Below are 60,948 nucleotides of genomic sequence, written 5' to 3' on the forward strand. Positions count from 1 at the left end.
TATCCACTGAGCCACCAGGGGAGTCCCTGCCTTTTCATTCTTTAAATGTTCCTGCAGAGTTCTTTCTGTGGTCAGAATCTCAGTGCCTTAGAGTACCTTTTTACTTAAATATTCTCTTTCAGGCCATTCATTTAAAACCATGATCCCCTTTCTGGAAGCGTACAGAACCAGTTCCAGAGAAGTTGATACTAATTCATTTAAAAGCTATCACTAGTCAACAGGCTTTTTCTGACTTCAGCCAAAACTGTAGGGAAAACAATTTCCTATAAGGACAGGATCCAGGTGTGTACTTATAAGTTTTATTTTTAACCGTTAAGATTCTTCTAGCAGAGAGAGTGGCACTGACATATATACACTACCAAATGTAAAATAGATAGCTAGTGGGAAGCAGCCGCATAGCACAGGGAGATCAGCTCAGTGCTTTGTGACCACCTAGAGGGGTGGGATAGGGAGGGTGGGAGGGAGACGCAAGGGGGAGGGGATATGGGGATATCTGTATACGTATAGCTGATTTCACTTTGTTATGAAGCAGAAACTAACACAACAATGTAAAGCAATTATACTCCAATAAAGATGCTAAAAAAAAAAAGATTCTTCTAGCAAAGGAAGCCTGGACTGAGTCAAGGGGTGGGATCTCATTCAATGTTTGAAGCAGTGCTCTGGGGAATAAATCACTTTTGACCGCTTGGTTAATCTGGCCACTCTATCAAAAGGACCATTCACACCCCTAGCTGATGAGGTAGCCGGAGCGAGAAATGCTTGATCTGAGTTGTCTTCTTTTTCCCCTTTTATTTTTGTGTGTGAGGATTCCCACTATGTATCTCACCACATTATCCTGGAAGGATTCTAATTTCAACAAATGCATAAATGTATAAATAAAAACCATTTAATGTTTTAAAAAAAATGTTCAAGAATGAGAAAAGACAATTCTAGTTATACTTTTCTGACATGTAAAACGACAAAACCAGAGTCACAAGGGATAAATGTAAAAGAATTGGGTTTTGAATGTCCAGAGATTTCTAAAACTAAGCTATGCCTTCCCATGTTTGAAACCTTTAGCAATTGGGAAAAAATAACTATAATCTAAAAAATTTTGAACTTTGAATTTAAAGGTAGGTTTTTCTCCCTCAGAGTAGATAGAACTGTTTTAAGCTGTTGAGGAACCAAGTAGCCTTTCGAAGGTCTTTCTATGTTGGCCAGCAGCCAACCTAAAGGAGCAGCAATGGGGGCATGGGCTGTTGACCTGGGGTCACTCACTACCTGCTTCCCTCTGCTTCTCCACACTTCCTTCTCTTTCCACCTCAGGTCTCTTTTTCTCCTTCTCTTCTGTACTCTATTAAGTAACCAGAGCATGTTTAACTAGACTGAAACATCTATGTAAGAGCACAGTTTGTTGTCCTCTTGTTTATATTTTGAAAGCATGGAAGGAATGTTTTATATTAATTTAAAAAGAAAAAAGTTTAAACCAGAAGTTAAAATTGTTTCTGTGTCTCTGGGCTAGGGAAACTGAATGCCGAGGGAACTCTGTAATCTTTTTGCAGTAGGATGGATTGGATCCATAATATAAATTAGCATAAGACAAGAGGTACCACAAAGAAGTCAGGCTGAGCCTGTAAGAGCCACAGCCAGACTTTAAACAAACACATAGCCCAAAGCCAAGACACTATTTCTACAACCTTTAGTATATATGTGAAGGGATGAAGTTAACTTGTGTGTTTGTGGATTTTTCATTTACTGCATATTTAAGATAAAAGCACAGTGTGAAGACACAAATCTAGTAGTTCGGATTTCCTTCCAGGTGGAGCTGTTACTTTCATACACTACTACTCAGCAACCTCAGGGGGCAGCAGTGGGATGCTATGGGTCAACCCGCGCCTCACTGTGACAAGACTCTAGTAGAGTGTGGGCACAGCATCTCTGTACTTGGTTGGTCCCCTGGCAACCCAGTTAAAAAATATCCATTGGGAGGGAAGATGCTGGGATTCCAGAAATCATCTCAGTAAATCCAGAAAAATGGTAAATGAATTTGCCACCTCCAAGTCTGTATTTATTAAGGCCGAGATAGGGTATTGATTTTCTTCTAAACCCTATCCATTATGCTAAATGAGCATTTAAAAAGCCACAGAACCCTCAAAAAGCACCTAGTTTACACAAAGGCCCAACACCAGTAATGATAAATCCTGTTACCGTAAACATTATGTTTAATGACATCTGGTAGTGACCACACCCAGAAAAAAACTGAGTTAAGAATTTATTAAATTTACTTAAAGGATGCGAGCTGATATATAACAGAACATTTAGAGTTATGTCAACATAAAAACAATAGCTGTGGTTACAAGTTGCACATGCAATTCACTGTGCAAAAGTGAAAATACATACAATAGTCTTTCTAGACAAGCCTTCTATATGAAGTTAGATTAGGTCGGGGTACAAGAGCAAGTGAACTTAAAAGGATTGCACTTACAATTAAATGGGACATACGGTATAAATAGGAGACATACCTAATGCTACTCACTGTACTGTAGTACTAGCAAATTGCACACTTATTTTTAGAGTATACTATTCAATATATATATATAGAGAGAGAGACTAAGACTAAAGAATTTTCAAATATCCACCTTTAAACTATCCCTTTATTTCTGACACATCACATTTTGATATTCATGTAACAGCATCTGAAGCATGTAGTTATCATTCTCAAAGCTTATGTTTAAGGGATAAAAGGTCTGTAACATCTATCACCATTGGCCTTAAATTCATTTTCATCATGATCTATCAACTTTAAAGAACTGTGTAATGAAGTTTAACCCGTTTTAAGGAACTGACTACAAAAAGCCTTATTAAAAAATTTAGAAATAGGTAACAAAAGAGCTCATCCAGAGCTGCCTTTTTATTTTTAATGCAATGTATATTAGAATATCGTGGGAATACACATACAAGTAGTATATACAATGAAAAAAAATAGATTAACCCAAAAGATATTACATTTAGCTTTGGAAAGTTTTGTTTTGACATACATCTAAATTCTATTTATAAATAGCCTGAAAAGGAACGGCTACCAAGGACCAGTTTATAGAATTAGGCTGTAAGTTTGCTAGTTTAAAATTTCTTAAACCTAAATATCTTGCCATTTTATGGCTTCATATTCTTTTAATTTACAAAAGTGCAAAGAAATTTTTAAAGTAATCTTACCTGGGCAATAGAATCTAACACGACCTCCAACAGAAAGCTATCCCAATATTTTTAAACAATTGAACTTTAAGTTTTATGTAGCTTATTATTTTGACACTTTACCCATTTCAACAAAAAAACTACTGAAACAGAAATGTATGGTATAGAAATTTGTTCCTAACACCAAAGAGAGGAGGAGGTTGGTGTGGAATATAACGGAATAGACTAGGAAGAGTTCTCCTACTTAATTTATAGTTGGTCAGTACATGCCAGTTAACAGAAATATTTTAGGGAATTCTACTATATAGTTATTCTATTTCTAAATTTATGTCATGATTTTAACTAAACTACGTGAGTAGAAAAAAGACATCTTTTAAATTTGATTTCTATTTATAGTGCTATTTTAGATGTTCCACTTTAAATTTGACTTTTCATAAATATATGTTTTAAAAGTATATTTCAACTTCATTAACCCTTAACTTCACAATAAACTAGGGTCTTGGATGACTTCGTGTGTAAAAAAAAAATCTCTATCAAAGAAAAAGGTTGAAATTAAACAACTAGGCACAGAACAGATGTGAACACAAAACATGTGAATGATTCTGCTTTTTCCCTTGCTTCTGGTCACATGTTGGGTATGTTCCCTAGTGCTGAATGATCCATGTTAAAAAAGAATTAAACTTTTAGATTTTAGTGGGTTTGAAGTCTGATAGTTTTCCAACAGTTATTTAGCCTCATGCCTTTATGAAGGATGAGGGTAGGATACCAAAGACACCAGTAACAATCAAATTACAATAACAACACATGTAACATATGCTTATTATTTTTTTAGTCTTACAAGAGGGCAACTGCATCAAATTTTTGCATACTATATATTTAATGAGTAGTTTATCCACTATCTTAAACATAGTCTAATTTTCACATAAATTAACTGGATTTGTTTCTGGGCCTACCTAAAATATAATTTACATATATCAAGACAGATTATTCTAAGACATGCCTTATGAAAGTAATTTTGTACTTAAGTTTCATGATTGCTTTTTTTGGGGGCAAAGATGTATATTACATAAATATATTTATTTCCTGAATGAATTTTTGCACAGTAACTATATCCATTTAATATGCCTAAAGTGCTTTTGTGGCTGGGGGGCATTCACTCACTGCACCATGTTCTACACAAGTTTCAACATACAAATTTGCTTATATGATGTCCTTTCTTAAATAACTATTTGTTCTGATTCCCAGAGATCATGAGTTCACATTTTATAACTGCCCACCTCCCATGTACAATCTCCACACTAAAATGTTCTCCACAACACTGCTATTTGTTAGGAGGAAGGTTAGAGCTAAACATGGTTATAACAACATGACTACTTATTTTGAGGAAATGAAAAATGTAATAGATATAAATTTGTTGACATTTAGCAAGATAAATCCTGTCCTGATTTGGACCAGCCTTTGATAACCAACTTAAACGGTGGTAATGCTTATTACCTTGTAGTGTGTAGTGTGTGTGAGTTTGGGGTCTCTCTGTTCCAACCTGACCTGTCTGTGCCTAATTTTCCTCATCTACTACTGATTCTGACATTCTACCAATCTCATGTTGGTTTTGCCTAAAGTAGAACAGGATATATCAGAATAAAGCATCTGCTCTGTCTCGCAAAGACTATATATGAGAAAGAACTCTGAAAAGTATCAGGCAAGAATACAAGGGATAAAGCATAACAGCAAGTCTAATGTGAACAATATTGAGACAGTAATGAGTCGAATTACATCTCAACTGTAAATGTGTACTAATTTTTCTCAGCCTTTTATTTTTCAGTAACCTCTACAAACTATTTTAAGTTGGCTTGGTTTCTGTAAATTAAATATGACAGAAAAACAACACAAACTTACTTGACAGCAGTAGTCAACCACATGACAATTTCTTCTTACTTACTCAGCTCCTAGTTTTTAGCCCCTGCCTCCTCGTCAAACGTGGTGGGTAGGGAATAACATAAATGCGAAAGTGAGTTTAGTGCTAAACTCTGGAAGCCCAACTCACTTTTCCCCTGAAGAACAGAACATGTGGGAAAAGGTTTAAAATATTCCTAAATCATCATGTAGAACTAAGTTCCACCTACCTCAGAACAGGCAGACATTAAAATACTCTCTCTTCATTAAGTGCCTCTACAATAAGGATATTTGCTAACTGCGAGATTTCCTAAGATCAATATGTACATTTTTGGGGTGGTGCTTTGTTTGTTTTGGTGAGTATTGCCCAAGTCTTCTAACTTATTAGTCTGCTTCAAACACCTACTAGAAAGAAAGAAAAAACTCAGTCTTGGCCTACTTAAAAAACAAAGCATATTAAATCAAAACACATTTTAAGGTGAAGACATACTGTATAAAGTGCCTCATCAACCAAATTCTCTGACGTCTTAACAAGAAGGGTCAATAATGTTTATATACATGTACAGAAGAGTGTTAACAATTTAAGCCTTTATAAATGGCAAAGGATTTTTTAAATGTTTAAGATAGTTCGTCACATTCATTCCTAGCTCTTATCTGGACCCTCTGCTGAGTTTGTGAAATGGATCTTCGGAGGTTGTCAATAGTGATAGAAAGCAAATGTTTGAAAATTTACTTAACTGTCTAATATTAAAAAATTAATATTTTTAGTTTGCCAAGTTAAAACTCCAGAATTCCTTTTCTCCAGTAACTGGCAGCATCATTACCAATGGACGAGAACTAATATTTTATATGTTGGTATGATTATAAATGAGCCCAATTTTTTTTTTTTTTTGTCAGACAACAAAAGCTGGGCTCATATTAGTTGTACCATCTGGACTCTTTTTAAATTATGTTGTCACTTGAAGTAGAGGGTCTAGATCTTGCTCCCCCAATTTGTATGCTAATTCTCCCCAAGATTTGATATTTGATGACTATTCTCGTTAAAATCAGTATAGCTGTGCTCACTAAGTTTACCACTGCTTTTAATTTAAATACGCTCTGTTTTCTAGATAGCAAAACCAAAAGTTTCACTTTATAAATTTCAGACAAGCTTTGTTTTTCTTCAGTGCAAACATCCTGAAACAGCGCAAAGTCATTCAGCTATTTGGAGGATGAAGTCAGTTTATGTAGTGCTTTAAGTCAAATCCCAGATATTCTGGAATGGAAACAGCCCACATGGGAGGACAGTACCTTCTTGTCCTTAAGGGCAAATGATCATCTTCAGTGAGTGAAGATCTGAAATCACAGATAAAATACTTTTTTTAGCTTTACTTTACAGGTACTTCCAAAGTTGTAACAGGAGTTAGTCCGTCACTGAGGCATGTAGCCACCTCGTCTTACAGTCTGTGGTAAGTAACTTTTAGGCATTCCTTCATCAATTGTAGCCTCCATCCCAACTGTTTCAAATCTCTCTACTTGTCCTTCGATGCCTGGACCAAAAGCATCTGCTGCAGGAACTTCCTGAAACATTTTCATCTGCCCAGATCCATAGGGCTGTGAAATATGATCTGAAATCTGTTGCTGTTTAAGTCTAAAAAACTCTCCTTCATTGACTGATGAAACTTGCTTTGACCTTTGAAAATGCGAAATATCTGGACTGGTTTCATGTTGACTGCAGTTCTGTTTGAAATACTGTTGCCTGGGCAAAATGCTGTCACTGCCATCTACATTATCTACCAGCTGTAGATCTTCTGGCCGTTCTTCAGAATCTAACAAGGGCTGGGTGGACTCGGATCTTGAGAAGACTTGGACCGATGGCACCTGGTGTCTGTAGCCACTATGTACCACAGTGGAATACTGGACAGTACTCGAAGTGTTCTGTGCAGATTCATTTTCATCACTGCTAGAAATGCTTGGCCTAGAAGATGACATGCATGAAGACCCTCCAATACCACTGCTGTGTCCTTCAGTATTAATTTTTTCCTTCTTGAATAGGTCCGATGATTTTAGATCTTCTGGGAAAGGCTTTTTGTCATTTGCTTCTATTTCCACAACACTTACATCAGTGAAATTGCCATCTGGATACATTTGATCTTTTGAATTAAAATGCTAAGAAAGAGAGAAAATGAATTATTACCTATGGTGCATGTTCATTTAGAAACTCTGAAATAATTACATATGACATATTAGTTAAAGCCACAGAGTAATGAATCTCTGAAACTTCTCAGTAGCTTTTAATGGTGCAGAGATAATCTATATCACTAATTAAATCACGTGAATCACGGATATTGTGAAATGATTCTAAAAAGTATGAATTAGACTGTATTTCCTCAGAATTCTAAGTCAATATTGTTGGTGTTACATTTTGATAAACTTAAAGGTCTAGAAATAAAATTTCATATTTCATGCCTAGTCTGGGCAGCCTAGGATTAATTGGATAGAAAAATGAGGAAAACATTAAATCAAACTCAAATGACTGAAGGTTCATAGGATATACATGTCAATCTGCTAATCTAAAATTAAAGGACTGTCAGAAGATAATAAGTACAAATCATTCCCCCTTTAGGGACGTTCAAGGAATTTACTGTAGGTTTCCAGAAGCCATTTAATCATGTTAAAATGGTAGATTTAAAATTTTATTTTAATATATAACCTAAAATGCTTGCCTTACAACAGAGTTATCACACAGCAGCATTAAAACACAGGTTTTCAACTTACAAGTTCAATCAAATATTTTTAATGTATACTAAATAGAATTGGGAATATAAGGACAAATATGCTATGGTGATAATAAACTCCTAGAATACATAAGTATTATTTTAAATTTTGACTAAAATTCTCGTTTATGTACTATTTTCATCTACTTTTCGATTTAGTCTGATTATCTTTTGCTTGAACTCTACAATATATCCTAATATGCTTGTGTATTACAAGTAAGTCAGAAATATTTTATCTTACCCTTGGAGGTGTGTGAGGTGACCACTGGGCGATATGACTCTTTGAAGGATCTGGAACATTAGGCCAGATGTGTTTTTTAATTCTGGAGAGAAAAGAAATATCGCATATGTAGAACCACATGTAATAAACAATGAATAGTCCCTATTTCTAAACATTATTATCCAAGAATCTTAAGAAGAATCAAACCAATTAAATAAACAAAAAATACCTACTGTATCCCAAAGCTAACAAAAACGTTATTTTTCTTGTAACCAATAGAAAAAGAAATACTGTTGAAAATGCATAAGGATCTTTATCCTTAAAGAAAAACTGTTTGTTTATAAGACTAAAGCTGGTAATCAGTATTCAATTTTTAAAAATCTCTGAAATTAAATCCTGCAATAAAAACCACTTAAAGGGCTTCCCTGGTGGTGCAGCGGTTATGAATCTGCCTGCCAATGCAGGGGACACGGGTTCGAGCCCTGGTCTGAGAAGATCCCACATGCTGTGGAGCAACTAAGTCGGTGTGCCACAACCACAGAGCCTGTGCTCTAGAGCCCACGAGCCACAACTACTGAGCCCGCGTGCCACAACGACTGAAGTCTGTGTGCCTAGAGCCCATGCTCCACAACAAGAAAAGCCACCACAATGAGAAGTCCATGCATTGCAACGAAGAGTAGCCCCTGCTCGCAACTAGAGAAAGCCTGTACGCAGCAACGAAGACCCAACGCAGCCAAAAATAAATAAAATAAATAAATTAAAACAAACAAACAACAACAATAACACTTAAAAACTTTAGCCAGGGTCACAAAAAATTGTGGTATACCTTCTCTCCCCAAAACAAAACCCCCAAAATGTTCAATTTTCACATTGGTACAAGATAAATTTGATTTTTCACAAGGAAGAAAAGGCTAACAATGAATTCAGGATATTCCCCATCATAAAAAATCTATTTAAATATGTTTACCTTAATACAGTCCCTAGCCCAACATTAGAGGTCCATAGTGTACACAGGTACACAGGAAATGAGTCATCTTGAGAATAAGTTCAAATAAAGATGAGTAATAAGATCCTAACAGACTGTCCTGCAGGAACAACTATGAAATCTGGACATAATATAAAAAGCAATAACGTTAACAACCTAAATGAACTGACCAACCAAAAAAAAATGGATGAATCCCTTGTAAGACACCAATTACCAAAACAGATTGAAAAAGAAAACTTCAATAGCCCTATACTTGTGAGAAATTCAATTTTTAATTAAAAACCTCCCCACAAAGAAAACAGCAAGCCCAGATGGCTTCATTTGTGAATTCTATCAAACATTTAAAGAGGAAATAAAACCAACCCTACACACTCTCCCAGAAAATAGAGGTAATATGTCCTGAGGCCATTCATTTTATGAGATAATTAGTATTACCCTGAGTCCAAAACTACACAATGACACCACAAAAAGGACAAACCAATATTACTCATGAACATAAAAATGCAAAAATTAACACACCGAATCTAGCAAAATCCAAGGGATGCAAGGTATAACACCTGAAAATCAATGAATAAAATTCATATTTATGAAAGGAGAAAAATCATAAGCTCATCTCAACAGATGCAGAAAAAGCATTTGACAAAATTCAATATCCATTCATGACAAAAACTCTTAGCAAAACATAAATATAAGAACTTCCTCAACTTACAGCTAATATAACATGCAATGGTGTAGACTGAACGTTTTTTCGCCTAAGATTGGGAATAATGGAAAGATGTTGGCTCTTACTTCTATTCAACATAGTACTGAAGGTCTTAGCCAGTACAATGATGAAAAGAACTAAAAGTATAAAGACTGGAATCTTTACTTGCACGCAGCATGACTGTGCATGTTGAAAATCCAAAAAGTGACTAAATTAATTTATGAAGATCTCAGTATACAAGACCAATATATTTACAAGATCAATTGCACTTTTCAATATACTAGCAATGAACAATTAGAAAGTAAAAAATTTGAAATTCTATTTATAATAGCACACAGAAAAAAAAACACTTAGGAAGGAATAAATTTAACATAAGATGTGCAAGGCCTGAAAACTACAAAACATTGCAAAAGGAACCAAGATAAGTATAGAGATATACCACATTCACGTACTGAAAGATTTATTTGACTCATGAACATGTGAACTCATGTTCAGATTGCCTTTTACCCTAAACTGATGGACAGATTCAATAAAATTCCAATAAAAATTCTAACAGATTTTTAAAGGAAATTTATAAGCTGATATTAAAATTTATATGAAAAGGCAAAGAACCTAGCAAAAATAATTTTGAAAAAAAATATTGGAGGAATTCTACCACCTGGTCTCAAAACTTACTATAGAGCTATAATAAATCAAGACCACGTGTTATCAGGATGAATAGACATAGAGAACAATGGAACAGGATTGAGAGTCCACAAACAGATCCAGACTTATATGGATAATTGATTTTGGCAAGATAATTCAATAGGAAAAGATAGCCTTTTCAATAAATGATGCTGGGAATGACTAGATATCTATGGAAAAAAACTTTGACCCTGACTTCACAACATGCACAAAAATTTATTCTAAATAGATCACAGCACAGAGTTAAAATGATTAAACTTCTAGAGGAAAATATAGGAGAACATATTTGTGACACTGGGTTAGGCAAAGATTTCTTAAACAGGACATAGAAAGCAAGAACCATTAAAAAAAAAAACCCTGATAAAATGGACTTGATCAAAATTAAACTTTTGCTTTTCTAAAGTCACAGTTAAGAGAATAAAAAGGCAAGCCACAGTTCAGAATTTGCAAAACATATATTTGACAAAAAGTTTGTAACCAGATATATAAAGAACTCTTAAACCTCAATATTTACAAGACAAATCACCCAATTTAAAAATGGGCAAAAGATTTCAAAAGACACACCACAAAAGAAGATGTATAGGTAGCACATGAAAAGATCTATTACTAGTTATCATGGAAACAGAAGTTACAACCACAATGAGATAGCACTACAAACCCATGAGAAAGAATAGCTAAAATTAAAAACCTTGTCAGTACCAAGAATTGAGGATGATATGGAACAAATGGAACGCTCACATTGCTCTTGGGAATACAAGATGGTACAAACACTTTGGAAAACAGTTTGACAGCTTCTTATAAAGTTAAATATGCACTTACTGTATGACCCAGCAATCTCACTACTAAGTATTTACTCAAGATAAATGATAATATATCGTCACACAAAGATCTGTATGTGAATGTTCATAACAACACATATATATTTTAGCTATTCATCATAGCCAAAAATAAAAGAAACAACCTAAACTTTCATAATAGGTGTACAGGTAAACAAATTTTGATATCTCTATACTATAGAATACTATTCAGCAATAAAAAGAAAAATATTAATTTATGCAACATGGATGAATCTCAAAAATATGTCAAGTGAAAGACATCAAACACAAAAAATTACATGTTGTTTGATTCCATATATGTGAAATCCCAGAAAAGGTAAAACTGCAACCAGAGAAAGTAGATCAGTGATTGCTGTGGCCAAGGGGCTGAGGGAGAGGACACAGTACAAAGCAGAATGAAGAAACTTTGTAGAGTGATGGAAATGTTCTCTATCTTGAGTGTGGTGGTAGTTATACATCTATATACAGTTACAAAAATTCATTAAACTGTACACTTAAGATGGATGAATTTCATTGCATGTAAATTATAGATCAATAAAAGTGGGGGAAAAGGCAAAATTATGAATATGGGTACTTACAGGTCTCGCTTATTAAAGCAGAATAATACTCCCAAAAGGGTTGTCAATAGGAATGCTAAGCAAACAGGTACAACAATAGCTTCAATTTCTCCTTGAGCTAAAGAAAAAGAAAGGAGAAAGAAAGAAAATAACTGTTGACACATATGCTAAAGAGAAATAATGCAACATCCCAACCAGATTACTGTTGAAAAGATGAAATGCCATCCTAATATTTTTTTACAACCTTTTCAAACTTAAAGGTGTTCCTCTCCCCCCTCCCTTCCCCCTTGGTAAATCATATCCTAGCTACTTACACCTTACACAGTAACCTGACCACATAGTATGCATAAAATATATGTTGGCTGGGGGAATAAATTGATTAGTTCAGTTTATTGGATAGATAATCTATCTACCTGGTAAGAGCTTTCAAACCTATTTATTATATTTACGGTCTGCACTCAGCAGAATCTTAGCAAAAGCTTATCTCTGAGTTCTAGAACTAATGGGTAGAATTGGAAAAGTTTTTTCTTTTTTAAAATTAATTAATTTTTGGCTGCAATGGGTCTTTGTTGTTGCGTGCTGGCTTTCTCTAGTTGCTGTGAGCGGGGGCTGCTCTTTGTTGCGGTGCGCAGGCTTCTCATTGTGGTGCCTTCTCCTGTTGCAGAGCACGGGCTCTAGGCATGCGGGCTTCAGTAGTTGTGGCACACGGGCTCTAGAGCGCAGGCTCAGTAGTTGTGGCGCACGGGCTTCGCTGCTCCGCGGCATGTGGGATCTTCCTGGACCAGGGATCGAACCTGTGTCCCCTGCATTGGCAGGTGGATTCTTAACCACTGCGCCACCAGGGAAGTCCCTGGAAAAGCTTTAAACAATCTCAATAATTGCACTATAAATGTAATCTTCTATAAGGAATAAAAATGTAAAATTCAGGCAAAATTTTTAATAGTTATTTACTATTTTCAAAAAGATGATAAATCTAACATAGGGCTAAGAATTTTAGGAGAATCTTAACAGGCACAAGGAGTGGCAGAAGTAGGAATAATATCTAAAACGCAGCAAGCCTGAGATTCCTAAATACCACATGAATCCCTATCTGCAATCAAAACTACAATGAGGGGTCACCTCACGCCGGTCAGAATGGCCATTATCAAAAATCTAGAAACAGTAAATGCTGGACAGGGTGTGGTGAAAAGGGAACCCTCCTGAACTGTTGGTGGGAATGTAAATTGATACAACCAATATGGAAAACAGTATGGGGGGTTCCTTAAAAAACTAAAAATAGAACTACCATATGACCCAGCAATCCCACTACTGGACATATACCCTGAGAAAACTGTAATTGAAAAAGAGACATGTACCACAATGTTCACTGCAGCACTATTTACAATAGCCAGGACATGGAACCAACCTAAATGTCCACTGACAGATGAATGGATAAAGAAGATGTGGCACATATATACAATGGAATATTACTCAGCCATAAAAAGAAATGAAACTGAGTTATTTGTAGTGAGGTGGATGGACCTAGAGGCTGTCATACAGAGTGAAATAAGTCAGAAAGAGAAAAACAAATACTGTATGCCAATGCATATATATGGAATCTTAAAAAAAAAATGGTACTGATAAACCTAGTTGCACAGCAGGAATAAAGAGGTAGACATAGAAAGTGGATTTGAGGACATGGGGTGGGAGGGCGAAGCTGGGGTGAAGTGAGAGTAGCATCGACATATATACACTACTGAACGTAAAATAGTTGGCTGGTGGGAAGCAGCCGCATAGCACAGGGAGATCAGCTCAGTGCTCTGCAATGACCTAGAGGGGTGGGATAGGGAGGAGGGGAGGGAGGCTCAAGAGGGAGGGGATATGGGGACAAGTATATGCATGTGGCTGATTCATTTTGTTGTGCAACAGAAACTAACACAGTATTGTGAAGCAATTATACTGCAATAAAGATGTATAAAAAAATAAAAGAGGACTTATTAATCAAATGAATCACTAATTGGGACAATTTATATTAGAGATTTTTTTAATGATTTACCTATGGTTGTTTCTGGTTAACTCCTCCAGCCCCCTGTAACTAGTCTTTTACAGGAAAAAGTAGTATGAAAGCAGTACTACAGTAATACAGTATTCGTTTAGTCTTATCTTTCCACCACACGCATCCCTTTGTAAGTAACTTTACCTCCTACAAAGCATGATAGGAACCAAGAAATCAGATAAAGTCTCAGGAATAAACTATAGGTTGGAAAATATTAATTCCTGAATGCTAAGGTTCTCATACATATGCCAAATCAAATTCAGGTGCTGAACTTCTGCTTACTATGTTTTCATGCCTTGGGCCTTTGCTCATGCTGAACTAAGATGCCTTCTTCTTCCTATCTGTCCACATCTTAACTTCAAGGCTCAAGTATTGTCTTCCCCACAAAATCTTCGAAGGTAAAACTCCCACTTCAGATATCTTTAAATTCCTGCTCTATTTACTATCTACATGGCTCAAATGTCTCTCTGTTTGTTTTGTTTACTTGTACCATATTTCTTCAACTAAGCTATATGGTCCTTGGGAGCAAATTCCATGCCATGTGAAGTAGCCATAATGAATCCATACAACAATAGATAGGCCAGAGGAAAAAGCAGATGATGAAGTAATAAGTATGATTTCGTTTTTGGAAAAAAATGTATGCACAGAAAAGACTAGAAGGATATATAAATATGTTGAGATTATTTTGGATGAGGGATCAGGAGTGATTTTTCTTCCTCTTTGTATTTTACTGTATAGTCGAAATTCCTTATAATGAACACTATTTTTATAATCAGGATAATATTTTTAAAGTTTATTATTACTATTTTTTAAAGATCATGGCACAAAGTTTTATTTCAAATATTACAGGTATCCCCCCACTTTTGGAAAGTTCACATTATGCCACTTCACTTTCAGGAAAGACCTACATCAGTATACTACAAGCTTTTTTCATAAATTACATTAATGTCTGTTTTTGCTAACAGAAATAAATTTATGAAAAAAGCTTGTTAGCGTACTAACATAGGTCTTTTGTGAAAGTGAAGTGGCATAATGTGAACGTTCCCAAAGTGGGGAATACTCTTTGCTCTATACCACTTTGGCTTATGAAAGGTTTCATAGGAATGCTCTACTTTTGGATGGTGGGGGAAACCTGTATTTGTTACATATATATTCTACAAAACATGTCACCACAAATCTTATCCCATAGCCTATATTTATTATTGGCCATCACAGCAAAGCTCAGGATCTTTTAATATCCATCTTATGTAGTCACTTATCTACTTATTTGCTCTCTCAGCAATCATTCAACCAATGAGGAATATGGTTGAATGATTTATTTATTTATATGATAAACAGCTTATTATTTATCACTCACTGTCTTGGTGCTTGGGTGTGGGTGTTACAAATACAATTACAATAAAATAAGGTAATTTCTATAATGATTCAAAATGTAGTAGATACAGGAAAGAATGCAGTTTAAGTCTGCTTTAGGGAGGCTACAGGAATAGCCAAAACAAGAAAAGGTATAGGGCCACATACTGGGAAAAGACAAAAAGTTGGGGAAAATGACGAGAAGTTTAGGGTCAAAGAAAGAGATTATGAAAGCACATGCACAAGCAGTAATTAGAAGGCATGATCTACTGGACCTGATACTTGGTTTATGTAAGTGAAAAAGATATGAAGAAACTTACTACAATTGCACCTAAATTTCTGGCTTTGGCAAAGAGTTGTGGCATGGAACAAAGAAGGAAAAATGTATTTGAGAAGGGAAGAGAGGATGGCTGAAGTCATAGGCAGGGAATTTGAATAGGCAAATCAGAAAACAGTGCCAAGAACAGAGCTCTGGAGAATACAGAGCATTTAAAAGAGACCAAGAAGAAAGTACCAGACAGGGAGGAGACTCAGGAGAGTGCTGTTAGAAAAACAAACGAAGGGAAGAGACAGTTTCAAGGATGAACAGGCCAACAGGGTCAAATGCTGGGAAGCGTAGGAAAAAAAAGATGACTAAAAAGCATGCATTGGATAGGACAAGTAAGGGGTCTTCTGTGAGTGACACTAGAGAGGTTTCAGTGGAGTGGTGGGTTGGAAGCCTGGTTTGAGCAGGTTAAAGACTGAGCTGGAGGTATGGAAATGAGACTTCAAGGGTGGACTAGTCTTTACAGCAACCTGCCCGTAAGAGGAAGAACAAGTGAAGAAAGAGACCACATCCAAGTTTTGCCAGTGAAAAAGTAAACTCATTTAGAAAGATACACGATTCTTTTGGGATTTACAGAGTACAAGTGAAATCAGTCAGAGACAATTAAAGAAACAACAAAAAAGTAAGGAAAAAATTTTCTGTAAAGAAATAACCAAAGTCAGATAAACAACAATATAAAAATCATAATTTATGAACACTTCATTTATATGAATCCAAAGATGCACTTTAAACAAAATTTTAGCATATAAACTAAGCCCATTTTTAGTCTGATTAAATTTTAAAAAGAAAAAAGAGAAAAGAAGAAAGATCAAACATCATTATTTCTTACCAAACTTTGGTGTAGTAAAAGTGAATTCTGGACCATCCTTTCCACCTTCGTCTGTATATGCTGCCATTCGTACCATATACAAAGTGTCACTAGTCAAAGAGGACAGCGTATATTCTGTGTGTGAAGAATCCACATTCACAGCTGGAAGAAATCAATAAGTGTGCTTTATTCAACTACTCTTGCTTGGTTTGGCCTATATTTGACATTGTGAGTGTCTTAAAACATATTTTACTAGAAAACAATGTTTCTTTAATAGGACCATGAAAGCAACCATAAAGCATATTCTCAGGTATCTCTTTTCTGAGGATAATATGCTATACTAAGATGTATAACACAAGAAGGTGAGACAAATTAGTATTTAAAAGCTTAAGAAAAAACACCTGATTTTTAATAGCTGATATAGTTTTATTACCAGTTTCATTTCCAATGATGGTTCTATAAAATATAGTATAATTTCTGATAAATCCATTCTGAACATCAACAGGAAGTTGGTCCCACTCTAAGACAGCTTCATTTTTCCCCACTTTTTTTGTCCGGACAGTAGGTCCTTTGGAAGGTGCTAAAACAGAATAGGGTATTTACCAAATGAAAATCATTAGAATTTAGTAAATCATTAAGACTTCGTAAAATTTCATTATCATGAAATTATTTGAACATAGTAAGACATATCCTTATTTAAAAGGGATAAAATGTCTTTGTTAGTTAAAAAACAACATTTTTCAAAGAAAATAGGTCTGGACTTACGAGCTTGTTTAAGGTATGCCTTTATAGACTCGGGGAGTCCTGGTCCATCAGCATACACTGGAGTGACTGTTATCAAATAACATTTGCTCTCTGCTAGGTTTCCTAAAGTAAGAATAGTGGATTAAGCATTTTTTCCCCTATAGTGAAAAAAACCTAATTAATTCCATTACTTACTTTTACATTATAATTTCATGACCACTGAACTTTCTTTTATTTTTATTCATTTTAAAAAATTGAAATATAGTTGATGTACAACATATTTCAGGTATACTAAATAATGATTTGACGTTTGCATACATTATGAAATTATTACCACTGAACTTTCCTTTTTTTAAAACTGCAACTTTTAAAGTAAGCATTGCCTTTTGTTTACTGGATTCAAGCTTAACAGAATAAAACTGTTTGAAAATAAAAGGTTACTTTTATTGCCAATACAGTGAATAAAAAATATTTATACTGTCAATAAAAGTAATGATTGCATTTATATTCAGGATTTATAAAACACTGATCTCAAATTATCCTGGGTCTTCCTTAGAGTTTGGCAATTTTTGTACATTTTACCTACTTCTCTGAGAACTGCCTAAGTGCAAGATGTCACTAATCAGAGCTAGGGAAAGCGCTAATGGCTGTGGTTTGTCAGGTGACTGGGAAAAAAAGAATTAGTGTTACTTCTCCCAGAAAGTAACATAATTTTAAAAGAAAAAATTATCTTAAATGTTTCCTTTATTTATAATCTCTCCAGATTAACAAAGCAATCTATCTATCCCTTCAGCACGCAACAGCAAAAAGTTTCTTTTTGTTATACTGAAGTTTATACTTTCAATAAGAATTACATTTCCTTAACTATTATGCATGAAGTGACATACGCTTTTTTGATTTCTTAAAGAGAGTAATTTTCTTGATGATTCAATACTATCAAGAAGACAATATTTTTATATTCTGCTGTAATACAGTGATGTTTTATCAGGCCTACTGAGCTATGTGGGGATACCTGCAAAACCTGAAGGTCTCCAGAGCCTATGCTATGCTATAGTACAAGTTCCTATTGTCCAGTTATTATCAATCTATCTCCTCTCTAGCTCCACCTTGCTTTTATTTGGATAAGGTTGATAAACTAGACAACCAGGATTAGTAAAACTATATATTAAATAATAGGTTAATGAGGGCCAAACAGCCTATGTTACGAATAAAGCTCATTAAGTTTATGACTATATATAAAGATATACGGTATATCTTTGTTAACATGTTTTCTCTGATTAATCATATTATTTGAAGCTGTATTCTAATGGTTTTCCTTCTTTACATACAAACTGAATGCTTTGTTTTCTCTTTAAAGTTGTTGTATCACTTGATAAGTAGAATCTTACAATGAGAGCAACCCATTTTGGAGCTCTATAATACATTACTTTCTGTCCTTCATTAGTACTTGCAGTTTAAAAGACAAGGAAATCTAAGTTCTAGTTCTGCTTCGCTTCTTCAACAGCTATAAGAAGTTAATAAGCCATCTAGATGCTCAGGGAAAATATTTTCTCATTAAAGGATGAGGGAATTTAATAAGGTACAGAGATACTATTAGCAACAGAGGTTGAATTATCTTGTATTTATCTTACTTTAGTTTTGTGAACATTCCTTTGATGATCAAAACAACAGTGGAAGATTACAAGAAGATAGTATTAACCCCACTTAGTCCATAAACAGACGCTGCAGTTTAGAGAGGTTAAGTGTGACTTGCTGAAAGTCACAAATCTAGTACACAAGACGTAACTAGCAACTATGATAAACTGGGTATCTTTTCAATGGACCACAAAGCAGAAAAGAATATGTAAAAGAAAAATCTGTCTGAAGAGCTAGAAAAAGGACAGCAACTTAAATGTTTGTAGCCAGGTATACCTCTTAAATAGGTGCGATGTACAGTACCATCTTCTTGTTGCCAGTCTGGGATACAGGGCGATTTATCTGATAACACACACCACTCAAGTATATATCTGTTTACAGATTCATCTGGAGCAGTCCATTCTACCCAAAGCACATTGTCTTTGGGAAATGCTTTAAGATCCGTTATGGGGTGAGTAGCTTTAAAACAAAGTTTGAATACTGATATGATAAATGAACATTTAAAAATTTGATATTCCAATATTTTACATTCTTTTCCATAACCATGTGATCTTGCTATCACGTTTTTGTAGCATATAATATTAACATGTATTTACATGAATAAAAGCACTTTATTATAATTTACATGTAAAGTAAATAGTCGATTTATTTTGGAACTTAAATTCTTCCTTTCCCAAAGTTCTTCAAGTGTTCAAGTGTTTTGTGTACGTAAGTTGTAATGTTTTTTTCTTTGAAAGCTACAGATAAAGCTATAGAAAAACAATATATTTAAGTCATATACATATAAAGTTCCTAAAACATTAAAAATATATTTTAAAAAAGATAATCAGAAAATGCTTAAATGAATTAAGTAGCTTACTGCAAAGTTTAAGTGAGCCACAAAATGATCGACCAGGTTTGGCTGCTGACTGACTTCTAAAAATATGATCACTGTTGATACTGAAGAGACAGTCTTAGAATACTTACAATTTTTTTACAGGAGCCCTGTCCATACCTAACTACCCTTTCCCATTCATAAGTCAGGCTCCATCTAAGGGACACAAACCTTGAAAGCCCCAGGCAGGGATAGTTAAAACAGATGCATCTGATTTGCCAACCAGATTTCTTGCTGTCAGAGTTGCTATGTAGCGATCATTTGTGAGGTTTACTGTCAGTTTTGTGTCGTTAACTGTGTACTTTTGTAAACGTGATTTCCATCTTGTGAGAGTCACTTCATAATCCAAGATTTTTCCATTGGCTTCAAAAGGAGGCAATGTCTGTAATAAAATAATTTATTTTAAAAATGTGTTTCATAAATCTTGAATAAAGTTAATCAGTTTTTCTTCATGTTCACAAATTCTGCTATTATGTCAAATCTCTAAATATTTAATTGGAAGGGACTGGCAACCTTACTTTGAACTCACTACTGAAGTAAAACTACTATACACTGAATGAAGACTGACTTCAAAAAGCATGACGGGGGTTCCCTGGTGGCGCAGTGGTTGGGAGTCCGCCTGCCGATGCAGGGGACGCGGGTTCGTGCCCCGGTCCGGGAGGATCCCACGTGCCGCAGAGCGGCTGGGCCCCTGAGCCATGGCTGCGGAGCCTGTGCTCCGCAATGGGAGAGGCCACAACAGTGAGAGGCCCGCATAACGCAAAAAAAAAAAAAAAAAAAAAGCATGACATCAACTACGAGGGAAAGCACCATTCTCTTAGCCTTTTGTTCTCTACACAATTCTGCACTGTGGCTATGTTGGCCTAAATTATTTTATGTCTTGAGTATTTTTCTTTCTACCTTACTTTAGTATGATCCACTCATGAACATTTATGGAGTGCACAACAACTTTATTTCCTATTACCAGCATACACTTTGATTACCCAAAACATTGATTAATTATTTTCTATGAGGCACTGAGAAAAGTTTGGTAAAATCAAGGCCACTAGGACTTCCCTGGTGATGCAGTGGTTAAGAATCTGCCTGCCAATGCAGGGGACATGGGATCGAGCCCTTATCCAGGAAAGATCCCACATGTTGCGGAGCAACTAAGCCCATGAGCTACAACTACTGAGCCCGCGTGCCACAACTACTGAAGCCCGTGCACCTGGAGCCTGTGTCCTGCAACAAGAGAAGCCACCGCAATGAAAAGCCCACGCACCACAACAAAGAGCAGCCCCCGCTCACCACAACTAGAGAAAAGCCTGTGCACAGCAACGAAGACCCAACGCAACCAAAAATAAATAAATAAATTTATAAAAAAACAACAACAAGGCCCCTCTTCTCACATAACTTTCACGGAACTACACTGAAATATATATGAGGTATCACCTGTAGTTTAGGAACCTGACTTTTTAATAGTATATATAAAGCTTTGTGTTTCTATTTATTATAGTTATCAAATAGATATCAAAAATTAAGCTCCACTCATAACACCATATAAAATATATTATATGAAATAGAAGAATATAAATAGGCAATTTTTTTTTACCTTCCATATGAGTTGTACAGATCTACAGCCATGAGTATGAGATGGCTCTATCTTATACCAGAAGCTTGGTGCCTTGGATGGTCCTAAAGAAATGACATAAACTTTTTATTATAACAGTAAAATAAAGTCCTAGAAATTATTCTCTTACTTTGTTTTTAATATTCTTGCCCTCCAATCATATGGTGTCTCTAACTCTTTCTTTATACCAGCCTTTTCCCATCCCAGCATGATATGCCTGGGTCTTCCTTTAGTCAGGGTGATAGCTTGATGATTTAGAGTACATTGAAACTCTTTTGTAATCTTAAAATTTTAAAGGTACAAATATATCCTAAGCAATAACCAAAGATGTATCACTATTTCTTATTGCTAAAAATCAAACTGAAAAATCATATTTAAATACATGCTTAAAACCCCTAAATGCATACATTTAAGAACAGAAGACAAATTAAAATAAATGGAGTTAAATGTAGTATAAGTTTACTACCTTATGTTGGGATGAGTCAATGTAATGGGATATTATAAAAATGAATTCACAGGATTGTTGTAATAATCACCAACCATGTGAAAAAGCACTTTACAAAACATCAAGTGCTGATAATTAGGTTTTAAAAATTCAAAATTTTTATAAATATAATTGCAAAATATGGTATTCAACAGAATAAAAAAGGATCTGAATAAAATCTAAGCCGTGATGTGCTGATCATGAAGAGATAACTACAGGTGACAAAACAGAGAAAAGAGGAAAGGCAGACCATGAAGGCTGGGGAAAAAGCTGCTGGTACAGGGAGTTCAAATAGATATATACATGAGTACAGTGCAGAGCCCCAAAAGAATAAAGAACATGAAGTTATAAAGGAAATTTTATGGGCTGGAAATGGTTCCTAACATAAAGAGGACCTAGGAGCTTCTTTCACTAATTTGAAGAAAAGCATAATCCAATGGTTCATAACTTTTTGGACACCAAATATCTCTTTGATTTGACAAGGTTATGTACCATCGCTCCAGAAAATTCACACAAGTACTAACCACAATATTTTGTCAACGTTTTGAAGTAGTTCAAGAACTCCCCCAAACTGACCCAAGTACTTTTAAAGGCCCCAAGAATATCAGCTTAAGAATTCCTGACTGCGGCTTCCCTGGTGGTGCAGTGGTTGAGAATCTGCCTGCTAATGCAGGGGACACGGGTTTGATCCCTGGTCTGGGAAGATCCCACATGCCGCGGGGCAGCTGGGCCCGTGAGCCACAATTACTGAGCCTGCGAGTCCAGAGCCTGTGTTCCGCAACAAAAGAGGCCGCGACACTGAGAGGTCCGCGCACTGCGATGAAGAGCGGCCCCCGCTTGCCACAACTAGAGAAAGCCCTCGCACAGAAACGAAGACCCAACACAGCCCAAAATAAATAAATTAATTAATTAATTTAAAAAAAAAGAAAAGAATTCCTGACCAAGACAAAGGGATCTGATCGAGGATTCCCAAACAAGCAATAGTAGGATTACTTTCTTTCCTGGCATTTATCAAAATGAGAGAAAATTCTTGGTGGAGAAGGGGTACTTTACTTTTCTGCCTTTGACATTCTCAATTCATGTAACTCTCATGAAACCTCTGGAAGAGCTCCATGGAAGTGAAGGGATACAGGTGGTAGGGAAGGTTTTAAAGCCATGGCTGCTGCCACTGACACCTAAAGAGGGTGACCATGATAGGAAAATGTTCCCAAAAAACCCCCAAAAAACAAAAAAAAATACTATGCCATAGGATTATTTCTTGATGGCTACAGAAGAAATTATTAACATTAGCTGCTTTGGGGAAGGAATTTGATTTTACATTGTGTATCTTTTTATGCCTTTTGGATTCTATAGTAATATACACTGTATTATCATGAGAAAAAAAGGGAAAATGAAAATAAATCAACCAACCAAAATGCCAGGATGCTTTTCCAGAGGCTTATTAAGTACTGATAAAAAAGAAAAAATAAATAAAAACAATAGTACAAATATCTTTTTGATAGTGAGGGTCTAAAACACATTTTGCTAGATGGTGATTTTAATGATTCAGGATATGATTCTCTAGTTAGAGATATTTCTGGACTACTCTCCTTTAATAAAATGTTCTGGATTTACAAACCGTTAATGGTTTTCTCGTGGTATCTAAGACACTATTCCATAATTTTCTTTAATTAGGTATCAAAAAGATTTGTACTATCAATAATGCATATTAGATTTTATACTTGATATCCTTTAAGAAGTGTAAAATATCAGTTTGAATAAAATGATCACAAAATAAGAAGCAATGAGATCTGTATTATTAAAACCAGACATAATTTATAGTCAGAGTTCCAATGCTTTTTTCTTCATATACTTATTTACTTACTATCTTCATATGTGATCCCACTCGCTTCTTCACTCCAGTCACTCCAAAACCCTTTACCATCTTCCTTCATACAACGAATCCTAAACACATACTCTGTAAAAGGTTTAAGGTCCTGGACAGTGAATGAAGATCGGGTAGATGCTGTATCTTCAGGAGGAATCTGAAAACAAAGCAAATTGACCAAAAAAAAACCCCAAAGGTATTTATTATAGGTCTTCTAAACTGCCTAAGATTTTAAAAGCTAATTAATGAAATAAGACTAATAACTAATGAAAGAAGACTAATTTGACTCAAGCTCTGGAGAGAAATAAATGCAAGTGAATAAGCAGTCAAAATCAGTAAAGTTAATAGGTTTGGGAAATACAGAAACATCTATTACTAATCCTTTCATCCTTTCTTTTCTTTCTCTCTTTCTTCTATGCTCTTATAACACTCAGGGTCTCAGCAGGAAAAAGATGGAAATTCCAATCAGAATTTAATTCAAGGAGGGTTTACTATAGGAAGTATGGGCAGAGTGTAGGGAAACCTTAGATAGTATAGGCAGTACTCTGGGGCTTCTAGGTGCTACCACCTTTAGACCCAAAGGGATGAGGGGTGGTACCAGAACCTGGAAGAACAGGGTCACAAAGGGTTAACTTGAGAGGAGCAGTGACCTCAGGTTGAGACAGGAAAGCTCCAGGGAGGAAGCAGGGAAAATAAATATGCTGATCTCACTTCTCTCTCTCCTCTCTCTTGCCAGGACCCCTCCTCCCATTAGCTAGGAACTCACTAGGAAACTAGAGAGAACCAACAGATAAAGTCCATACAGGTCAGCATCTCAAGACAAAGAGTAGGGTGGAGAAGGGTACAGTGTAGATCTAGATAGGCAAAAGGAAGATATCCAGCCCAATTAAGAAAAACAAAAGCTATCTTTGTAGATAAACTTGGTTTTCAGGAAATAAAGACAGATAAGTAACAGGTTCTTTCTACCACTCTGCTCTGAGATTTCAAAACTGAATACCAAATAGGTGTCGAGTCTTTTTTGTACCAATGAATTAAGATTCTATGATATTAAAAAATATTTTGAAGAACTTCTGGTATGTATCCTCTCTGTACAATCCTCATGTACAACATGAAGCATTAATCCATTTTGGTTTGTTGCTTTTTCTGATTGTATTCTGAGCCCTTTAGATAAGTGGAATGGAGGACAGCAGTAGGAAGGTCATGGGCTCAATTCCCTTCTAAGCTCATTATTGCAACCAGAGAAACAAAGCAAAAGCATTTTGTTAGTGATAAATGGAGTTACAACAAAGAATAGTATGGGGAGCTCAATGCTATGATGATAGCCTTTTGAAAAGTTCCAAGTACTTCTTTTGCTGATAGCATCATCTTTGGGTACACTGTCCTTTTCCTTTTCAGTCTTACAATCCCTTCCTCATGGGCTGGCAAACTTTCTATAAAGGGCTAGACTGTAAACATTTTAGGCTGTGGGCCAGATGGTCTCTGTTGCAACTACTCAACTCTTTCTATGTAGCACAAAAACTGTCAGAGACAATATGTAAACAAACGTGTGTGGCTGTGTTCCAAGAAAACTTTATTTACAAAAACAGATGACAGGCTGAATTTGGCCTGCAGATGTCATTTGCTAACTCCTGCTCTACCTTATCTGCATAATCTCTTCATTTTTACTCCTCTACTTAATCTACTTCCTGTTATTTGTGGTCCTTTCACCTCTTGTCAAAAATGCTATTCCCTATCATCCTGCATCACTTCCATATTTCACTTAAAAGCTACTGTACTGAGCAAAATTGTATTTTCTATCTGGATGTCTTCCTGTTGGTCCTTGCTTGAGATACAGATCTAGAAGAAGTGTCAAGCAAAATACTTCACATAACCAGAAACTTAAGACATTCAGAAAATGATTGGGATTTTTAGGTTAGTGGGTTGCAAGAAAGACTATTTGAATAAACAGTAACTTTCAATTTACCTGGTTCCAAGTTGAGGCATCTCTGGTCCTATATTGAATGTTATATTTCAGTCTTATAAAACTCTTAATACTTGAGTTGATCCATGTCAATTTTAAAATACTAGACAGTTCCTCTGAGTTGCTGACTGATAAATTATGTGGTGGATTGGGCTTCACTAAAAAATTAAAATAGATCCAATAGATTATAACTTCTTATACAAAGGCAAATATACTCTTTAGATTTTATTTCACAGTATTCTTTTATTCTCACCAAATGAAATAATTTCTCTAAAAGCAATGCTATGCCATACTATATTAATGGAAAGGAAAGGCTCCTAAAGAAACTCTAGTTTTTTTCCTTGTCAGTTTATTACGTGTGTTAATCTTTTCAGGTTCAGATATTAAAAGACAGTTAAGTATTTATGATATATGAAATTTTAAAAAAGAATAAAAATAGAACATGTATATTATGATTACAATGCTATAAAATGTTTGATATTTGGACAAATACCAGAAGATAACAGTCAAAGTGAAAACAGCTGTGAGTGTGGTTGGATTATGGATATTTTTCTTTTTCCAAATTATTTTTAATGCTGTTGATAAAGTGAATTTGTAAAAGTCACTAAGATAATAAAATAAATGCTTGTTTCTACATTAATTAAACTTAAAACTAATTTATAAACCACTGTATATTCTAATAAATTCTCAAATTTAGGTTTATAACTACCTTTATCTACAGGATCAAAATTGATATGATCTGAGGTAACCTTCCCAAGAGCATTCTCTGCTTCTACCCAGACTTCAATGTTGACAAAATACACAGGAGAATAATCAACAGTACATGAGGTGCGGGTGTCACGTTTTGCTTTACAATCATCAAACTTCTCTGTTGCCCTAAATACAAAAATGGTAGAATCAGTCATTAAAAATAGATTTGAAAAAATTAGAGTGAAAAAGGTTACTTGAAAAGAGTTTGATGAGACCCAGATTATTATAGCTTAGAATAAAAAAGTTAATTATTATAGCTTAGAATAAAAAAGTTAATTCCAATAAGTTTAGAATAAACTGTTGAACACTAAAATCAAAATTTGTTAAAAGTTCACCTGTTTTTCTTTAAAACTGAGTTTGACCTGTATCTTAAAACACAAAATTATTTTCAAAATTTTACTCCAAGAATATCACATTGAGAATGTTATGCTCTATCCCCACTGACCTTTCTCTAAAAATTATTCATTTCCTGTGATATTAGTACTGTTTCTTTCCTTTCCTGAAACAAAATCTTTATTGTACCAGCAATGTCTTTCTTTAAGCACAGTATGCTTTTTCAGAGCACAGTATGCTAGGAGGTGATAGGGTAGGGATAAGAATTTCTATCACCCCAGAAAATTCCTTCAATCCCTTTCCAGTCAAACTCTGGAAACCACTTTCTGATTTCTATCACCATAGAAAATTTCAAGTGATGTGGCTATATTTATTCACATGTTTAAATTATGTATCAATTAAGAATATTTATATATATACTTGCTGTTTTTTAAAACAGAAGAATAAATCAAAACTAAACCAAAACAGGCAACTTCTAGAGCAGTGGTCCCCAACCTTTTTGGCACCAGGGACCAGTTTCGTGGAAGACAATTTTTCCACAAACCGGGGGTGGTGGGGTGGTGGTTTCAGGATGACTCAAGCACATTACATTTATTGTGCACTTTATTTCTATTATTATTACAATAATATATAATGAAATAATTATACAACTGGAGCCCTGAGCTTGTTTTCACTTGCCACTCACTGATAGGGTTTTGATGTGAGTCTGCAAGCAGTTGATTTATTATGGTCTCTGTGCAGTCAAACCTCTCTGCTGATGATAATCTGTGTTTGCAGCCACTCCCCAGCGCTAGCATCACTGCCTCAGCTCCACCTCAGATCATCAGGCGTTAGATTCTCATAAGGAGCTCGCAACCTAGATCCCTCACATGTGCAGTTCATAGTAGGATTTGCGCTCCTATGAGAATCTAATTCTGCTGCTCATCTGACAGGAGGCAGAGCTCAGGCGGTAATGCGAGGGGAGGGGAGCAGCTGTAAATACACATGAAGATTCGCTCGCTTGCCTGTGGCTCACCTCCTGCTGTGCAGCCCGGCTCCTAACAGGCCACAGACCTGGTCCGTGGCCTGGGGGTTGGGGACCCCTGCTCTAGAGGGAGGGAGGAAATAAGGTAAAGGACACAGGGAACAGAGACCTCTGTGAACATATCTTGTCTTAGAAGTTTGTGTGGGTTAATTTATTATTTTACACAATGAAGAAAATTCTTAAAAACAGAAAGCAAAATGAAACATATGAATTCTTGTATTGAGTTGGTGGTGTAACACACAGAAAGGAACTATTTCAAGTAACTCTAAAAGAGTAACTTAATTATGTCCTTAGTGAGAGAAAAACAACTTTAAAATTCTTTTTAGTAATCACATTGTTGGTGCTAATACTGGAATTGTTACTCTGTAGCTGTTTTGTTTACTGTGAAATAAAGCAAATGAATAATTATGTTGGTGTTGCTGGGAACTAAGGTTTTCAGCATAGAAGAAAGGCGATATAGATGTTAGATAGATGAATTAAGTAAAAACCTATAGTCTGGATTTTAAATTGGAAATACCAGTATGAGTTCACGATGTATTTTATCTTAAAAACATTCTTAGTTCTTTCCACTGAGAAACCCTAGAAACAACAACCCAGTAGCAATGAGATTCCCAACACCCAGACTGTAGTCTCTAAATAGTACTTCACACTAACTGGAACCATGACTACTTAGGAAATGGTTGATATTAAGATGAACCTGGAACATCATGTCACTTCAGAAATCAGGAAGCTATCAAAGACTAATGAAGCTGTGTCAAAAGGATGAGCCAATGTGAAAAGTTCCCACTAACCAAAGATGGGGCGATTTAAGTTTAAGAAGAATAATAACTGTAATGGATTAAAACACATCAAATATGTTTAAATATGAATCCATAATGAGGAGAAAAACCCCTTACATCTACCTTTGGAGGATGGTAGGGAACTAACTTATAAAACTGGTTAATAAAGGGAAAATATTAACACCATTTTGCTTCTCTTATATGAACTGTACGTCAGGGTAACCAATAGTTGATGGAGAAAAGCTTTCTTTAAGTATTTCGAGTGAAAAAAAAAAGAAGAAAAGGATAAAATACCATTATTTTGTACCTCATATATAAATAATGATCACTGATGAATGCTCAAACCTTTAAGTGAAAAACTAATGTGAAACAACATGGTTAAATTCCAAAACCATTCTGCTGAGTCATTAATCCTTTCACAAAAAGAGCACATACTTTATGATTCCATTTATATGACATTCTGGAACAGGCAAAAGTCTATAGGGAAGAAATGAGACAAGTAGTCGCCTTGTGGAATGTGGTGAAATAGGGTGGTGGTTGGGATTGACCGGGAAGGGGCATGAGGGTGTAATAGTACAGTAGTGTTCTATATCTTGACAGGGGTTTAAGTTACACAGATGTATATGCACTAGTCAAAACTCACTGAATAATACACTTAAGATATGTAAGTATATCTTGAGAGAAAAATAAATTTTCTTCTTTTCTTTTTTGGCCACACCATGCAGCTTGCAGGATCTTAGTTCCCCGACCAGGGATCGAACCTGCGCCCCCTGCAGTGGAAGCGGGAGTCTAACCACTGGACTGCCAGCGAAGTCCCAAGAGATACTGATACATAAATTTTACCTAAAAACAAAAACGTTCCTGTTTTTGTAAACATCTAGTTAATTAATCTAATTAATGGTGTAAATGCTGAAGTGATTAAGGGTGAAGTATATAAACGTCTGTAACTCACTTTGAAATGCATTAAAAAAAGATTGGTAGATGGAGACAAAGATGCACAGATAAATAGGTATGTGATAAAGCAAATATAGTAAAATGTTAATTGTAGAATCTAGGTAATGAGTATGTATAAACGTTCACTGTAAAATTCTTTCAACTTTTCTTTATGTTTGAAAAAAAACTAATGGGGAATTTTAAAATACCTGAAACCATTGCTCAAACTTAGCATAAGAAAATCAATCAAACATTATGTGGTTGTTCCTAATGGAAGTACACATACTCCTATGAATTATTTTTGAAAAGAAAAAGAAAATCTAATTAAGATTCTAGATCTAATGGCAAGTTTTAGGAAAAAAAGGGACAGAGGAATGTATTAAATCATGTGTAACCATTATTTTAATAACTGAATTGCAAAGAGAAAGAAGAGAGAGAGAGGTGGAAACTACGGTTAAGAGAGACAAAACATATGAATTGGCAATATATGGTGACTATTTACATCTTGAACAAATGTAAAAATACATACATATATCTATGAGACAAGCGGGAAAATCTGAACACTGATTAAAAATGTGACAATATGAAAGTATTTTCAATTTCATTTAGGTATGTCATCATGTTTTTTTAAAAAGTGTCCTTATCTTTTAGATAGATGTACTAAAATATTTATGGATATGACAATATGGTGTCTAGATTTTCTTTAAAACAATCTGGGGTGGGGTATATATAAAATAAGACTGGTCATGAGCGGATCATTGTCGAAGGTGGATGATGAGCACATGAGGATTTCTTACACAATTCTTTCTACTTTCATGTTTCAGATATTCTAAAATAAAAAGTTAAATAAAATGTTTAAAACTTTGCATTTAGTATTACTACTTGACAAAATAAAAATTCTAGCACCAAAGGCTAACTTAATAAATGCAATGCATAACAAATTTAAAATAACTTGCCATTCAGATTTTAAAGTGTAGTTTGTTTCCAGGTGCGTTTCCCTTCCAGGATCCCACTGACACATCATTTTCTTTCCTTCGTTCACAATGCAACTCAAATTTTTAGGTTTTTCTGGAGGCACTAAAAGGGAGAAATTAGAAATTTTCAAAAAGCTTTATATTCACAAATAACATGCAATTTATATACTACTCTAGACATTTAAAACAACCTAAATTAGATAGAATAAAACAAACCCAAGAAAAAAGGACATAATGAAAGACTGGTGATTAAAAAATTAATTTCTTTTCTATTTAAATTCAAATCTTTTAGATAGTAACATACATTTTCTATCATAATTATCATCAATAGGTATGTTTCAAATTAATTTTCTACACAAAATCAACTTTCATTTATAGCTGGACATTATCAACTGACTTCTCCATTAAATGTATTTTAAAATAATATTTGAATGTTAGGAAGAGGCAATTAAATAGAAGCAAAAATGATTCATTTATATTTCTCTCCCTATTGCCTTCCCAAACTCTGCTGGAGGAAAAGCAAATGCCAAAATTATAGTTTTAGGTGATCCACAAATTTGGTAATCCATTCTTGGATCATACTAAGTTTACTTATTTGCCTCAACACGGAAGAAGGACTCTCTCCAGTATTTATTCACCTTCTTCAGGTAGTTGCTTTACACTGCACTTTCTCAGTAACTAAGGGAAATTGAAACTTACTATGAATACAGTCACAGATTTCAATTCAACATTTTTTGGGGGTGTCTAATGTCAAAATAATTTTCCAGAAAACTGACAGATACTTGGCTTTCAGGAAAAATATAAAACTTGTGTTACTCTTTAGGTTTTTTGTATATTTGTAATGCAAATGCAGTTCTACTTCTAAGCTCATTAAAAAAAGTCCAAAACTCACTGAGCTGACAGTTTCTGCATTTCATAAAGACCAATAGACAACAGACATTAAAGTTGTAATTCAACAGTCATGACAAAGTCTGAAATGAGAAAAAAGTAAAACACTTACGGCCTGAAATTATTCTGATTCCATAAACATTCTGATCAATTTGTCCAAATGTACGAATGTTGCAAGTGAGTTGAATATTTAATAAAGATATATCTGTAAATGTGACACTAGATGCTGTTCTGTTTATGACAGTATATTGTTCAAAAGGAACAATAACATGGTTTGTTTTCCAGAAAATGTAATTAGCATTCACATGAAAATAATCCATACATTTTTCCTTTAGCACACAAACTGCTGTGAAATTAGAACCAAGTTGTACAACTGAAGATTCAGGGTGGATATGACCACATGGATCTAGAAGTTCTCCTGAAAAGGAACAATAACAGAAAATATAAAAATGGACTGAACTTTTCTGGTACAAAATGATATTCTGTATCAATGCAGTTCCTCAATCTTCATTAAAATATCTCTAAAGACACAAAAAAAGAAGAAACACTGTGAAATTTAATATGATCAGAACTTAATGTCTAAATTTGTAAAGAAATATACAAATTATACGGCAGATGGAGCTGGATTTAAAAAAAAAACCTATGCAATCTTCAGCCCTTTTTATAATATTTTAACTTTGTTTAGGAAACAGTTTGCCTGCAGCATGATTCATATTTGCTCTGCCCCCAATCCTGTTTCTCGATTCAGACCCAGTGTCTAAATTAGACTCTCCAGAAGACAGGCAGTGGTCTCTGCTCTTCGCCAGTCCTGAATTCCTTTGGAGGTGCGAATGGGGGCATGGAAAGATAGTCTACATTGTTCATGTATCAAAATCAGACAAAAAGGAAAGAGCAAGGGAGCAGTAAAAAACAGAAAGACTAGAATAAGATGGCCAAATACATTGGTTTTCACAATAAGTATATGGGATAAAATCTCATATTAAAAAACAAAAAATTAAATTGTATAAAAAAATAAAATACAACCATATGCTTCATCTATCACCTACTCCATGTTGATGACATCTAAACCCCTGTCTCTGGCTCTAACTTCCTAAGTTTTCAATGGCTTATAAGACATCCACCTGAGATATTCTGTAAGTACTTTAAAATGAACATGTCTAAAGCTATATGCATCATAGTCCCTTCCAAATTTATTCTTTCTTATTCTTATTTCTCTACCTCTGCTAACAACACCACTCCCATCCAGCCATCTAGGCTGGATAACCTTGTAGTCCCCTCTCTCTAATTAGCCTCCTCCCCTGAGTCTTCTGTATTCTTAGTATGTATATCAACCTCTTCTCATCAACCCTATTTTGGCTGCTGGTGCTTAGGCCATCATATTATACCACAGTCTGATCTCCTTCTAGTTTATCTTACATACAGCTGCCAGAGTTACTGTTCAAAAATGAATATGCCATTTCCCTATTTTAAATTATTTAATGGCTATCTAGTACGATCAAAATAAAATTCTCAAATATTTGGCATGATTCTATTCTCTTTCTCTATTCTCACTGTCCAGAAACTTAAGGCAGCTTTCTCTGGTGAATGTCATTTACCAATGGGATTTGAAGTTCTATCTGAGCTTCAATTTCTTCACTTGGAAAATGAAGTTAATAATGCTATCTTTTTTTAAAATTTATTTTTATTTATTTATTTTTAACATCTTTATTGGAGTGAATTGCTTTACAATGGCGTGTTAGTTTCTGCTTTATAACAAAGTGAATCAGTTATACATACACATATGTTCTCATATCTCTTCCCTCTTGCGTCTCCCTCCCCCCCACCCTCCCTAATAATGGCTATCTTGAAAAGATTTTTGAGATTAGAAATTAGTTATGTAAAGAACCTACTACAATGCCTGGTATTCAACAGGCCTCCAATAAATGGTACCCTATCATCATTACTACTACTCTCCAGACACAAGTAATCTAGTCACATTGATGGGGTCTGGAAGGGTCTCTTAGAGGTGACTGGTTCTAGCGGTTAAGGTAGAAGACATACAGAATCAGAGAATTACGAAACTGAGAAAAACCTTGGAGATCATTTACTTCAACCCTTTATTTTATAAAGAACACTGAGATACTTTTACCGAGTCAACCTCAAGTACCAGGCAGATTCTTTCAATTCCCAACTTGGTCCCAAGTTAGACCGCACAAAGGATAAAACTACTTTAAAAAGCTAAACAATTATCTTCTTATTCCATATCTCTCATAAAACCCATAAGGCCCAGAGTCAGAATGTTTATTTCTTTGTTTCAAAACCTATGATGTGGCCTATTTACATGACCTTGCCATTATTTATACATGTCTATGGCAAGTCCCAGTGCACAAACTACTCTAAATTTCTATCTGTGGCATACTAATAAGTTACCTTGTGATACTGAGCCAGTCCTTAAAACTCCCTTGACCTTACTTTACTCCTTGGTAAAATCATTCCTGTTTTAATTTCTCTATAATATTTAGAGGGAACAGTACCTATGAAATATATACTTCAGAGTACTAAAGAACGTTAAGACATAACCAGAGACTAAATAACAATTTTTAATCACATAGAATAAGAGAAATACTAGAAATGGGCAAATGTTCCAGTTTTCAAAGTGAAACACAGGCTCACTAAAACCACCCCATACCAAACTAAACTCATTTTTATAGGACTACTAGGCTACTTGAGATCAAATTTTAAAAAGAGTATTTTAATTTAAATAAAGGTATTTAATAAAGTTAGTTGGAATATTCATGTAGACAAGATGAAGAACTGTGGATTAGAATACACTATAACAGATATTAGGGGCTTTCCTGGTGGCGCAGTGGTTAAGAATCTGCCTGCCACTGCAAGGGACACGGGTTCGAGCCCTAGTCCGGGAAGATCCCACATGTCGTGGAGCAACTAAGCCCGTGTGCCACAACTACTAAGCCTGCGCTCTAGAGCCCATGCGCCACAACTACTGAAGCCCGTGCACCTTAGAGCCCGTGCTCCACAACAAGAGAAGCCACCACAATGAGAAGCCCATGCACTGCAATGAAGAGTAGCCCCCACTCGCTGCAACTAGAGAAAGCCCGCGCGCAGCAATGAAGACCCAATGAGGTCAAAAATAAAATAAATAAATTTATAAAAAAAACAAAAACAAAACAGATATTAGAATGAACATTATGAAACTGCTGATATTTAGCTATTCTTGATCTACAAAACAGAAATTTCATAGCTTCAAACTAATAGATTTTTAATTGGTTAATTACTCATACATAAAAAAATCACTGACTAAAAATGTCAATGAGAGGGAGACTTAAGTAGTAAGCTGAAGTGCCTGCCCTCAGTCCTTGGGGCAGACTGTATTTTCCAACGAAGGTCATACCTATATATGTATCCCATTGAACATGCTCAGCTTACAAAGTGACTGATACTCCTTCTACAAAGAATGGGGTCTGTATTCCCCTCCTGTCCTCAGATCTGTAAGGGTGCTTATGCCTGCTCCAGCCAACAGAGTGTGCTAAGTGACTTCCAAGGCTAGATCATCAAAAAAATACAACTTCTGACTAGCTCTCTTTTCCTCTTGGGACATTTGCCCTTGGAACCCAGCCACATGCAAGGAAGCCAAGGGCACGTGGAGACCACGTGTGGTGTTCTGGCCAAGCGCCCCAGCAAAGCCCTCAGTCTACAGCCAGCATCAGTATCAGACATATAAGTAAATGAGCCTTCAGATGATTCCAGCCCCCAATCTTTGAATATTTTAGCTGAGGCCCCAGATATCAGAGCAAAGAATCAGTCTGACTGTGCCTGTCTGTATTCCTGACCCACATAAACCATGAGAAATAATAAGTAATGTCATTTTAAGGCATGAAGTTTTAGAGTAATCTGTGTGGCAGTAATAGATAATGTAGTCCTGTTATTTTCAACATTTTTATCAACAACTTGGGGAAAAACAGAGAGAGAGACACACACACATATTTATCAAATCAGCAAGGGACAAGACTATAATGGATTGCCAACAATTTGGATGATAACATTAGGATTCAAAATTATGTTGAAAGATTAGACTGATAGGCTAATGGATTTTGCAAGAGAGAAAATTATCTCCTAATTAGGTTGATAAGAAATAAATATATGAGGGAGAAATGGCTTAAAAGGTAACTCACGTGAAAATGATCTGAGAGGGCTTCCCTGATGGTGCAGTGGTTAAGAATCCGCCTGCCAACGCAGGGGACACGGGTCCGGGAAGATCCCACATGCTGTGGAGCCCTGGTCCGGGAAGATCCCACATGCTGTGGAGCAACTAAGCCCGTGCACCACAACTACTGAGCCTGTGCTCTAGAGCCTGTGAGCCACAGCTACTGAGCCTGTGTGCCACAGCTACTGAAGCCTGTGTGCCTAGAGCCCGTGCTCCGCAACAAGAGAAGCCACCGCAATGAGAAGCCCACGCACCGCAACGAAGAGTAGCCCCCGCTTGGTGCAACTAGAGAAAGCCCGCGTGCAGTGACAAACACCCAATGCAGCCAAAAATAAATCAAGTTAAAAAAAAAAAGATGTGAGAATTTTCACTGACTGGTAGGTAGCTTAACATGAAACTATGGTGTATCTTAGTGGGCAAAAAACTATGTTGCTTTAATAAAAATGATGTTCAGATCAAAGTAAGTAATAAAATCACTATATTCAGACCATGTCTAATTCTGATACATTTATTTTTTTCTTAAGTGCATTTTATTCAATAATAATAATAAAATAATAAATATATAAAATAATAATACATTATTACTATCCTTTTTATAATTCTTACTGTGGGCCAGGCACTGCTCAAATGCCTTCTGTATTAACTCATTTAATTCTCACAATAACCCTAGGAGTTAGGGACCATTATTATCCCCATCTTACAGATCAGGAAACTGAGACACAGATTAAGTGAATGGCTAAAGTTTCATAGTTGGTAAGTAGGAGAGGTGGGATGGTATTATATTTTAAATGTGATATGGGAAACTAAGAGAAGAGTCAGGAGGGTAATCAGCACATATAGATTGGAAGCCAAGTCCTATAAAAGAATAATTAGGTAAATTTAGTTTGGGGAAGAGAGGGGTTACAGACACAGGAAAGCAGTCCTTCAATACTTGAAGAGTTGAACATGGGAAAGGAATGTGGGCCTACTATAGAAGGATTTCTAGGATTAATGAGAAAAAGTTACAAGGAAGAAAATTTGGGTTCAAGACTAAGGAAAGACTTAAATAAGGAAAAATTTCAACATAAGGTTTGTATCATTTCAACTGTTTAAAAAGAGGCTGCATTCTTGAACTTGAAGAGGGTTTGACTTAGAGCAGTGCTTCTCAAACTATCTGTGGTGAAGGATCAGTTTAGGTTTTCTTCTCCCAATCTTTCACAAACTTATACTTTTGTTTTATATTAATGTTCAATGGGACAAGTCCACTGATCACATGCTTGGATGTCACGGCTATGTCAAATTGTTAAAAGAGTTTCTAAACATTTATTCTTAATTTCTGTACTCATCTCATTGTGGACCAAAAACAACCAGTTCTCAGACAGGCTGTGGTCTAGTATGAGCAGTATTGCTCTAGGTGACCTCTTTTTTCTGTTATCACAATCACACTGCTGCTCAGTGACACCTTTGGAGTGAAGTGCTAAAAGTTAACAAATTTCCTATTTCTTTATTTATAAAAACAAACAAAATAAACCCTTTTTTCCTTCTCTACGTTAAAGTTACTGTTAGTATAGCTAAACAGGATTTAAGATTACTGAGTAATTGAGTGTTTCAACTCAAATTATACAAATTATAATTTATCAAGAGTATTTTTTACTTCTTAAATTCATTTTTAAGACAACATCATTCTCTCAATAATGATCCTAGAAAGAATAAATATATAAGCATAATTAATTATTCAACATGAGCTTAGTTATGTAATTATACAAAAATACACAAACCTAATTTGTGGGGTTGGGAGGTAGGATATTTCATGAACCTTACCTACAGATTCAGTGGTGAGGAAAATAAACAAGGCTTGCACTATCCAAGTTTGCAATGTCAACATCTTGCATAGATATTTCTGTAAAAGACACATGTAATATTATTTTAAATATTTTTACTCTTACTACACATAATAAATTCAGACACAATTTCTAAAGCTCTTTTGTTTCCACTGTATAGCTGTTTTCTAAAAGGTGGTAAAATTCTTATGAGAATGCAGAAAACAAGTTGAAGTCTTCAGAATATTTTTCTTTATTCCCACTAAAGTTATGGCTACATAAAATATTACTGGGAAACAATTTATACTTTAAGGTTAATTAAAAGAGCAATTCTGTTTCCGTATTATGAAGTCTTGCACTATTAGTAAATACTCTGTGAGACTGAGAGCTTCAGAGAGACAAAATTCTACATGGCAAAACCCAGCATTAGCAACTTCAAAAGATAATCGACAAAATGGGGGAAAGAGTTTTTTGTAATTCATAGCCTGACCAAAAATATCTCCTGACATATGAAGAATGCCTACAAATCACTAAAAAAATTCCAACACCTCATCTTGCCTTTTTAGAAGAAAACAGGCAAGATGAGCTGAACAGGCAGTTTATAGAGAAGGAAATACAAGTAACTCAAACATATGAAATGATACTTTCAACCTCACTCATAGTGAGATACAAATTAAAACAACCCAGATAGGAATGCAAGATGATACACTTTGGAAAACAATGTGGCAGTTCTTTACCAAGTTAAAAGCACATGATAAGCCTCAGCATTGACACTGACAATTATATGAAGTTCAAAAACAGGCTAACTTAATCTATGGGGATAGGTCAGAACAGTGGTTCTCTTTTGGAGGGAAGGTGGTGGGAGGACAGAAGGGAGCATTCTGGGATACTGAACATGAGCCGTACACTTATGATTTGTGAACTTTATTGTATGTAAGTCGTAGTTAGTAAAAATAATAAAACAAACAAAACTACTGCAATATCATTCTCACCTTGAATACTGGCAAAAATATAAACACTAAAAAGTTACCAACAGTGTTATGAGAATATGACATAAAGGCATTCTCATACACTGCCAGTTATAAACTGGCATAACCTTCCCATCAAATTGTACACCTAAAACTATGAATTTTATTGTTTGTAAATGAGACCTCAATTAAAAACAAAAACCCTACCCAGACAAGGTGTATGGCCAATTTTGCACTATCAGTCAAAATTAAAGTACATGTACGTTTGAATCTAATGATTCTACTTCTAGTATGTTATCCTATGAATATGAGCAAAACAACACATGTACAAGGTTATTCACTACAGCATTCTTTTTTTTTTTTCTTTTGCGGTATGTGGGCCTCTCACTGTTGTGGCCTCTCCCGTTGCGGAGCACAGGCTCCGGACGCGCAGGCTCAGCGGCCATGGCTCACGGGCCCAGCCGCTCCGCGGCATGTGGGATCTTCCCGGACCGGGGCACGAACCCGTGTCCCCTGCATCGGCAGGCGGACTCTCAACCACTGCGCCACCAGGGAAGCCCTACAGCATTCTTTTTAATAGTAAAAGGCTGAAGCAACCTAAATGTTCATGAATAAGGGACTAGGTAAATTATGGCATATCCAAACACAGTATACATGTAGTCATTAAAAAAATGTACAGATATAGAATCATATCTAAAATACATTGCTACGGTACACAACAGTGTATTTGTTATTTATGGGCAAAAACACAACAAAAAAGGCAAAACATATACTCATTTCCTTATATGTGCATAAAACATCTCTAGAAGGATAAAAATTCAAATACTGGCTGTTTGAGACACTAGAGCGGGAGGGAGATTCTACAGTGTGCTCTTTATACCTTTTCCAATGTTGTACCCTGTGGCTTCAGTACTTAGAAAATAGAAAATAAATATAATTTAAATAAAAAGTACTTAATGTGTATCTCTCCAAGATAAAACTACTAACTTCTTGATGAGGGCTTCATAGTACTACACTTGAAACATAGTATTATTTTACAAAATATAAATACTTTTATACTCCCTAACCAGGTAACAGTCACTCTATAACAAAATAATTTGATAATGATTTGCTTAGACTGTCTCAGGTAAAGCTATAAAAGAACTAAGGTGCAGGATGCATTTTCCTCCACCTATTTTATTCCTTACTTCCCAACTTTAAATAGTCCCAGAGTCGAAAAATCTACCACATCATTCAACTGTTCATCAAAACAACAGAACAGAGAAATATCTGAGCATGTTGGTAGAGTGGTATGTGGTCATGTCATCCTGACCACCTACCTTACCAAGTACCTTGTTCACACTGTAGAGAGGTTTCTTTATAGTTCTGAAAACTGGCAATCTTTCTATTTATGTACTATAGTCTTATAACAAAACTCTGAAACAAGAAGTCCCATGAAAGTATTTATGATTACTTCAAAGCAATTAGATTTATGTGAGCAGTGCCATGAAACACAAGTAAAAGGAAAACAGGCAAAGGTACGTTTCGCATTTTAACAGTTAGAAAGTAATGTTTCCTAATTTTAAAAGGATTGTCATTGAAATGTGATAAAGGAACATCTATTAAGGAACTTGATATCATAGTCCAAACCTAAGAGATGGAGACACAATAGTATTGATACTATCTAAAATATTATATGCAATACAGTCCACTTCATTTGGGGGCTTATCTTGTTTTAAAATTGATTGAATTGATAGTACTCTGCTTATTTTTCCCCTTTCATTCTGTTGACAGCAAATAATCAATTTAAAATTCTATTATTAGCACTATCCTTTCTCCTCATCTCTTGCAGAATATTCTATGCATATATTGTAAGCACATACTGTATATATTGATTTTCCTTGAAATTTGCATGTTATTTTGGAAGGTTCTATGAAGCCAAAACATGACCACTAACCACAGATACAGGAAAGGATTTTTTCAAGAACTGAGCAGTTGTTCTACAACAGCAATTCCTCAACTATGGTGGTTTCAATATGGTAATGTGTTGAAAGGAGGCATAAGGTGCATCATAAATAATTCACTACTATTAATGTTAAAGTAACAAAGTTTATGGATGATTTAGCTAAAAAATTAGAACAAATCCAAAGCTATCCTTATAGCTGTTCATTCTTACTTTAATTTCCATGGATGTTTTAAGTGGGAGAAAAAGTAGTGGAGTTTAATTGATAAATATTTAATAGTTTAACCCTTTATAAATTATTTTTATTCCTATGGATTGTGATTTTTGAGTTTTTTCCCTTTTAATTTGATAAAAAATTAGGATAGAATGAAAAAGAATAATAAATTTAGATTTACACTGCATGTGAGGAAGACTGTCAGTATAAACTTTATTACTATAGAAACAGTACTACTATAACTATAGAATAGTAGATGAATTACGACTGCCAAATAGAAGGCAAAGTAATATTTGTTGAATAAATAAGCTGAGCAGGGATCAGGATGGGGAAATTTCAACATGGTACCTTTTACATCATGTCATACACAGTAGTGTTATTATGGATAAATTCGCAAAAAGTCAGTCATGCCTACATTAACTGATTATCAAATTAATTATTTAAAAAGTTATCCAACTCTGTTCTATTCCATTAGTACTAATCATGAATTCATAATAACTAATACTTGTATACTATTTCACATTACACAAACTGCTTTCATGTAAATTATTTCACTTGATTCTCCTAATATCCTAGAGAAGCAGGTGGATAGGGTAGGGATCATTATTTTATTATTTTTTTAAAGGTTTTTTTTTTTTTTTTTACAGTAGTTTTAAGTTTACAACAAAATTGAAAGGAAGGTAAGGAGATTTCCCACAGACCCTCTGTCCCCACACATATATAGCCTCTTGCATTATTAACATCACTTCTCACCAGAATGGTACATTTCACCAAGGATGAACCTACATTGACACACTATAGTCACCTAAAATCTCTAGCTTACTTTAGGGTTCACTCTTGGAATTGTACATTCTTGGGTTTGGAAAGGCAGGGATTAATTATTGGAACTTTACAAAAGAAAAAACAAAAATTCAGACAGGGTAAGGTACTTACCCAAATCACAAAATTAGTAAGTGAAAGAGCAGGGATCTGAAACTAGAGCAGGGATTTGAAACTAAGTCTTCTGCTTCTCAATATCATACTCTTACTCTTTTCATTGGGTCTCACTGTAGAGAGGAGAGTCTTGTTTAGAAAGACGGTTTTGACAATATATTTTATATGTGTACTTAAATTCCTGCCACCTACTGGTCTTTCAGGTTTTGAGAAAGCATCTCATTTTAGATATCTTCTGAGTTTCAGTATAAAGCACTCCCATAAACACTTGTATAAGAGTATTCAAGTATCCTAGTGTAGCCTTGCTACGTGCTTGGAAACATTATTGGCTCCCTCATGCTTAATCCAAACCTCCTTGATATCCATGTATGTCACAGACATGTGAAAGGAACATTTTGTTGAATCTGACAAAAGCAGTTAAAGCAAATCTTACACAAAATCATACCTTTTGTCTTACACTAGCAGTAAGTTAAGGCTACTGACTCCTCAACTGCCAAATTATTATATGCACACAGACGTAAAAATTCACTTTAAAATCTGCTCGGTATTAGGTTAAATTCTAGCATAAGGAGAGGTCATTCCTCTTTGAAATGTAACAAGATAACTTCAAACTCAGATAAGGAATTGAATCCCCCACTATTGTTTCACACACGTTAAACCTTTGATATAATTTAATAACATATAAGAAATTTAATCTATAACAAGGATATTTTTAAATGCAAAGAAAATACATAATTATTTTAAAACTTTCAAATGAACAGGAATTGACAATATGTCACGTGAAAATCCCCTATAATCCCATCAAGGTAACTGTGAACAATTTGGTGTATAATCTTACAAAAGTTTCTATGTGTATAACTTTATATTGTATAAATATATACTTTATCAGTCTACAAAAATGGGATCACAAAAATGTTCTGTAACTTTTTTTCCCTTAACACTACGTATTGGACATCTTTCTAAGTCAGTACATAAAGATAAATTCCTTGTAGTCTTTGCTCAAATTCACCTTCTCATACAAGTCTTTTCTGACTAGCCTATATTACATATCCTCCCTTTCCTGTTTTTTCTCACTAGCACTTAACCTTCTAAAATAGGCTGGCAAACATTTCTTGTAAAGGGCCAGATAATAAATATTTTAGGCTTTGTGGGCCTTCAGGTCTCTGTGGCAACTAACTAGTAAACTCTGTTTTTGGAGTGCAAAAGCAGTCAGTGACAGTATGTAAACAAACTGGCATGGCTGAGTTCCAATAAAACTTTATTTATAAAAAGGGAATGCATGCTGGATTTAGTCTGCAGACCATTGTTTGCCAATCCCTGTTCTAAAATACTATTTAATTAACTTATTTTGCTTATAGTCTGTTATGGGTTGAGTTGTGTCCCCGCAAAAGATATGTTGAAGTCCTAACCCCCAGTACCTCAAAATGTGACCCTGTTTGGAAATAAATCTGTTACAGATGTAATCAGATGTTAAGATGTCATACTGGGGGGCTTCCCTGGTGGCACAGTGGTTAAGAATCCACCTATCAATGCAGGGGACACGGGTTTGAGCCCTGGTCTGGGAAGATCCCACATGCCGTGGAGGAACTAAGGCTGTGTGCCACAACTGCTGAGCCTGCGCTCCACAACTACTGAGCCCACAAGCCACAACTACTGAAGCCCGCGTGTAGAGCCCATGCTCCACAACAAGAAAAGCCACCCCAATGAGAAGCCCGTGCACCACAACGAAGAGTACCCCTGCTCACAACAACTAGAGAAAGCCTGCGCACAGCAACAAAGACCCAATGCAGCCAAAAATAAATAAATAAATAAATTTATTAAAAAAAAAAAAAAAGAAAAAGATGTCATACTGGAGTAGGGTGGGGCCCTACTACTATATGACTGGTGTCTGCTATGAGACAGAAATACACAGGAAGAATGCCATGTGACAACAGAGGCAGAGATTAGAATGATGCAGCTGTAAGCCAAGGTATGTCAAGGACTATCAGCTACTACCAGAAGTTATGAAGAGGCAAAGGATTCTATCCAGAGTCTCAGAAGGACTTTTGGTCTCCAGAAACTTAAAAGAATAAATTTGTTTTAAGTTTGTGGTACTCTGTTATAGCAGCCCTAGGAAACTAATACACTGTTGGTGTCCCCAAAATAGAAAGTGAGCAGATGAAGTAGGAAATTTTGTATGTTTTGCTCCTTGCTATATTTCTAGTATCTAAAATCATACCTAGCACAGTTTAATTTGGGTCTTTTTCATATCTTCCATAACTCTACTTTTTGAACATATAGAACACAGTTATGGCAACTGCTTTAGTGTCTTTGATAATTATAATATGTGTCAGCTTTCGGTTAGTTTTGATTAACTGAATTTTCTCTAATACATATATTTTCATGCTTCTTTGCATACCTGGTAATTTTTGATTAAATGTCAGACACTGTGAATTTTACCTTGTTGCGTGTTGGATACTTCTGTATTCCTATTAAAGATTCTTGAACACAGAATCCTGTCCTGTTCCAGGACAAAGTTAACTTACTTGAAAACAATCTGATCCTTTCAGGTCTTGCTTTTAAAGATAAGTTGGGTGGGATTGGAGCAGTGCTTATTCTGGGACTAATTATTCCCTACTACTGACACAAGACCCTTCTGTGTAGTCTATCCAATGTCTCATGAATCAAGATGGTTTCCAATCTGGCTGGTGAGGACAGGCACAATTCCTAACTAACCCTGTGGAATCATTAAGCACTGTTACCTCTAATCCTTTCATGAGCTTCTTTCTCAGCAGTTTCTTTGTTGTTGTTGTTTTTTTGTTTGCTTTGTTTTGGCTGCGCCTCATAGCATGTGGGATCTTAGTTCCCTGAACAGGGATCGAACCCACACCTGATGCAGTGGAAGTGTGGAGTCTCAATCACTAGACTGCCAGGGAAGTCTCGGTAGTTTCTTTATATGCATGCACTCAGCTAAATAACTGAAGGGGACTCTGAAGCTTTCAAGAATTCTGTTGTTTCAAGAGTTTCAAGATTCTCCAGTATTCTCTCCAGTATTCTCTCCAGTATTCTCCAGTACTCTTCAAAGAGTATCCACTGAGCTTAGCCTAGATTTCCCCAACCTCTGACATGGTTTGGAAACTCTCTCAAGGTAGTACGCTAGTTCAATCATAGGATCTACCTCATTTGTTTCCCATCTCACAAGATCATTGCCTTTCATCATCCAGTGTCCAGTGTCTTGATTATCACTGTTTTATGTATTTTTTCTGTTTTATGGTTGTTTCAGACATGAGGGTAAACCTTATCCTTGTTTCCCCGTTTCGGCCAGAAGTTGCAGAGTCATTTGGATAACAAATCAAACAAGGATTACACAAGAAAACTATTGTCAAACTATTATGAATTGGTGTGAAAAAACCTAAATAAAGCATTTGCAAATTTGTTCTAGCAATGTATTTAAAAGAAAAAAAAAGCCATAAATACTAACAAGTATTTTGCCTAAAAATACAAGTATGGTTCAACATGAGAAAAGATACCAATGTTATCCACTATATTTTCTAATAGATTAAAGACAAAAATAACACAATCATTCCACTAGATGCTTGAAAAGCATCTGATAATATTCAACAACTGTTCAGCTACAATTTTTAAATAACAACAAAGTATTAGAAAACTAGACTGAAAGAGACCATCTTTATATTCATGAAGTAGATAAGAGGATGGACTCTGTAATCAGACTGCCTGTATTCAATCCCAGCTCCTCTATTTTTTGTAAAACATCTTAGGCAATTTATTTAATATCCCTAATTTTCATTTTCCTTATCTGTAAAATAAGGATAACCCCACGACCTACTTTCGTAGGACTTCTGTCAAGATTAAATAAGGCAGAGGGGGGCTTCCCTGGTGGCGCAGTGGTTGAGAGTCCGCCTGCCGATGCACGGGACACGGGTTCGAGCCCCAGTCTGGGAAGATCCCACATGCCGCGGAGTGGCTGGGCCCGTGAGCCATGGCCACTGAGCCTGCACATCTGGAGCCTGTGCTCCGCCACGGGAGAGGCCACAACAGTGAGAAGCCCGCGCACCGCAAAAAAAAAAAAAAAAAAAAGTCAGGGGAGGGGAGAGGGTAAGCTGGGACAAAGCGAGAGAGTGGCATGGACATATATACACTACCAAATGTAAAACAGATAGCTAGTGGGAAGCAGCCACATAGCATAGGGAGATCAGCTCGGTGCTTTGTGACCACCTAGAGGGGTGGGATAGGGAGGGTGGGAGGGAGACACAAGAGGGAGGAGATATGGGGATATATGTATATGTATAGCTGATTCACTTTGTTATAAAGCAGAAACTAACACACCATTGTAAAGCAATTATACTCCAACAAAGATGTTAAAAAAAAAAAGATTAAATAAGTCAGTATACACCTAGTGCAGTGTAGTATACATCTGCTGCATACTACATACTCAGTAAATGCTAACAGCTGTTATCAGGGCAGCTCTTGGTGTTGCTGCCACAGTACTTTATCAGAAACCTATAGTAAACATCATATTTAAAGATAAAAATTAGAGGCATTCCTATTAAGGTCAGGATTCAAACAAGATGCTTGATGTCATCACTTATTCAACATTGTTCTAGAAGGCTTAAACAAAAATATAATAAACAAAAAACAAGATACAAAAATGGAAAAAGAAAAACTTGTAGGTGATATGAAAACAAAAAGAATCAAATAACAAACTATTAGAACCACTGAGAGTTTAACATAACAGCTGAACAAAAGATCACCAAAAAACCCCTCTCTCAGCAATAACCAGTTAGAAAATGTAATAGAAAAAAATCCTATTGACAATAGCATCAAAAACTAAACTATATCTAGGAAAAACAATTAAATCAGAACAATGCAAATAGTTTATGGAGAAAACTATAAAACTTTACTAAAAAGTTCATTAGTAAGACTTAAATATCATGGAACAAATATATATATATAGAGAGAGAGAGAGAGAGAGAGAGAGGGAGAGAGGGAGAGAGAGGGAGAGATATCAGTTCTTCACAAATTTATATATCAATGCAATACAATTTTAATCTAAATTGCAAAGTGGTTTACTTTACAAACCAATTTAAAATTTCACATAAAATATTAGAAAATGGCCCAAAGCCAATTTTCAAAAAGAAAAAACAGAATACTTGATGTACCATCTATTAAGATATACTATCAAGTTATAGTAATTAAAACATGGCATTGGCATAGGAATAGAAAATTAAATCAAGTACAAAACAAAAAGTACAGAAACAGACCCAAGTATATATAAGAATTTAATATCTTATGGAAAAAAAAGCTACTGGTATCACTGGGGAAATAAAGGACTATTTAATAAATAGTATTGCGACAACTGTCTTCACAAGCAAAAAAATAAAGAGCCCTACTTCATCACAGATACATACACTCCAGATTGATTAAGGACATAAATGTAAAAGTACAATTGTAGGACTACTAGAAGAAAATACAGAGTATGCTTATGACCTTATAGTTAGAGCAGGTCTTTTACAAATTATCTTTGACTGTCTGAGATCTATGAAAAGGTTTAAAGAGTACTTGGATGACCATCCATGTTCTCACCATAGCTTAAGAAATAAAACATTACAAATAAAGTTTAAGCCAAATAAACAGTTCTTGCCCTTAAGAAGTTCAGTTTAGAGAGGTGGAATATGTACAGGGTGCTACAGGAGTAAAAAGAATACCCAATTCAGACAGGGTCCAGGACAGCCCATCATGAAATAAGAGTAAAGGTTTTCTGGACAGAGAGAGTAGCATACACGTGAACTATACACCATCTTTGACTCTATAACTGTAGATTACCAATGGCAAAATCTCAGAGCATGCCAGTCTACAAACCAGAGCTGTGCTGTCTGAAACACTTTGTGTTAGGGGGAGTGCGTAGGGGAACACATACAACAGAACACCCAAACAAAAACAGATTGTGCAGAAGACCAGTATGAAATGCATTATTCAGAAGTAATGATAAAACTAATCTACCTTAGAGCAAAGGGTGAAACTGATTAATTTGGATCAAGAGCAAATGAAAATTTGGAGGCTGAATATTCAAATTTTAACAGGGCAACAGATTTATTGTGCTGAAAGGAATGAAGCTCTTGCTATGGATACGTATACATTCAGCTTTAAAACAATAATCTATACTATAGCCACGTTTCAAGAGATGTAGCTTTCTTACTCATGTCAATTGGCTAACACTTCTCATTAAATCTCACTAAGATATACTAGATAGAATAAAAAAGAGATTGTAGCCATTGTGACAATACCACAAGCATTTCTGAAGCATTTCACATTGTTGACCACCTCTGCTTTCTGAATTTCTCATATCTCTTGGTTTCTATGTAACCATATCATGTGGTTATATTCTTTCCTTTATTTACTTTACTGAATTCTCTGCTAGGTTTTATCTTCTGGCTATGAATGTACCCAAAAGTATTTGGCGTCTACTATTCTTTTAAAATACCAACTTCTTCAAAAATGTATGACTTCAACTACTACCTTCACACAAAATAATTTCAAATATTCTGAGATCTTTCTTCTAATTTCAGTTATGTATCATCATCTTGGATATTCTGTCTCTGACTCAAATAAGTTTAACAGGTCTAAAAACAACGTACACATACACATACACATACTCATGCCCACATAAATACATAAATGCATGCACTTAAAAAAAAAAATCACAGTGCTTTTTTCCCCCCATCTAAAAACACTCACCCTTCTTGAATTTCCTACCACGATGGGGTCCATCATTGTCTCTTGCCTATCCATTACATTCTAGCTTTTCTCAGTTACAAATCTTATTCAGTCTTCCTTCATGATCCTTCCCACTTGTTTTTTCTTTTCTACCCTCCACCATGACCAACCTAATTTAGGCACTGCTCACCTCAATACTTATAACTGCTTCTAGTCTCTTTTTTCCCTCCAAATCATTCTGAACATTATTATTGATGGATGAAATCTCTCTAAGCATACTTTAAACTTGTCACTCTTTTCCTCAAAAGCTTTTTAAAAAGGGTGAATAATAATGCCAAATATTTCAGCTATTTAAGAACCTAAAAATTTGGTTTCAGTGTGCCTGCCCAATCTATCTTCTTCAATATTTAAGTCTATTCTAAAAAAACCCAAAACCCTCTACTCAGATTTTGCCCTCAAGCTCTAGAGAAAACAGCGAGCAATCTGGTTTCTACTCAGATCATGCTGAAATTATTTTTGTAGTTTCCCAAATGCAAAGCAAATATTTAAGCTCTTCATTTTACTTGACTTCACCATGCCATACACAATTTGGTCTTACCTTTTATCATGCCCTACCAGCTACCCCTACAGACTTTAAGCTCAAGTCACAGCAAACTACTAGACTTTCTCTAACACACTTTACTATTTCAGAGTTTGGGCTTCTACAAATGCTATTCCTTGGCTCTAGAATGTCTTTCTCCAAACTGTTCTGCACTGTCTATATCTCAGATGAAACATCATCTCTTCTGTGGAATTCCCCCCAACCCCCACAAACATCTTTGCTCCCAATGCACTTGTATACAGTTCCCTGACAGGATTCATAACACTGTATTGTAATTTTTGTTTATACATCTTGATATCCTGAGAATCTAACATACTCTAAAGCACATAGTGGACAATTAAGAGTGGGTTTTAAAAGACCTTCTGGAATGGCCATATTATTCTAGTTAACTGTCACTCAAGTATACTATATGAAGAGGTAGTATATTTACCATCCTTAGGAGCTCAGATTCTGAAGCCAGGCTGTCTAGGTATAAATTCTGGATCTACCACTTAATAGCCGTGTGGCACTGGGAGAGTTAATTAAGCTCTCTATGCCTGGGTTTCCTTCTTTATAAAAGGAGAATAGTAAGATCTACTTCATAAGGTTATGAAGATTAAATGAATTAATATAAGCAGAGTGTTCAAAACAGTGACTGACAGAAAATAAGTATTATACATATATTGACTATTATAATTACTATACCTTTATTATTTATGACCCTTTCCACATATACCTCTATTGGAATGGGCTCCTTTCATTCTTCCCTTTATCCAAATCTTACCCAGGTTTCAAGGCTGACCTCTGTTAAATCCTTTCATCCTTTCAACTCTTAAATGGTTACTCCCTAATTTAAATACCTATAGCATCTTCTGTATCACTCTGCATATAATGAAAACTGCCTTGCATCCTTGTCATTTTTCACAAAATGTCTACCCAATTTCTGTAAACTCTTTGAAGGTCCTAAGGACGAGTCATGCATCTTTGTCCGTTCCTACAGCAAGTACTAAGTGCTTAGTGTTTGTTATGTAAAATAATAAAGCTCAGTAGAAACTTCAACTCTGATCAAAATGTCTCTGCAATCAAAGAAATGGAGAAGACTGTGAGAACATTCCATGCTTCTCTAAGAGCCAAGCTGCAAATGTATTAGCGCCAGGGAATTCTGACTCCCATTAAAATAAGCTGTTCTGAAATAGCTTCTGGGAGAAAAAAACCCTCCCTACAGAAGAGTTTTGGGGAGTTCTTAAGTTCCCAAACCAAATTGTAGCAGTGGATCCTCTATGAGAAATGTGTTAACATGACACAGTGACTGATTGAGAGCACAGGATTTGCAATTACATAGATCTAGGTTTCACAGGGACCCTGAGCTTCAATTTCCTTCTCTATAAAGTGGGTATTGTAACACCTACTTCACAGGTATATGATAATCGACATCCACCCTAATGTTTAACTGAAATGCAAATTCCCTTGAAAAAATTTTAAATAAACTGAAAACACGGCAATTCGTAAATAACTGAACACATTTTTCATTACCTAAGAAAATGTATTAAATTAGCTGTGTATTTATAATATTCTAAATTACCTATGAGAAAATTAAACAAGTGTTGTCAATAATATGGAATTGGAATGAAAGAAAAGTTGTACTACAAAATTCATCCTCCCTTTCTGACACTTTCTCCATCCTGTAAATTTTTTCTTTCACTTGTGATTAAAAACAAGTGTTCAAAATTGTCCCCAAAGAGAAATATTTGGAAAGCACTATTTAACTTAATAGCAAGTTGGTTCTAACATTGTAGTATTCCAGCTTACAGTTAAAAAATACTTCCAAATAGGAATTAACATGAATTTAAGAAATTATGATAATGGCGAATAGCTCATACGATGATCTGAGTAATTTCAAATTAAGAGTTGTTCCAACTTGAAGCTGGCAGTCACACAGTCTAAAGGGTTTGTTTACAGCACTGACTAAACCAAACACTCCAATCTTTTAGAATATTCATCCTGGCATTCTAACAAATAATTATTTTAAAGCAGTATAATCGCTGAAATGCCCAATACTACACAAATTAAACCGAAATGGGTTTCCTTCTGAAGAAAAAAAGAAAAGAACAAAAGTGGCAGGTCTTATTTTTAAGCTGTGATTTTTTTTCAGTTTGAAAAAATACTGAAAAACAGAACCTTGCTACTTGGAATCATCTTTAAACTTGGGGGAGCGGGTGAGAGAATTTAAAAAGACAGAATTCGGCGCCTTTACGATACAGTGGTATGCGGGGTTCATTAGGGCCAGGCCATGTAAGCGATCAAAAGAAGAAAAGAGACATTAGCTTGGAAATTATATAAGTATGGTGTAACTTTCAGCAACGTTGAAACGTTACCATTTAAGTATGAAAAGATGGCTTTGGGGAAAGAAAATTCACCTCCGAGTTGAAAATGAAGGGTCAAGTGCGGGACTAGTGGAATTTAAGGGGAGATGGAAAGAGGACTGGGGAAAAAGTGGGGATTTGGTAACCAAAAAGGGGTATGGTTCAGAAGGGCGTGTGTGTGTGTGTGTGTGTGTGTGTGTGTGTGTGTGTGTGTGTGTGTGTGTGTGTGTGTGTGTGGTATGGTTCAGAAGGGCGTGTGTGTGTGTGTGTGTGTGTGTGTGTGTGTGTGTGTGTGTGTGTGTGTTAAAGTTGTGGAGATCAAATTCGGAGGTGTGGGAACAGGGAGAGGAAGGAATGTGGGGATTTCCAGGCTGGGATAACAAGAAGTTTGGGGCGCGCGCTGTCGGGGCGCCCCTCTCCCGGAGAAGGGTGGCCCCCTCGAGTGCCAGGTCCCCTGGCCGCCCCGACGCAGCCCTCCCCCTCCCGCTACACGGCCCTTCAACTCCACCACGGCCCCTCCTCACCTAAAGGCCGCGGTGACTCGCTTCTCCGCGTGTCCACAGTGCACGTCCCCCTCGGCGCCAGGCTGGGCCGGGCCCTTCGGCCGGCAGCCGCGGGCCCCAGCTCAGCTGCGTCCGTGCGTTCCCAACGGGGCTCCGCGGGCCTGTAGGCTCCTCGCCCCGTCCTCGGGTCACTCCCGGCTCCTTCCCGCAGACGCGGCACGCGGCCCTCCTCCCGCGGCGGGGCGACGCGCCCCCTGACCCCGCCCCGCGGCGCTCCGTAACGCCCCGCCCACGGACTTGAGATCTGTAAGCTGATTGGCGCCCGCGAGACCCGACGCGCGCCGGCATTGGCTCAGCGGCTGCCCGAAGGCGACGGGGAGGCCCTCCGAGCGGCTGCGATTCCCGTAACGCGGTTGCCGGCGTCCCGGATTCGGGTTGCTGCGTCCGCGTCGTCTCTCCCAGATGAGATCGAAGGATTCTCCCCACCTCCCCTCTGCTGGCGGAAGGAGCAGAATGTTCCATTTTTCCGTGGAATAACGGGGTCGTGAACTGAAGTCCGGGTGGTGCCCGCGCCTGCCGTCCTCCCTTCTTGCCGTGGCCTCTTCGGCCTCCCTTCGAGGCCTTCCCCAGGGTACTCAGAGCCGCGAGGGACAGCCGGGTGTCCTTGGGGACCGGGGAGGCGTGGGAGCTTCTGAGGGAAAGTGAAGGGCTCGGTGGCCATGACTCCACACGAGATTACCGCAGATTGTGGCGGCTTCGGTCCAAGTTTTATGTAAACGAACCTTGCCACGATACATATATTTAAGTTAGTAAATGAGTTTGGGTGTGATTGATCAATGAACCCCAGAGTTGGTGACATGCCAAGAAACTAGTTTTTCTTGCGGTTTGTACCTCCCAATCTGTGACAAAAATACGGAGTAAAAACCAATTTCGTTAAAACCCCTTCTTCCCCGCTCGTGGTCCGGAAAATGAACCTTCAGGCTCACTTTGATTCAGTTTTTTTCCGAAGCAAGATGAGAAGCTTAGAAGATAAGCGTGTGTGTGTGTGTGTGTGTGTGTGTGTGTGTGTGTGTGTGTGTGTGTGTGTGTGTGTGTGTGTGTGTGTAGAAGCACGCCCAAGGCCAGAACCTTTTGTGGAAGAATGGCAGACTATAGAAGGGCAATAATGGTTTAATGCACCTGAACAAATTATAGCCATAAGTTAACAATTATAAGGTTCTTCATTATATTGGGGATTCAGATAGAGTAAAGCACAGACCAAATTATCATCTCTTAGTTGATCAGATAATTTTTAAAAGGCACAGAAAAGTGGGCCTGCTACGTGCCTAGTGCTAAGGGAGTCCCAGGCAAGCTTGGGGTTGGCGCTGCAGGAGAGACAAAGCTCCACTGTGTTCCACTCTTGCTGCTCCCTGTCATCCTGTTATCTAACCTGTAGAGAGTGACTGGATTGTATTGTAGCTCTGCCATTTATGGAGGTGTTTAAAACAAACTTATAAAATGTTAAATTGGGGCTTCCCTTGTGGCCCCTTGTGGTTGAGAGTCCCTTGTGGTTGAGAGTCCTCCTGCCGATGCAGGGGACACGGGTTCGTGCCCCGGTCCGGGAAGATCCCACATGCCGCGGAGCGGCTGGGCCCGTGAGCCATGGCCGCTGAGCCTGCGCGTCCGGAGCCTGTGCTCCACAACGGGAGAGGCTCGCGTACCGCAAAAAAAAAAAAAAGTTAAATTGGGGAGGAGATAAATTAGGAGTTTGGGATTAACATATACACACTACTACCTGTATATACAATAGATAACCAACAAAGACATACTGTATAGCACAGGGAACTATACTCAGTATTTTGTAATAACCTATAAATGAAAATATCTGAAATACATATAGCTGAATCACTTTGCTGTACACCTGAAACAAACACAATATTGTAAATCAACTATACTTTGAAAAATAAAAATAAAGTTGTTAAATTAAAAGTTTTATTTAGATCTATTGGACATTTATTTAGGGACAATGTGTAGAGGTTAAATGTACCTTCTGTTTCCAAAGTGCCTGGGTTTGAATCCTGGTATTGCTACTTTCCATGTCTATGATCTTGGGCAGGTCTTCTCAGATTTTTCATCAACCAAATGAGAATAATGGTACCAACCTAAAAGGATTGCTTCGAGGGTTAAATGAATTAAAATACATGAAGTGCTTGGCACATAGTAGGTGCTCAATAAATGTCAGCTGTTACCATTATTGAATGTGCTTTCTCGACCTTTTCGTATTGCAGTGTATATTGAAAATGATGATTCTTCTCTGGCATAGGGAGAAGATAGAGGGGAACAATATCTCACAGCACACTAGCCTGCCTTATGCACTGGTCAGGAAAGCAAAGGACTGAGTTCTTTTGTGGATATCTTTGCATTGGCTAACACTAACCCATAAGAAACTCACATTTTGTGGAGAATGGTTAAAGTCCTAGGTTAAAACAAAGAAACAAGGGCTTCGCTGGTGGTGCAGTGGTTAAGAATCTGCCTGCCAGTGCAGGGGACATGAGTTCGAGCCCTGGTCCGGGAAGATCCCACATGCCGTGGAACAACAAAGCCTGTGCGCCACAACTACTGAGCCTGTGCTCTAGAGCCTACAAGCCACAACTACTGAGCATACCTGCCACAACTACTGAAGCCTGCGCACCTAGAGCCTGTGCTCTGCAACAAGAGAAGCCACCCAGTGAGAAGTCCGCGCACCACAATGAAGAGTAGCCCCTGCTCGCTGCAACTAGAGAAAGGCTGCACGCAGCAACGAAGACCCAACGCAGCCAAAAATAAATAAAAAAACCAATGAATCAATATTGGAGATTTTTCAGGATAGCAAGAGCCCATCTCTCCTTGGCTGGAATTAGATGACTCTCCAGATACCTCTGTAGGATACTGGTCCTGAAACAACCACTTTCAGGATAAGGATTTGTCATTAGCACGCCCTATCAAAATGCAAAGATAAGTGGGGAAAAGTGACATATCAATTGAGAACTTTCCATTTGTGCTTTGGGACTTATTTGGGATTTTAGATGTGTCAGCAGCAGAGGGGGAACCTGTACAGTGAGAGGGCAAAAAGAGGACACTGAGGTTACTCAAGTGTAAATGAACAAAGCTAGGGGAAAATGCTATAGAACAAAGGTGATAAATGTTGAAGACAAACTCTGCCTGCCTTGCTATTTGCATAAATCTGACCCTGACCAGGATGGCCATTGACTTCCTTGCCTGTGCTCAGTTGTGTTTCTGAAACTCTGTGTCAGCCTTGAATTATCCTCCTGTCCTGCATTAACCTAATGATTTCAGCATCCATGATAACAACTCAGCACGCTGACCTCGCAATTTCTCATCCTTCTCTTTTTCAGTCATCTTCAGCTTCACTCATATCAGGAACCCACAGATGTAGCCACACCTTGAAGCCAGTCATCAGATGAAATTACTCCATCTGCAAAATTTTGGCTTGTGAGTTTCCCTCTCTACCCACAGCCACCTACCCTCTACCTCTCTTACTTACTCCCACTGAGTCTGTAGTTTGTCCTCAGTGTGACCTCCAATCTTTGTTCTCCTAGTTTATCAGTTTTTTCCCACACCTTCTTTTATCTTCCTAAACTCTGAGAACCCTTTTATCAACCATTTTAGCTGCACTCTCACTAGTGTCTTTAATTCCCTTGACCTTGAGCCATGTTTACCTTCTCAATGTTATTTCCTAACTATTTCCCTTTTTCTTGAACTAGCAACTCTATCCCAACATTTATTCTTAGTGCAGAACCTTGTTTCATTATTCCCTGGAAAAACCAAGACCATCATTTGTGAGTATCTTCTTTTCCTCTAAGAGGAAGAACAATCTTATTCTTTTAAAAGATTTCCTCCTAAGTTCTTGGTCCTGCCTTTACCAGGTTCAGTCCCCTAGTTTTATATTTTTCATTATTAGCATAAAATACCTTAGAAAATTTAAAGAATTAAATATTAACTCAAAGAGTTGGGGACAGCTTTTCTGTGTGTTAAAATCTTTGTAACCTAATAACATCTAATTCACTGAACAGAATTAAAAGTAATTAATTCAATATATGTTTCAAAAAAATGAAGCAGCTTAAGGGACATTATAAACCACTTAATAAGTTTGGGGGCTTCCCTGGTGGTGCAGTGGTTGAGAGTCCGCCTGCCGATGCAGGGGACACGGGTTCGTGCCCCGGTCCGGGAAGATCCCACATGCCGCGGAGCGGCTGGGCCCGTGAGCTGTGGCCACTGAGCCTGCGCATCCGGAGCCTGTGCTCCACAACGGGAGAGGCCACAACAGTGAGAGGCCCGTGTACCGCAAAAAATAAATAAATAAATAAAAAGTTTGGAATGAAATATGAACTTAAATCAAGTTGTAACCAAATTTCCAAGCTAGAAAACAGGAAAAATTCATTTCATAGCAACAAAACTTAGCAACATTATGACTCCGTTTTGAAAATACTACTGAATACAAAACTACAGTAATCAAAAACATTGTGGTATTGGCACAAAAACAGACATGGATAACTGGAACAGAATAGCCCAGAAATAAATCCACACACCTATGGTCAATTAATCTTCCACAAAGGAAGCAAAAATATACAATGGAGTAAAGTTTCTGCTAACTTCTCAATTTTAAAATGATAGTCATAAAACTATGATATTATAAGTCTGAATAATGGTCACCAATAACTATAAGTGGCCTTCCAATAACTAGAAGGGAGGAGGAGGGGCTTTTTGAGATTCTGGTCATGTTCTGGTTCTTGATCTAGATGCAAGTTATATGGCTGTGTTCAGCTTGTGAAAAATTTTCAAGTTGTACTCTTTTAGTATACTCATTTTTCTGAATATATATTATTCTTCAGTAATATTTTTATTTAAGTCTTTAAGCCATTTTGAGTTTATTTTTGTGTATGGTGTAAGGCTGTGTTCTGACTTCATTGCTTTACATGCGGCTGTCCAACTTTCCCAACACCACTTGTGGAAAAGACTGTCTTTACTCCAAAGCAGGGAATCCAGTCAAGCTGTACTCAGAATCCTGACCCACAGAAACTGAGATAAATGTGTGTTGTTTTAAGATGCTAAGTTATGCAGCACAGAAGACTAATACAGCAGGCAAAAGTTCAAAGCTATCCATGTAAATGTTCATAATGAATGTTATTTTTACACATTCAAATCAAGCAGTTCTTAAGTCAATAAGAAGATCTGTATCTGGTGAAGGAAATATATCAAACAGGAGGCTGCTCTGGTGTCCTGAAGACCCAGGAATTAAGAGGATCTCAACCATTCCAATTTATTCAGTTAATTTTTTTTCCATAAACATTTATTGAGTATCAGCTATGTGCCAGACACTGAGATTTGGATCTAAACAAGACTCATGTGTTGTTCTTCCCTCAAAGTCTAATGAGAGAAAGAGAGAGAGAAATAAACCAGCAATTATAGTAAAGTCATAGAGCATTCTATGTAAGAGCATTCTGGGAGTGCTCCTGCATGAATACTTCAGAAACTGGGGGATTGTAAGAACTCTGTGCTTATCTCTACCTCCAATCTTACATCCTCGGACCTTGTGGTGGATTAAAGATGGCCACAGGGCTTCCCTGGTGGCGCAGTGGTTGAGAGTCCGCCTGCCGATGCAGGGGACACGGGTTCGTGCCCCGGTCTGGGAAGATCCCACATGCCGTGGAGCGGCTGGGCCTGTGAGCCATGGCCGCTAAGCCTGCGCGTCCGGAGCCTGTGCTCCGCAACGGGAGAGGCCACAACAGTGAGAAGCCCACGTACCGAAAAAAAAAAAAAAAAAAAAAAGATGGCCACAAATTCTTTAATACTCCTCTGTGGAAGATGAGTTCTATTTCCCCTACTCTTTAACTTGGGTAGGCTTGAGTGCTGCACTGATTATTAAATAGAGTACAGAAAAAGTGACACTATGCCAGTTAGGGGGGCTAGCCCTTAAGAGGAGCTTTTGCCTTGGTCTCTAGAAGCCCTGAGCTATCGTGTAAGAAGTCGTACTACCTTGATAGACCATGTGAGAGGGCTGAGGTGACACGGAGAGGGACAGTGGCCCAGCTGTCCCGGCACCAGGCATGTAAATAAAGCCATCTTAAAACTTCCAGACTGTATCAGTTGCCAGGTGAATACTACTGTGATGCCAATCAGGGCTACAGAGAGCAGAAGAATTTCCTTGCTGAGCCCTGCTCAAATTCCTGACCCACGAAATTGTGAGATATAGTAAAATGTTTGTTGTTTTAAGTCACTAAGTTTTGTTAAGGAGCAATAAATAACCAGAATGAAACCCTCAAATCCGTCATGCACAATGCTGAAAATCTGACCATCTTATTCTTTGAAGGTCTGTCAATGCCTTCCTATCACCTTAGCCCATTTTGTATGTCATAAAAATCCTCCTTCACCTGACCTTTACTCACTTCTCCAGCCTTATCTCTACTATAACCTCTAACTCCTGGCTGTCACATTACCAATTTGCTAATGGTTCCTGGGCCAGCCTCCAGTATACTGTTTCCTGCTTCCATGCCAAAGAAAGAGCTTATGCTGTTCCCTTGGCCTACCATCACCTTCTTCATTTTCTTCATTTAACTTGATCACCTTTCTTCAGTGTCTTAGGGGTTATGTCCTCCTTCCAGAAGTCTTTTCTGACTTCTCGCTGCTCTAGGCCCTGAGAAACTCACAGCAAAAGAATGCAAATGAGGGACTTTCCTGGCGGTGCAGTGGTTAAGAATCCACCTGCCAATGCACAGGACACGAGTTCGAGCCCTGGCCTGGGAAGATCACACCGTGCGCCACAACTACTGAGCCTGCACTCTAGAGCCCATGAGCCACAGCTACTGAGGCTGCATGCTGCAACTACTGAAGCCCACGTGCCTAGAGCCCATGCTCCGCAACAGGAGAAGCCACTGCAATGAAGAGCCCGCAAACCTCAACGCAGAGTAGCCCCCTCTCGCTGCAAGTAGAGAAAGCCCATGTGCAGCAACAAAGACTCAATGCAGCCAAAAATAAATAAATTAATTTTAAAAAATGAATGCAAATGATTCCAGGTGATCTCCTCTACTTCCTTTTTTCCAGAGTGAGCTAACTTCTGGGTCATTAGGAGAGGGCTTCTGTCCTCTGTCTTGACATGCCCTGGTGTCTGTTGAGATGAACAATAGCCTTATGTGGCTCTTAGGTGTCATCACTGCCACATTAGGCACCTATGGAGATGTCTTTGGCCCACTTGGACTCGATATACATTCCATTCCACTTCCCACTTTCATGACTCATTGTCTTGACTATGTAGCCTCTTGCTCTTCTCTTTGCCTATGCCTCTCTGGGGCTGCTAGAGATTCAGAGGAGCTGCCTCAGGCTTTCCTTACCTATGGCACTCTATGTGGCCATCTTTAACTTACTACTGTCACGATATTGTGGGCTAAGAAACATCTGCTAGGCTGCTGCCTCCCAGGATTTCATATGGTAACAGATCCCCAACATCATCATGAGCCTTCATCATCTTTCCCCACCTTAGATCTAACCTCAAGGTAAGGGGCATGGTGGAGGACCTTTTCTTACAGTTTCAGTATCTCAAGTTCTCTTGCTTACCCTCATTTATCCCCTTTTGTGTTCCTCAACTTGGAAAGTCTCTATCTAGTCTGCAGGTGGGGGTGGGTGGGAGGTTGACGTTAGCAGAAGGGACAATTAAAACTGGTCAGCAAACACTCTTCCCAAATCTCTGTCGTATACCTGGACCAAGGCTTCTGAACTTGGAAGAGTTTGACACCTTTATTCTCGGCTAATGATGTGCTAATTTTTCTAAAGCAATAGGGGAAAGTTAGTAAATAGGGGAATGTAGAGAGAAAAAGCATAATTTGGAGTGAATACTAAAATATCTTGATATACCATAATAAAGTTTTTACGCTTCCAAATCTATGCTCCCTCTTCTCAGATTGGCCAAGACAGTCATAGGTAAGAAACCCCAAATTGGAATGAAGAGTGTCTACTTCTTTAGTCGGATTTCTGCCATGTGGGTAGTGAGAAGGGAGAGATCAACTAGATGAAAACTTGCTTTCAAGTACCTGGGCCCAGAGCTTAGAACTGGATATTTTCCCAGGGGTTGATTGACTTGGGGGCTGAGCCTCATAGGTCATGTAGAAAATTTCCCAGTGACATTCAAGGTAGCCCACACTTTCTATTGTGGTAAATAAAGGGAAAAACTAAAAAAGCTACCTGGCACTGAACTTCTTTTGGTGGCTAGCTCAGTTCTGCGTTGTGTAGCTGTGGGAGGGAAGGTCACCGCTACATGTCTCTCCCGCTTTGGCTATTTCTTCATGCCTTCCTTTCTCCTACACCCTCTTACCTCTTAACATCATTATCGTGGATGTTTTTCCATATACAGCCTTTTTCTGCATGCATGAACGCATGAACAAGAAATGAAAGAATGAGCAATAGCTCCCGTGTGTTTACCTGTAATGGTAGGAGGTGGGAAGGAAGCTGAGTATGTCTTTAAATCTCTCTAGCGTCTAGCTGTAGATGGGCTAAAGAACCCAACCTCAAATGCAGAAAACTATTCAAAACCATTTACTCTGTGATTTTGATTTAAAAAAAAAAAGATAAAATGATGTTTTTTCTAGGTAGGAATACATTGTGCTGCTTCCTCTAACTGCTCAGAGACAAATTTTTGATGCCTGAATAACAAGGGTAGTCATAACAGCAACCATTTTCTTGAGTGTAGCTTTGTGACAGGAACTCACTGTATTAGGTATTTTATATCCCAATTAATCCTTGCAATGTGGAAAGTGTTGTCATTCCCATTTTATATATGGGGAAGCAAAAGCTCTGAGGGTTTAAACAACTGGCTGAGGTCACACAGCTAGAAATCTGTTCATGGGGACTGAAACCTAAGTCTTTATTGCTGAAAGTCATATTCTTTAATGATGCTACATTGTCACCTCACCACATGTCTCATAAATGCCTCTAATGATTTTCATTATTTTGTGCTTATCAAAATGTAATGAAAGAGGCTTTGGAGAAAATTCTTTTCTACCCACAAAGCTTTGTCATGTTGTTCCCTCTAAATCAGGGCTGTCATGGTGGTAACTTCTATGAGTAAGGATTACTGTGTGTGAAAAATCTGGGACTTGAATCCTGAGACTATGCTCTTAAACACTCTGGAAACAGCTATTTATAAATTATAGTGTATAAAGTTATTTTTATAATTTAAAATATGTACAGTCAGTCTCAATTTCTGTATCAGCTAGGGCTCCTTATGCTAAGTGACAGAATAACCCAATACTACTTCTGAGAAGTCCAGAGGCTCCAGGAAAACTTTGATCCAATAACTCAAATGATGCCACTAAGGATGTGTCTTCTCTCTGTCTCTCTACTGTGTTTCCACAGTATGGCTGGAGCCTTGGACTCTACTCAGTGGTCACCTGGGTCATTACCATGTTTCCATTCCGTGGTGACAAAATACCTGCAGAAGTTTGAAACTTAACATTACCACACCATTTTAATAGGGGAAAAGTGGAAGCTTGCCTTTCCCCAAAGCTCTAGCAAACATT

The 60,948-nt window shown here is 36.9% G+C and overlaps 1 protein-coding gene and 1 long non-coding RNA gene across 3 annotated transcripts; one reads left to right on the forward strand and one right to left on the reverse strand.

The window, feature by feature from the left end:
• Window positions 1–2,234: 2,234 nt before the first annotated feature.
• IL6ST (interleukin 6 cytokine family signal transducer) lies at window positions 2,235–51,561 on the reverse strand. 2 transcript variants are annotated; one of them, XM_030843495.3, is made up of 16 exons: window positions 51,422–51,561; window positions 37,185–37,263; window positions 31,293–31,598; window positions 30,275–30,395; window positions 26,209–26,375; window positions 25,503–25,657; window positions 23,537–23,696; window positions 21,171–21,253; window positions 19,751–19,961; window positions 18,982–19,164; window positions 17,092–17,193; window positions 16,760–16,906; window positions 16,348–16,488; window positions 11,827–11,923; window positions 8,062–8,143; window positions 2,235–7,212 (listed from the first exon to the last, which is right to left on the reverse strand). In XM_030843495.3, exons 2-16 carry the CDS (start codon window positions 37,246–37,248, stop codon window positions 6,475–6,477), a joined length of 2,757 nt encoding a protein of 918 aa, XP_030699355.2. In that variant the 5' UTR covers window positions 37,249–37,263; window positions 51,422–51,561; the 3' UTR covers window positions 2,235–6,474. The 2 variants fall into 2 exon arrangements, with proteins under 2 accessions (XP_030699355.2, XP_030699360.2); XM_030843500.3 differs by lacking the exon at window positions 37,185–37,263 and having other exon boundaries at window positions 51,422–51,534.
• Window positions 51,562–51,829: 268 nt separating this feature from the next.
• On the forward strand, window positions 51,830–58,369 carry LOC132596991 (uncharacterized). Its single transcript, XR_009563275.1, has 3 exons — window positions 51,830–52,031; window positions 54,775–54,871; window positions 58,071–58,369. It is a non-coding gene; the product is annotated as an uncharacterized lncRNA (long non-coding RNA).
• The last annotated feature ends 2,579 nt before the right edge of the window (window positions 58,370–60,948 follow it).

This window comes from Globicephala melas, chromosome 3 (genome assembly GCF_963455315.2).
Source record: "Globicephala melas chromosome 3, mGloMel1.2, whole genome shotgun sequence".
NCBI lineage: Eukaryota > Metazoa > Chordata > Mammalia > Artiodactyla > Delphinidae > Globicephala > Globicephala melas.

Coding starts and splice junctions, on each gene's coding strand:
- IL6ST (XM_030843495.3), bottom strand. CDS start 37,248: ATGTTGACATTGCAAACTTGGATAGTGCAAGCCTTGTTTATTTTCCTC. Junction 16,907..17,091: donor GGCATACCTTAAACAAGCTC/GTAAGTCCAGAC, acceptor ATTCTGTTTTAG/CACCTTCCAAAGGACCTACT. Junction 16,489..16,759: donor CATCATTGGAAATGAAACTG/GTAATAAAACTA, acceptor GATTTCTTCCAG/CTGTGAATGTGGATTCTTCA.